Source organism: Solanum dulcamara, chromosome 12 (genome assembly GCF_947179165.1).
Source record: "Solanum dulcamara chromosome 12, daSolDulc1.2, whole genome shotgun sequence".
NCBI classification, from domain to species: domain Eukaryota; kingdom Viridiplantae; phylum Streptophyta; class Magnoliopsida; order Solanales; family Solanaceae; genus Solanum; species Solanum dulcamara.
In genome coordinates this window covers 12,798,205-12,858,425 of record NC_077248.1, presented here as the reverse complement: position 1 = coordinate 12,858,425, position 60,221 = coordinate 12,798,205, and the positions used below count along the sequence as shown (strand labels likewise).

Sequence of the window (60,221 nt, the reverse complement as noted above, 5' to 3'; positions counted from 1 at the left end):
CCTCGTTATCTTGATTCCTAAATCCATCACCAAGAGCTTATATCGGGTCGTAAGGTTGTCGATTGGAATGACCTTATAGTCTTTGTACAGACCTTTATCATCCTTCCTAAGGAGTAAAAAATCTATCTGAGTGTTAGCCATCGAACTATGAAGGGTTACCAAGTGGTCCTCCTTCTTTAGAAAACTCGAATTGGCTATCACCAACCCAAAAGCTCTTGCAAAATCCAAAAGTAAAACTCCTCCTCCATTTCTGTCCCCGAAGCCAAAGCCTCTATACACATCATCATACCCTCCCAAAATAGACCCGATGTGCTCATTAAAATCCCCTCCCACGAAAAGCTTCTTAGTAGGCGGTATGCCTCCTACTAACTCATCCAAATCCTCTCAAAAGCTCTTCTTATCCTCCTCGCCTAAGCCCGCTTGTGGCGTATAAGCACTAATAATGTTCAACATGATCTCTTCAATGACCACCTTAATCGATATCATCCTATTAGTGACTCTCCTAACCTCCACCACTTGATCTCTTAAATCACTATCTATTAAAATGCCTACCTCATTCCTATACTTTGATCTACCAGAGAACCAAAGCTTATACCCGTCTACCTCCTTAGCTTTAGAACCTACCCATTTGATCTCTTGGATACAAGCTATATTAATCTTCCTCTTCTTTAGAATCTTAACTAGCTCTATGGATTTTCCAGTTAATATTCTAATATTCTAAGAACCTACTCTTAGTCTAGACGCTCTTTTAACCCACTTACCCCTCCTTACCCTTATTCCCGTCCCATCCCCATCCCTGAGCGAGAATATGACCCTAGTCTACCATCACTATCTAACGCCATAAAAATGCGTATGAACTAATAAATTATTCAAAGGTCTAAAGTCAGAAAAATGTAATTACAACTGTATGAGCAAAGAATAGATATGGAAATCGGAGGTACCAACTCTAGTTGAAATGAAATGAACCTGTTTGCCATCGAAAAATATTGTTCTCATCGGAGTACTATTCACGTCGGATTTACTATTCACATCGGCTTGCAAAGATGTTATTCACAATGAACTTTGGGTTGTGTGGGTAACAGATCTTGGACTGAACGATTCTTTGGGCCAATGGCTATGGCCAATCACAGTCGTGTAGGGATTCAGTGAAATGGCTATGGCCAATCACAGTCGTGCAGGGATTCAGTGAAATGGCTATGGCCAATCACAGTTAATATAAGTTCCAGCTCGAGTGGAGTTTTCCTAACTACCTTACACTTATTCTTATGAATCTCCCTCTAACACTCGGTTACTCAGACTTCACCAACAAGCTCATTTTCCTCTTAGATAATTTATCAAACCTAGACACAAAAAAGATATAAATTGTTCAATTTGAGGCTGGGACCTTCTTTGTAAGTAGAGATGTTAGTTTTAGAGAAAATATATTTCTTTTTAAATGAGCCAAAGGGGACCTTGATGATATATTATACTCTCCATCTTTAGAGTGTGTGCAGGAGAACACCTTATCAACGACAGTTTCTGAGAACATGTGATAATTGATGAGGGTTCTAATGAAGTTGCAGTAGATAGAATGAATGTCATGCCATCACCAGTATCTGAAGAAGTGGTGGAAATTGCAGTAGATGAGACAAAAAACCCACCATCAAAAGCAGTAGTAGACCATGTTGAAATTATTGAAGAGGAACCAAGGGTGGTTATACCTGTGGAGTTTAAGCAGTCAGAAATAGGAAAAACTAGTGGTAGATCAACCAAACCTCCCATATGGATATGTGCTAGCAAGAAGACAACCCGTTAAGATTCCTTGTTTTGCATTTCTGATTACATATCTTAGTCAACTTTATCATCCAATTATCAGACTTACTTGGCTTCTTTTTCATGTCATCTTGAACCCCAATCATTTAAAGAAGCATCCCAAGATTAGAGATGAATTGAAGCAATGAAATAAGAGATTCATGCATTGGAGGAAAATTATACATGAGACATAGTTGATTTTTAACAGATAAGCATGCTATAGGGTCTAAGTGGGTATATAAGATCAAGTACAAGTCAAATGGTGAAGTGGAAAGATTTAAGGCTAGACTGGTGGCAAAAGGATATAGTAAAAAAAAAGGCTTGGACTTTCATGATATATTTTCACCAGAAGTTAAAATGGTCTATGTCAGGACTATAATAAGTCTAGTTTGCATTTAAGAACTGATCTATCTCATAAATGGATGTCAGTAATGCATTCTTGTAGAGAGATCTGTATGAAGAAGTGTACATGCATTTAGCACGATGTTTCGGTGGAAAATGAGAGAAGAAAGTTTGTAAACTAGTCAAGTCTCTTTATGGATTAATACAAGCATCCATATGGAATATCAAGCTCACAGATGCATTAGCTCCCGCAGGATACTCCCAATAAGCAGAAAGTGCTTATGATAATTAGTTGTTTATCAAATAGGAGGGTGTGGATATAGATATTATATTTGTGTATGTGTATGACCTACTGATCACAGGTAGTAGACCTGAATTGATAGTAGAGGCAAATAAGAACTTGCATAAACACTTCAAAGTTAAAGACTTGGGAGACTTAAGATACTTCTGTGGCATTAAAGGTATGAGGTCATGGAAGGGAATAATCCTAAATCAGAGAAGTACAGTTTGGATTTAATCCCAAAGGCAGGACTCAGTGGTGCTAGACCATTTAATCCCAGAGGTAGGACTTAGTGGTGCTAGACCATTCCTTACATCATTAGAGGTGAATCGAAAACTTACCACAGTGGATTATGATATTCATATGGAAAATAAAGGTGATCCTGAACTGGAGGATGTGGTTGGTTACCAAAAGTTAATTGAAAAGTTGATCTACTTTATTATTACTTAACTAGATATACATTTTGTTGTGCAAGCAAAGACCAAGACAATTCCATTTTGAAGCTGCCATGAGAGTGGTGAGGTATCTCAAAGGATCACCAGGTCTTGGGTTATTCTTTCCATTTGATACAACACATGAATTGACTGTCTACTGTGATTCTGATTGGAAGCTTGTCCTAACACTAGAAGATTAGTCATTGGGGCGAAGTTACGGGGTGCTCTTTTATCTTAAAAATCCAAGAAACAACAAACAATTAGCAAAAGTTCAGCAAAGGTTGAATACAGGAGTATGGTAGTGGCAGTTGCTGAATTGACTTGGATATATGGTCTTCTAAGAGAACTGATTGTCCTGTCTCTACTCTGTTGCCTTGTATTGCGGTAACCAAGCAGCCATACAAATAGCCTCTAATCCTATTTTTCATGAGAGGACCAAACATATAAAATTATTTGTCATTTTGTTAGAGAGAAAATCAAGAATAGTCTGATGCAACCGTAGTTCATTCCTACAGCTTCTCAACTTGTAGATGTGCTAATTAAAAGTTTAGGGACTGCTTAACATCAACTGTTGGTCGCCAAGCGTGGTTTGTTCAATGCTTTTCATATACCAACTTGAGAGGGTGTGTTAATTGATGCTTAGTTAATTAGTTAGTTCTTAGCTAGTTAGTTAGCAAGTTAACAGTAGTTAGTCAATATGGAGTAGGGACATTAGTGAGATTTCCGTATAAAACAAGAAACTGATTTCTATATAGGAAGCATGTGCAATGTATTGAATCAGTAAAGAAAATATCAATCAATTTCTCTTCCTCTCAATCTTCTTCATTCATGATATCTAGTTTGATGAAAGTTTTCATATATATATATATATATATATATATATATATATATATATATATATATATTCACTTTTTTGTTTAGTCTTCCAAGGGAAACATGACTGTAGAAAACAACATCCACGATCCATTTACTGTGTATTTTGGTTTATTACTTCTATTAATAATATCTTGAAAAGATTTCTTACACTATCAAATTAATTTCTTGATGGAATATAAATGATTTGCATCATATAAATTCCACGATTAATAGTAAAAGATTATACAGTCTCCATCTTAAAGGCTCCAAATCTCTTAGGAAGAGAAAAGTAACTCAATCTAGCTAACCATCCAATCTGCTAGAAGTAATTCACTATCAACAACAACAGACCTTACCCTATTGGAAGATAGAGAGGTTGTTTTCGATAGATTATCCACTTAACAAAAAAATATATCAAAGCAGATAAAAATAAGGAAATAATGAATGAAAAGAAATCATGACAAAATACTATAGAAAACATGATAAAATATTCTAGGAACAATAACTACATCTGTGCGATATTAATCAAAATATAAGAGACAATAGACATTAACACAAATTGAAGGACAAGAAACTATAAAAGAAATAATACGACTACTAGTATGGAAGGATAAGTAAGACAACACTCTACTACCTAAGGATAAGCAAGACAATACTGTAACACCCCCCAAAATTCTTCACTAGGATTCGAACCCTTCTTCGTATACGTGTAGGATCAAACCCAACTATTGTGAAGTGTATGCATGAGTTAGGGTGAGTTCCCAAGGAATTGAAGAGTGTTAGAGGTGATGTGGGGTCATAAAGGATCCCTAGAACCAAGCTAAGCCCAAAGAATTCGTCTTGGCTAAGTTTTAGAATGAGTTCGTATAAGGGGTCGACTTCTAACGACCATATCTTTTGAAATGTGACGATCTGGGTGGACCATGACCTAATAAATTAAAGTTCTTCGAGTCTTCTTTTCAACGCCGAAAAGACGGTAATTTTTGGAGTTCAGAGTCAAGAGTTATAACTATCCTAAGACGGACTAGTACTGCAGGAATTTCAGGCCTGGATGACAACTGCTGGAAACCTGGGCTTGGCGCCGCAGTGGCGCGACACGCCACTATCGTGCCAGGAACAAGCCTTAGTAGTTTGGTCCCTGGCGCGGCGCGCCACTAGGAGATGTGCAGGGTTTTTAAGCCTATTTTTCTAAAACCTTAAAAATATGGGCTTGGCGCTGTAAGGGCACGACGCACCACTATCGCGCCACAAAACAACCTCAGTAGTTTGGTCCTTGGCGTGACGCACCACTATCAGATGTGCAGATTTTAAGCCTAAATTCGACTTGGCGCCGCAGTGGCGCGACGCGCCACTATCGCGCCAGGAGTGTTTTAGCCATTTTTTCAGATTTTCGAAGAAAGGGCAATTTGGGTATTTCCCAAATTATATATACACAAGCCTTGAACGTTTTTGGACCATTTTTCAGTCCCACTCTCTCTCTAAAAGCCCTAGAAAATTCCCTCTCTTCTCCTTCAAATCTTTTTCCAACAAGGATTGCCTTCAAGAACTTCAAGATTCAAGTTTTCCATTGAAGACCCAACATTAAGGTTTTCTTCAAAGTCTTCACTAAGGTATGTAAGGCAACTCAAAACATGGGTTGAGTCCACCCATGTGCCCTACATCTTCTTTGAGATTTATTATTCATAAGAATGAGGTTTACTGATAGAGTTAGGTCCACATAGGTCCTTTTCATCTATTACCCTAATTTCTATTATGTTGATGTTGTGGAGTCAAGAAAGTGATGTGCTACATGTTGGTATGAGTTGATTGAAATGAGAGGTCGATCATATATTGCTAATTTCTTAACTATGTTGATTATGATAAAGAATGTTAATTTTCTTAAATATGTTGTTTATCTTGAATTATTGATTTAAAACCTTGGAGTTGTGATGAGTCCCAAAAGATTTGTTAAATGAATAGAGGAACGATTGAATAGGTTTGTCTGTTGTTATAAATGCATATTAAATCTACTCTTGAAAGATATGATTGGGATTGATCGGATAGTATGATTGGGAGAGGTTTGATTGTGATAGAGTTGATGAATTGACAAGGTTGTAAATGAGACTTGTCGATATGATTTTGATTGAGTTGATTGAATGGAGTTTTATGAGCATTGAGTCTTGGGAGGAGTATCGAGCACCGAATTGGGTAAGAGTATAGTTCATACTCGAATTCCATGAACTACGCCGCCAACGTAGGAAGGGATTGAACCGTTAAAGTCGAATGCTTCCCATGGGATCAAACTGTTAAAGTCGGATATTTCCCATTTTATTATCCTGAAATGATAGGACTTGACTGATCGATGGGATCCATGATTGGTTGATTCGTTCATACCCTGGCAAGGTATGAACAGACGTGGCAACAACGTCAGTTTGTTTTACTGTCACTGGCTCATAAGTGATGGTTGTCGGATAAGAGAAACTCCCACATAGGTCTTGATAGTACTTTGTGTCGGATTGAGTTGAATGGTATGTGATTGGTCCCGTCTAAATCATATTCTTGTTTACACTTAGGGCACTTGATTTAGTTGTTATTTCTCTTGAGTTGAGATTCCGAGTTGATTTGGTTCTTTCTTGATGTTTGTTTCATTCGGCCATTTTACATACTCGTACATTCCATGTATTGACGCCATTTGGCCTGCATCGTTTCATGATGCAAAGACAGGTACTAGAGATCATCAACCGACGTACCGTTGAAGATCTTCCCACTTCCCGCTGGTTGGTGAGTCCTCCTAGTCTCCGGAGGATGCCGAGATTATCTTCATAGCATTATTTTGTCTCTTTTATTTTGATTGTTGGTAGCCATGGGCTTGTCATTAGCACCTCCTAGATTGTTGATAGAGGCTTCATAGACTAGAGTGTGGGAATGATGAGTCGTTCGTTTGACTAGTTTTATTCTAGCTGATTATTAATTTGATAGTTGTTTGGCATTTGGCCCTATATTATGGATAGTATTCCTATGATTGAGTCTTCCGCCGATAGAATGTGAATGAATGAAAGTGTGACTGGACCAGGTGGTTCGCTTGAAGGCCAGCAATGGCTTTCGAGTGCCGGCCATGCCTAGGGTCCCCTCCCGGGGCGTGACAAATACTATACTACCTACTAACCTTCTATGCTAATCCGTATCTCCACAACCTCCTATCTAAGGTCATGTCCTTAATAAGCTTCAACTACATCGTATCTTGTCTAATCACTCCCCCAATACTTCTTCGGTTTATCTCTACCTCAACTTAAATTATCCATATGCAACCTCTCACATCTCCGCATTGGGGCATCTATGCATCTCATGTTCACATGTCTGAACTATCTCAGTCTCGCTTCCCTCATCTTGTCCTCCACTGAGACAATTCCTACTTTGTCCCAAATATCTTCATTTCTAATCCTATTTTTCCTAGTATTCCCACACATTTACCGTACCATCTTCATTTCCGCAACTTTCATTTTCTAAACGTGAGAGTTTTTGACTGACCAACACTCTGCCCCATACAACATAATTTCCCTATCAATTGGACCTAATTTATTATTTTTTTAGTAAAATGAATATATTTATATCTATAATTTATAAGAACTGATCTGATGGAATAAATGATACATATATGTCGAAAAGAGATTCTTTAGTAGCATTATCTTACAATATATATATTTGAAAACTATAAATGCAAATGTATCAAAAGGGCATAAAATTGTACTATTCGATTTTGGTCCCTTCTTTTCTGTTCTAATTGATTCATAAAGTTTGATACTTCTCTTTACAATTGTAATTTAGCATTGTTTTGCATTTATTTGCTCACATTTCTCTCAAATTACGGGTTCAAAATTTTTAGTATGTGTGGAATATTCATGCAACTATTATGAAATATATTTTTTTTGTGTAATTCATTACAAATAAGGAGATCTTTAGGCATTATTTTTTTGAATTTAGCTTTTTAAAACATGTAAAAAAATATTTTCCATATTACTTTGTGGCAAGTCAGGCTATTGTTGGGGGAGGAAGCACTACAACTAAAGTTTGATATGATAATAAATAATGAAAATAAATTGAACACGAAAATTTTACGTGAAAACCCCTCAAACAGATAGAGGGGAAAAACCACAGGGTAGAAGGATCTTACTATGATATTATGGGAGTACACTGCTCTCAAATACAAGGAGAAAACAACAATTAATACTTCTCTCTTGTAAAAAGAACAACTCACTAAAGAGGACACTCAAGACTACAATATTTATCTTGGTGTATAACTCTCTTTGTGTTCTTACTCTTTTGGATTGTATTTTTTTTGTGGAATGATCTAAATGAGGGAAAGAGGCCCTCTATTTATAGAAAATTAGAAACGCGTAAAATCCGCGTATTGCACCTCCCTTTTTGACTATGCATTTTATTTTATTTTTGACTACGCGTTCAAAATGCATTTTGTTTCCTTTTTTGACTACGCGTTCAAAATGTGTTTTGTAGTATTTGACTATCTTTTATTCTCCCACTTGAAGATTTAATTGAGAATCAATTAAGTCGTCATACCATCCTTTCTACCCAATTACTGCAATGTTATGTTTTTGCTTAGCCAACAGAAGATCGATACCATATAAACTTGTTAGTGTGAATTTTCTGAATATCCACCGTGCTTTCTTCCACCTTCTCACGAACAAAGTGATACTGAACTCGTATGTGCTTTGTCTTTGAATAAAATGTCGGATTCTTTGCAAGATGCAAAGTGCTCTAACTGTCACAAAACAGAACAACCTTCTCTTATTTGTACCCGAGCTCCTCCAGTAACATCTGCATCCATATTGCCTCTTTGCTAGCTTGTGTAGCTGCAACATATTCTGCTTTCGTCGTAGATATAACCACGATAGATTGCAGTTTTGAAACCCAGCTTACAGTTCTTCCAACAAGAGTAAACACATAACCTGTGGTGGACTTGCTTTTATCAAGATCACCTACATAATTTGAATCAACATAACCTTTAACTGTAAAGTCTGATCCTCCATAACATATCTTGTAGACCCATTTGTTTACAATGGCCTTCCTTCCTTGTGGTAATTGAACAAGATCTCATATTTTATTTTTATGAAGGGCTTCAATTTCTTCTCAAATTGATGCCATCCACAGAGATGATTCTTGACCTTTCATAGTCTTATGAAAAGTTGAAGGCTCTCCATCCTCTGTTAATAGACAGTATGCAACATTGCCCTCCATGGAATAATTTGAATGTCAAGCTGGTTCTCTTCTCTCCCTAGTTGACCGTCGAACTTGTGAAGTTTTGATCTCATCTTGTTCTTGTTCTTCGTGCTATGGTGCTGCCTCAGAAGAAATTGGAGCTTCTTCTATTTCTTCAACTGTAGTAGTCTCTGATTTTTCTTTGGAAGTGCTACCTTCTTTTGTTTGTATCTTGTTTTCAACAAACACAACATCCCTACTGATTACCACCTTGCGAGCAGTGGGATCTCACAAGCGATACCCCTTGACTCCATCAGCATACCTTAAGAAAATGCATTCTCTGGATTTTGGATCCAACTTTGATCTTTCTTGGGTGTTGTACATAACATAAGTAGGACCTCTGAATATATATAAGCGAGAATAATCAGTTGTTTTTCCTGTCCACATCTCAATTGATGTTTTTAGATCAATTGCGATTGATGGTGACCGATTGATCACATAACAGGCGGGTTTGACTGCTTCTGTCCATAATGGTGTTTCCAACCCTGCAGTTGCCAACATAGCTCTTGTCCATTCCAACAAGGTTTTGTTCATTCGCTCTGCTACTCTATTTTGTTGTGAAATATATGCCACCGTAAACTGCCTTTTAATATCTTCTTGTTTACAGAAGTTATCAAATTCATCACCAGTGTATTCTCCTCCATTATCTGTCCTCAAACACTTGATCTTTTTCTCAGATTCAAGTTCCACCTGCTCTTTGAACTCTTTGAAAATCGAAAAAACATTTGTCTTTCTTTTACTCTGTAAGTGCATATGTATTCTGGACGACTTCACCTCTATTTAAGCACAACCCTTCGTAGAGTTATTCTTCTCATCAACCTTCTCTTTTAATCGAGCTCTCTTGACTTAGAGTTCTACTACAAGTAAGACTTCTTCTTTAATTCAAACTCCTTGATTATTTTGTGTTGTAGTTGAACTCCAACTCTTCAATTCCGCTCTTTATTTGTTTCATTGATTTTATCATAAGTTCCCTTTATTCATTCCTTTATTCTTGCTTTCCTGTCTTATTTATTTTGCAAAGTTGTGTTGAATCTTAGCTACTCGTGATAGTGCACCTTTAAACCATATTGACTGACATATTTCATCAATCATACCCTAACAACATCTATGGAACATCTATGATATGACAAATAAAGGATGTCGGTAGCAAGGCTCCGAGGACATCCAAAAATAAAATAAATGTAAATATCAAATATCCACGAGTATAAAGTGAGGCTTACCCAAAATCAAGAATGCAGAGGAAGGGATTGGTATTTTTTTGAGTTTTTGGGCTAATAGATGAAAAGTAAGTTTCAATTACATAAAAACTGGGTCAATTTTAATAGCATTGTTTCCCCATCTGATAAAGAGGGTAACTATCTCCTTTTTATTTGGAAAAATTAGTAAAGTGCACACCTTATATTATCATATTTGCCAAAATTTCCAACCATTTAAAAAAATTATCAAAATCCCTACTTTTATTTCTCTCTCTTCAATCAGCCGATACATTACATTCAAAACCCTTCTCCCTCGCCCAAAACCCTTTTTTCGTCTTTCTCTCACACCTTTTACGAATTCTCAGATCAAAGAAGAAGCAAATCCATAAATCTTCGCCTCAAATCATGCACATGCAATAGAGGTTACCACCAGGCTTCCATTGTAAGTTGCATTATCCCAAAGAGATATTAATATTTCTTCATCAATTTTTTTTCAAGTTAGTAGTTTAATGTTAAATTTTCTTGCTTCAAATTCTTTATAAATAGACTGATGCATATGGAAATCGGTCCGTCAATATTAGTCTCACCCAACTAATTTCTCAAAATCGAATTCTAATACCTTTTGTTTCTGATGTTGTTCATTCTGGGTTCAATCAAAATAGACCTAATCAAAGTAAAGATCCATTAGGCAACAAGAATCTGCAAATGGCGAAGAGCAAGAAAGATGAATGCTCCGATTCTGAGTCTAAAGCTAAAGAAGCTTTTGAAAAAGCTTCATAAAAGGGGGGGGGGAGTGGAATCTATAACTTCACACCCAAAATTACCAATAGTTCAATTTTTTCTCTTGTATCTACTTTTTTTCGTTTTTAAATACAATATATCATGAACAATAGTTATAATTTTGTTGTATCAAGTTATATGCAAATATATCAATATCAATCAAATGTATCAATATCTATATTTTATAGTAGATTTCATTTTAATTATTGCATGTATCATTCTTCATGTATCATAGTATGAGATGTATCAACAAATTTATTCAAATAATTTAAACAAGTATATTGAGAATGATACATTTGTTTAAAATTGATACTGATAAATTTCAATAATAATTGTTGTTGATACATTACATTCAAAGTTGATACTCATACATTTGTCTAAAATTGAGGCTGATACATTTGATAAAAACTCTCTACTGATACATTTGATTAAATAGAAACATATACATTTGAAAAAAAAATGTTATTGATACATTTTAATAAAATGGCTACTGATACATTTGAATTAAAATTGTTTCTGATACATTAGATTAAATTTGATTGAAAGCAAAATAATTTTATAAAATGACAATTTTACTGTCCGTCTCGATTCATTCTCTTTTTTAGTTTGATTCATAACTTAAACACGAAGTGTGTTGTCAAAGTTTACAAATGGGGCGATAATTATTGACAAAATTATCAATGAAAATAAATTTAGTAGGCAAAATTATCAATGGAGCACGAATCTGTTGGCAAAGTCACCAACTAATAACAATTTTGTTAGTAAATTACCAACATATTAGTAAATTACCTACGTATAAAATATTTGTTGATAATTTACCAATGAAAATGAATTTTGTGATGGTATTTTTCTTTGCTTATTATCAATTCTTCAGATACTATAATCTATAATATTGAAACAAGTGATTCAGTTAATGACATTTAATTTTCTTTTTGTTGACTTCAAGTTATCTATTGAAGTTGTCTTCTTTATTCCTCCAGGTTAAAAACTACAATATATAGAATATTCATCCATCAAACACCCTATTTTCTTCTGAAAATAATTTCTAACCAACCAGGGTATACCTAATTAGGCATCAAGTTAAACTAAATAAGGGTCTTTTAGCAGGATATATGTATTAAAGAAAATAATGTATGTATAAGTTTTGTTATTACTATCTCCTTGTTCAGTATTATTCTATGTATAACTAATATCATATATCACAATCATGATATTAGCAATAAACAGGGTTATTTCTGTTACTAATCACGACATTTCTAATACACCTTATTAAATATTGTTCTTATACATTCTGTCAAACAACTGGAGAAACAATTAAAGCTGTCAAATGGGCCGTTGGCCCCCAAACCGGCCCCCTAAGACCGGCCCATTAAAGGTCCGGCACAGGAAGACCGGACCGGTCACCGGCCCAACACAAAAAAATTTGGGCCGGTCCAGTCTATTTTTGGCCTCAGACCGATAAGACCGGTTCGGTAAGGGGACCGGTACCGCTCCACCGGTGCACCGGCCCGGGACCGGCCTTGTTCGAAATTTTTTTAAAAAAAAAATTCTGGAATTTCAACTTTTGGGCCAAATACACAAAGAGTCGTTGGGCCAACAGCACCAAATCTGAATATATGCCTTTTTAAAAAAATATAATAATTAATTAATCAAATTATTTTTTATAAATACCTACAACATTTAATCATTTTTTTCCACCAACAATCATCTAATTCTCTCAATTTCTCAATTCTCTCTTAAAGTGATATCAATCTTTTATTATTTTTTGCAATTAACAACAACAAGTGGAAGTTTTCAACTTTCAAGTGTTCAACATTTCATCAATTTTATAATTCTTTGTTTGATTTCGGCAATCCTTCTCTTGCTTTTATTTAGTAAATTAATTCTAGTATATTTAAATATTTAATTTTTGTGTTTCTAATTTTTATTAGTTTAATTTGCATAATGGATAGATTAAAAAATATAGGTAAATACGTTAAAAATTTGTGTTCCGGTGGAAGTAGTGGTAGTAAGAAAAAAAGTTCTTCCGGTAGAGGTAGTACAAGTAGAAATTATTCTTGTTTGCCTGAAGCACCACCTAGTGAATTTGGAGAAATAGGTGTAGGTGCTCATAATATGAATGAAAATGAATATCAAGAAACATACGGTATCGAAGAACCAAATTAATTTGAAGTAGAAATAGAACAAAATGATAATGATGATGTGGATGTTACACCAACTACTCCTGATGTAGATTTAGGTAATGCTCAATCTAGAACTGTTAATCTTCCTCCACGACCTGTAAAAGAAAGAAAAAAAATAGTTTAGTATGACATTATTTTGAACGCATAGCCAGAACAACTAAAGTTCAATGTAAAGAGTGTCAAAAAAATTGAGCATAAGACTTGGGGTAATAGAGGTGGAACGGGTCAATTGACTAGACATCTAGACAATGAGCATCCTGATTGGAAAGATCGAATAGGGGGTACTATTGGACTAGTGCAAGGTAGAATAAACCTAAAGACCAAAAAATTAATAGGGATGTATAATAAAATGAGGGACCGTGAAGAGATAGCGAAAATGATAGTTGTGGGTTGTCTACCTTTTTCATTTGCTTCTTCTGATATTTTTATTCATTATATACAATCAATTTATAATCTCATGTTTAACAGTATCCCTAGAAGTACTTGTAGATCAAGTATTTTTAGACTTCATGGACAATATGCATGTTATTTACGCTGGTTATTAACAAATCTTTCATGTAGAGTTTCACTTACTTCTGATCTTGATTGTACTATAAATAAAAATGATTATTTAACTGTTACTTGTCATTGAATAGATAGTGATTTTATTATGCAAAAACGTATTTTAGCATTTCAATATGATGAAGACTGAAAACATAATGCACAATTTATTTCTGATTCTATATCAATGGTTGTAAAATATTATGGTCTTGAACACAAAATTTTATGTATTTCTTTTATAATGCATCTAACAAAATCGTTGCTATTAATTCTTTAAAAACGGAGTCCCCCCTCCTTTAAATAATAATTTTCATGTTAGATGTGTTTGTCATATATATAATTTAATTGTAAAAGATGGACTTTGTTTTTTTGAGCCAACAATTGAAAAAATTATGCATGCAGTTAGTTTTATTCAAGAAAATAATAGAAAAGCTAGACATAAAAAATTTAAAAGAAAATGTGAGAAAAATAATTTTAGACCTAGATTAATGTCCAAAGAAATTGAGACTAGGTGGAATTCGACTTATGAATTTTTAAAGACTTATAATATTTATAAAACCCCTCTAACTACAACTTTTAATCAATATGCATATAAATTTCCCGAAATCATGTTGGAAGAATTTGATTGGATTAAAATTGATGATGTTTTATTTTTAGAAAAAATTTATTTGGCTACTCTTAAATTTTTCGGTGCTTATTATCCTACTGTTTCTAATATTTTAGCTTATTTAGCTGAAATTGTTGTATTGCTTATGGAATATAAAAAGAAAGTTGATTACAAAGATGATGTTGTTGAAATGATAGAAAAATTTTAAAAATATTTTTTTCTATTTCTCCTATTTATTTAATTAGTGCTATGTTAATGTCACGACCCAATTTCGTAGGTCATGATGACACCTACTATAACCCTCTAGTAGGTAAGCCAATCCGTCAACCCGGAACTTCAAGTAATGTGTTTGAAGGCAAAAACTATATAAGAGCATTGAATTATAAAAGTAAACAGAATGAATAAGCGGAAGTAAACCAAAACATGTTTTAAACAACTAAAGATCCCTCCCAAAACCTGGAAGTCACAAGTACAGAGCTGCTACAAAATAAAATACGAGTACAAGTCCCGAAAGTGGACCGGACATATATACAACAACTGGCTAGTCTCAAAAGGCAAAAGACGGGCCATCCATTCTGAAGGAGACAGAAGTGATCCAAAAACGCCAAGTTATCACCCTAGTCTCCGAATCTGACTGCAACAAGCTCGATTTATTCGTGACAGTAGCTGGTGCTTGGTCCTGCATCACGAAAGTAGATGCAGAGTGTAGTATGAGTACCAAGACAACAGGTACCCAGTAGGCATCATAGGCCGACTGAGCAGAAAAGGTGAAAACAATATGAAAAAGAGGAATAAGCCTAAATAGGAATCAACATAAGCATCTAAAGTGAAAAGAGTACTATCTACGAGAGCTACAGCTAACTATACCCAACTGGGCCCCCATAAGCCCAGCCGGGACACTCGTACGCAAGTTAAATAAAAACCCAAACGAACCCCCATAAGTTCGCCGAGTACACAGAATAGCTACAACTACCAAGGCTAGTGACCAAGAATATGCGATGTCAGGAACCAAAGTACTGTATCATTTCCAAAACCCAGAATCTCCAAGAGTCAATCGATCTAGGGGTGACTTAGGGGTCGAGGCCGGGACTGGGACCCAGATGCTCGCCCGAATATTCAAAGTGGCCAGGGCCGGGACTGGGTACCCGGATGCTTGCCATAATACATAAGTGCGGGACTGGATACCCGGATGCTCGCCGTAATACATCGGTGCGGTCGAGGCCGGGACTGTATACCCGGATGCTCGCCGTAATACATCGGTATGATCGAGGCCAGGACTAGATACCCGGATGCTCGTCATACTAGCAAGTCGGCGGAGGCCGGAACTGAGTACCCGGATGCTCCCCGATAATTCAGAACGGAGGCCGGGACTGGGTACCCGGATGCTCATAGATAATCCAGAATAGAGGCCGGAACTGGGTACCCGGATGCTCATAGATAATTTATCCCATGGTTTCGAATATATCCTTTCCAACTAATCAACAACAGTACCGAGAATTTCCTCCCCAATGAGTCAATTGATATGCCGCCAAAACTTGAACCGGAGCCGAAGCCAAACGATCACGAATTCTAGTATTGCCAACGCATCTCAAAAGTTATGACTATACCGAGTTATGGGTGGGAGTGTTATTAAGAGCAAGGGTATCGCCTAGCTAAGGCCAACTACTAAGCACTAGCCCGCTACACCATTCTACAGGGATCTAAGTCCACCGGAGCGACGCCGGGCATATAAAGCAAGTTTACATCCTAAACTAAGGCCAACATACTCCACAGTATCAACAACATGCTCATTCAACTCTCCTTATAATACTAACAAATAACGATAAGATACACATGCTTCTAAATACCTGAAAAACCTGATAACAAGCCTAAAACATGATTTCTAACACCTATAGTAAGGCCAACATACTCCACAGTATCAACAACATGCTCATTCAACTCTCCTTATAATACTAACAAATAACGATAAGATACATCTGCTTCTAAATACCCGAAAAACCCGATAACAAGCCTAAAACATGATTTCTAACACCTGAGATATACAATTAAACTATCCAACCAAAATCCCAACTATTTCAACATGCTTTCACACATTCCAACTCAATCTAAAGAAAGGTAAACCGTAGCCTACCTGTAGGCTAAACACGCGAGCTTCAAATCACTGTGCTGGAGCTTTTCCCTTTCGAACGACCTCGGAACGCTGCCAAACTGTCAAAAATAGAACCACAACGTCGATACGGTCGTTTAGACACTAATTTCATAATTTTTGGAAATGGACCAATTTTTTGGGTCGAAAACAGAAATTGTGGGACCCACATACGAAATTCTGGATTTGACCCCAAAACAGGTTCTAAACGTCACCCCAAGCTCAAAAATCAGATTTATAATACAATTCGGAGTGGGAAATTACGCAAGACGATCAAACAACCAAAACTCATAAATTCGGACTAAAGGACCAAAAATGGCAGCATCGAAATCAGTAGATTCTGGAAATACGAGACTCTTTCAACCCAAAAAAATTGCACTATGATGATCCTTGCGAAAAACTCCACAATCTAGCCTCAAGAATCACTCAAAACGAAGTTATATTGACCAAGATACACTCTTTCAAAATTCAATAAAATTTCATTCCGAAAATCACTAAATCTGCAGCTAAAAATCAATTTATTACCTCGAACGATGTGCCAAAAACAGATTCTGAAACTTCCACGATGTTCTCCTTAAATTTCCACGCAAGATAGCCTCTGGAATCACCCAAATCGGATTTATATTGGTCAAGAAATAACTTGTCAAAGTTCTTCAAAAATCCATTCCGAAAATGGATACTGGTGCAAATAAAATCATGATTTTTACCTGAATCGAATGCTCCAAATCAGTTTTCAATCTCTCAAATGCGTTCTCCACGAAAAACCTCATAATTTTGCCTTTTGAATCACCCAATTTGGAGCTCTAGAACTCAAGAAATGAGGGTTCAAAGTTGAGGAGAAAAATCTGAAAATCTGGTGCAAAATTTGCACTATTGCACCAGATTTTTTCTGGTTTTCCATTATTTAAAGTCTCCGATTGGACCCTCGGAATTCGTTCGGAATCCGATAAAAATAAACCAGATATGCTACCCTACTAAATTCGATATTTCGGACTCAATGGCGCATTCAGAATTCTCATACGAGGTTATTATAATAAAAAGTGGGTCCCACATCCAAGAGTCATTTTAAGTCATATTTCACAGCGGGCCTCGATATTAGTTCGGAAGCCTCAAAAAGCGAACGAAGGGTCGTTCTAGACCAAAATCAACATTCCGGAACTAACCGCGCTGTCAGAATTTTTATTCGAGCGCATTTTCCAAGAATGTTGACCAAAGTCAACTATAGGCTAAATTTCAAAGTCAAAAGCGCCAAATAGCCCCAAACTCGTATCGATTGACTCGAAAGTCATTCCAACAGTGCTACTAGCCTAATTTGGTCATTCCGGAGCTGATGGAACCATCAGAATTTGAATTCGAGATTTCGTTAGCCCAAAACTCAAAAAGTCGCAACTAAACTAACTTAGGCCTTTAAAATACCAAAATGGACTCGGGACCTCTAAAAATTCAACCAACACTTCTTCTAGACCAAAAACCATCTCCTGAATCCAACGGAGTTGTCGGAATTCCATTCCGAGCATCGAAACTCCAAAAGTTGACCAAAGTCAAACCTTGCCTTAAAGTTCTTCAAATTCTCAACTCAAGGCCTCAAATCTTCGTTACAGCTCCAAAACTGATTCCGTAAAGTCTCCTAAGCCTATTTCGACATTTCGGAGCTGCTGGAATCGACGGAATTCCATTCTGAGACCCGTAGCTCTAATTGACCCCAAATATCACTTTTTAACACTTAAAGCTTATGAAACTCAAAATTTCCAAGGACTTAACTTTTCATAGGATTTTCTAAAAATCAACACCCGGTAACAATTAGAAATGACTCGGGGCATCTAAAGGGAGAGGTAAAATGGTCATTTTACAAAAATTCCAAAAATGACCTTGAGGGTCATTACAGTTAAAACCGTATATGTTATTTAATACTATGTCTAAATGTGTTTGCCTTATATATACTTCTATAGAAATTGGAAAAGATGAAAATCCTAGTATGTTTAAGGCGATGAGTGATACAAATGATTATATTCAAATATTATATAATCATTATATCGATTTACTTGATAATGTTACCCCTAGTCATAATGTTCGTCTATCTCGTCCTTCTGACGAGTCATCATCTTCTAAAAGGCAGACACGTGGTATGCCTGCCCATGATTTTTCTAATTTATCTATTTGGAATAGATTATAGCCTACATCACAATGGAGCATAAATCGGGACAGGCTTAATTATTATTTGAGATAGGTTGCAGAGACCTATGATGAAAATTATGTCACTACACTGGAATGGTGGAAGAACAATTAAAAATAATTTCCAGTATCAACAGTGCTAAATGTTCCAATGTCAGCTATTGCATCAGAGAGCACATTTAGTCAAGGAAGGCAGCAGATCGGAGACAATCGACACTTTTTGAGGAGCAACGTCATGAATATATTAGTTTGCCTCAGAGGTATTAGATCAGAGCATAGAAATAAATGAAGAGCAGAAAAAATGAAAGAAGATGAAGAACTTAAAGAAATAATGTCAATTGGAGATCCTTCGGCACAAGCTAGTCCAAATTACGGATTTGTTGGTTTTGAAAATTATGAGTCAGTTCTTGTTAATGTTAATAAAAATGAATTGGAGAAAATGATTCAAAATATGTAGAAGTTATAATTTATTATATACAACTAATTGTAAATTTGTAACTTGTATGTTTTAAATTTTATCAATATATTAATAAAGTCAAAGTCTTTGCATTTCTTAATTTTTTTTCCCTACAAATTTTGTATGATTCAATTAAATAATTATTTTTACTTTATATAATCATCTAAGGAAAATTAAATTTGTAGTCACTATAAGATTTCAATACATGAAAAAATATTATTATAATAAATAATATACTATGAGTATATATTTGTCATACATTGTAAGTATATATAATAAGTAATGTAAGTAATAGATAATATATTGTGACTATATTAGATATACATTGTAAGAATATATAATATATAATGTAAGTAATAGATTGTATATTGTGGGTATATTAGATATACATTATAAGTATATATAATATAAGTATATCACTATAATAGATAGTATAATGTTAGTATACTTGATATACATAGTACGTATATATAGTATAATGTAAGTATATACATACTAATAGATAGTATATTGTGAGTATATAGTGAGTATATTATTAGAATAGATAGTATATTGTGAGTATATTAGATGTAAATTGTAAGTATATATATTATAATATAAGTATATACATACTAATAGATAGTATATAGTGAGTATATAGTGAGTTTATTATTAGAATAGATAGTATATTGTGAGTGTATTTGATATACATTGTACATATATATAATATATAACATAAGTATATTATAATAAATAGTATATTGTGATTATATTAGATATACATTGTAAGTATATATAATGTAAGTATATAACTATAATAGATAGTATATTGTGAGTCTATTAGATATACATTGTACATATATATAGTATAATGTAAGTATACACATACTAATAGATAGTATATTGTGAGTATATTTGGTATACTTTGTAAGTATATATATAATATATAATTAATTATATCACTATAATATATAGTATAATGTTACTATATTAGATATAGATTGTAAGTATATATATAATTAAGTATATCACTATTATACATAGTATATTGTGAGTATATAAATTGTTATAATTACTTCTAAATTAAATATTTCGAATACATAAACACCACAAAAAAAGCTCAACGGGCCCAATACGGCCCGATCCATTAAGCCCGAGCCCTATACTCTTAATGGGTCATGAGCCAGGTTTTTCAGGATTTTTTCACTGTTCAGATCAGGCCGATCAGGCCCAGTAAGGGTCCGATCTGACCAAGACCAGCCCGATACCCGATGATCAAAAAAAAAGTGAACCAATCTGACCTGATCCGGCCCACTTAACACCCTTAGAAACAATGTTATATGTCGAACAGCCAAAAGCCCAAACCCTAGTACCATTTATACCCTATAAAAGACGACAAATTAGAGCCATTTCTCAATCACCATCTTAATTGGAACCTGACATGAGTATTGCCAAACACAAGTTATGTGAGCCATTTTTTCCTTTTTAATTCGAGGTTTTTTTTTGAGTTTTAGAAATAATTTTTTTTGACAGAAAGTATTTCTTTAAATGGACTCTACGCGCAAGAAAGCTCAAATGAAATTGTAAAATCAAATTGAACCAATAAATCCAATCAAATTGACCAAATAAATAATGTAAGGAAAAATATAAATATTACTTATAAAGCATGAGGTAACAACTATCCTTCGGGGTGACCCACTGATTTGAGCTTGAGACTTTCATGTTGGAGGTCTCAAGTTCGAAACCCTTTACTAGCAAAAGTAAGAAATTTGCCTTGTGGGTCGAACTCGTCGCACCAGGCAAAATGACCACCTCCTGAAGTCATCTTCTTCTTCACTTGAATGAAGCGGATAGTTAAAGAATGAGAATGGAAAGTAGCGCCGCATAAATGGCAAGCGCGTAACCATAAATTTTCCGTCTTTCCTTTCCCTTAATTTCTAGACAGCGGATCAAAATGTGAATCTATCTAAAAATGAATGAATCTTGGGAATAAACACGAACTTAAGAGCTAAATTAAGCTTAAGCTTGATCTATAATCGTTCCGGATTGAAATACAAAACGTCCAAAGACTTCTATACTAGTTGAATTGTACACTCACAATTTTATGTTAACATATTGTTAGACCTTCATGAGCCTCTCTTTCCCCACCCCTACTCCCTTAAGCTAGCTTTCAATCAATATCTTTACATGGGAACATGTTTCATGTCAAAAATTAAATTCCATTCATTTTTATTTGATTGTCCTATTTTAACTTGACACAAAATTTAGATTAAAAAGTAAGAAATACTTTTGAATCTTGTGGATTGTGGTTTTAAATTAAAAATATGTAGAATATATCAAAATATCATTTAATCTTTGTGATCTTAAACATGTCGCGTGGAAAGTTGAAACTAACGAGAAAAATAGGACAAACAAAATGATAAAGTTCCATTAAAATTTCAAAGTACAAATACTAGAAGAACATTTGTAGGCCAACACAACCCATCTTGACATTGCATTCGACATTATGATATTCCTGATCTAGCTAGTTAGAACCAGAACTTAATTAGTCGTTTTGCTTATTTTTTCAATTAAAAAAAAAAACCACACATAATTGATGATATTGTGTTGGCATAAAATATATGGTATTGTTAGCCACAACCATAGGTATGATGAATAACATCATAGTAACAATATTTGCAATATCTATCATAACAATCACTGTTCTGTCGACAATATCCACCGCAACCACTCTGCAAGCTTTGCCCAACTAATTTTGATTTCAGTTCTGATAAGTCTCTCACACCAACTACTTTCACTTTTGGAGAATGAGCCAAGTACACTATAATCCATTAAAAAATATCTTGTGGTCAAAATCAATATATGTGTAAAACATTATACATATATTTATAATGTACTATTAAAATGATATTTTTTAAATTTTGTGGCCATAAATATAGCATGTGAAATATTGACATAGACAGAGTCAGGATTTTGATCTTTATGAGTTCTATATGAGTTCTAGGTTCTAAGATAGCAATATCATGTATCAGTAATTGGATTCCACATTCATTTTTATTAATACAAATACAATGTTTAAACTAATTAAATTGTTGAATTCGACCGAATTCATCCATTATCTTCTAGTTCTGCCTCTGGATATTGAAATAAAAAAGCTATTAAATAAATTTTAGAAAAAAGAAATATTCTTTTTTATAACAGACAAAATACGAAGATAAGACACATACATTAAAAAGAGAGTGAGATGTTAAGAAAAGTCATTTACCAGATATCACCAAAAGCGCAACAGTGAAATAGTAAGCATAATTGCGAGCCATGAGAACAATACTATGTGTTATGAAAGGATTACTATGTGTTATTATTGCAGTGCAATATTTTTGCTTCATGAAGGGCCATGAATTTATAGGCCTCTCTCCAAATACTTCTCCCTAAAATCTAATTACAACTTGTCTTAAACTAAATTAGTTTTACCAAGTTGAATCAATTTTATTAAAGAACTCTAGATGATAATGCAAAGAAAAGACAGAAAAAAGCAAAAGTCAAAAAAGGAAGGAAAAATGGAAAAACAGCAAGTCAAAAAGGGAGGAAAGGAAAAGACAAGCAAGCAGGAATTGTTGAAAAACAATTGCAAAGAAGAAAGGAAAGAGCTTATTCTATCCGTTTTGAAAATGTGTAAAATTCCTTTTATGTATTTTGAAAATGCGTAAAAAAAAAAATTACGCATTTTAAAGACGCGTAAAATTCTTTTTATGCGTTTTCATTCTCCTATAAATAAAGGGTCTTTTGCCCTCATTTAGATCATCCCAGAAAGAGAAAGTAAGAATACAAAGAGAGTTATACACCAAGATAAATATTTTAGTCTTGAGTGTCCTCTTAATTAGTAGTTATTCCTTTTACGAGAGAGAAGTATTAATTGTTGTTTTCTCCTTGTATTTAAGAGCAGTGTACTCCATATTTTAATAGTGAGATCCTTCTACCCCGTGGTTTTTCCCTTCTATCTGTTAGAGGGGTTTCCACGTAAAATTCTCGTGTCCAATTTATTTTCATATTTATTATCATATTAAACTTTAGTTATGGTGCTTCCTCCGACAGGAGATAAGCACCTCCTTAATTAGTAGAGATTCCCCAAACTAATGGCATGTTAATTAGTTACTGTGGGGATAATATACAGATTTTGATTCACCTTCCGTCTATGCTTTAAAAAGTAAACTTCGCCCTTCAATTTTGAACAATATACATTCTATCAATATCAAATGATTTTCTAAAATGTGTTCATTCATCAAACTCCGTCCTTCAATTTTGAACCATAATAGACATTTTATCAATGTCAATTGATTTTTTTAAAATATTCATTCTACCCTAATATCATCAATCTTTATTTATTTATTTTACTTCTTTAAGATTATGATATATTTTTTAGGAAAATCTATGAAATAAATTTATCTATAGAAAAATAAATATTATTTTCAAGATGAATGAAAGTGAGAGATGATAAATGAGTATATAAACTAATAATATTCTATATAAAAATAAATGAGCATAATAAGATTATTTTATTTTATTAATAATATAAAACTCTGATATCTAACTTAAACAAGTGAAATAACAGAAAGTCACAACTTTATAAACATATTTGAATATAGGTAATATAAAAATAATTAATAAAAATAGAGGTATATTTTATAATAAATATCTAAAGTTTTATTTATTGATATGCTAAATAATTTTTTTTAAAAATATTTCATTAATGATAATCAAAATTCGTTTATCGATATAGATAATAGAAAATAAGAGAGAAGTGAAACTCAAATATACACATATGCATGCACACACATCTATATATATATTTAATGCATGTAATATTAAAATAACAATCATAAAAAATAGCATAAACGGTGATTGAAAGAAAGTGGGGGGAAGTTACTGGAGATTCCAAAAAAATTCAACTTGACTAATTAAAAAGTATTAGTAATTAAATTTAGCAACTTGATTTAAAATAATAGCTTTCCCATGCATTCTGAACAGTTTACTAACGTGCATCGATTGGATCTTAGAGTTTAAAAGTATTTAACTAATAATAGTACTTCATATGTATGACTTCTCAAGTCCTTTTTCAATTCTTTTGAAACGGAAACGAGTCATATTTAGGGGTGAGGGTCGTTCGGATTGAAATCCCAGCGACTCCTAAATTATGATCGAAATCTCAGTGATGCATCTTAATTTAAGTATTAGGGTCTTATTACCTCTCTAAACTATTTTAAAATAAAATAAATACACTCTAAATGCTGACGTGACATAGAGAGTGAGCACACTCTCTTGAAGGCAAATGATGAAGGGAAAAATTGGATACATATTGTCCTTTTTCAATTGGTCATTTTATAATTAGTTAGAACACATAATTATTGATATTAAAACTTATATATAATTATTTTTATTTCTTTCTTTATAAAATATTTATTTTAATTTCTCTTTCGTTAATTTCTTATCTTTTCACTTTTAATTATTTTTAAAAATTATGTGTATTTTTTAAAAAATAATATTAAAAAGTGTCCTTTAATTTTGACGTTTTATTTTTTTTATGTTCTATTTGATTTTCTTCACTTATTTTTCTATCCGTACAAAATTATCTTATTTTAAATACAAAGCATTTGAATTAAATCTGAAATCAAATCAAAAGGAATACAAAGAAAATACAAATAATAAATAAAATCAATAAAAAAAGGAGAAAAAATAATAAATGAAGGTAGAACTATGTGTATTAACTTAATTTAAATACAAGATAAAGAAAATAAGAAGATCTAAAAAAATTATTATTTTTAAATTTTTTATAAAATAATAAAATAAAATTTAAAAAAATAAAAAAAGTATTTACACATGTGGCACGCTCGTGTTGTACAAATGCAACCAATTTACCTGGTTGAAGGTGACATGTCAGCACAAAAGTTGCATGAAAATACATTAAAAAAATGAGCTAGAGGGGGTAATAAGATCCTAGTTAAGTTAAAGTGTGTCACTGGAATTTCAGTCATAGTTTAGAAGGGTACTTATGCATTATCCCAAGTTACAATTCAAATCCTATCCAAATAAACTTGGATTTGATTAGATTGATTTTTATGTCTTAATTAAGTTAAGGTGTGTCACTAAAATTTTGGGCATAGTTTAGAGAGATACTTGTGCATTATCCCATATTACAACTCAAATCCAATCCAAATAAACTTGGATTGGATTAGATTGATTTTTAAGTTCGCGCGGTTTTGTATTAATTGATTTGAATATTTTGAATTTTTGATTTTTAAGTCTTTAATTAAGACATGTCATAATAATTAACAGCTTCAATCCACCTATGGCTTGCTTCCTAGAACATATAACTTTCTATAGTTAACAAGAGTTGAAGTCACCCTTCCGCTCATGTCATGTATTAAGTTTTACTTACTCATGGCTACTGATGTGACAAAAAAAATTGATTTAGTCAAAAAAAAATATATTTGACTTAATACTATAATGAGTATGGTCGAATTGTACTAATCTATTGGACTTTTAAAAATTGGACTAAATAGTATTAGGCACATATGACATGGATAGGGCTGTATATACAACAACAACAATTCAGTAAAATCCCACAACGTGGGATATGGAGAGGGTAAAGAATGCCGTTAATCATGCTTTTTGATTATTGAACTTAAGGTCATAACAATACATCTTCTTGATTCACATGAAATTCATTTATTAGGCACAAATTTGAGTTTACTCGAGGTTGTACAAAAATCCCGTGCAATTATCTTGTATCCCCTTGTTTTGGTAAATTTGAAGGTGATCTATTGTAGGACAATGTTCGTGAGCGAGAATAATACCAATATATTGATCATTGTGCCAAACAATGTTGGTAAGTATTTTTGTTGATAAATCTTTTCTTTTAGTTGTGAAGATCAATTGCAAATGTAATACCTCATATCCAATATGACTAATATATATTGTGGTCAGATTGTGGTGAGGAAGACAACATCGACTTGCCTCAGTCTATCTGCATTTGTGTACCTCATTGATAACATTGGGTCTGAGCTGCTCTTATATATATTGATCATAGAGTAGAAGTCACTAAAGAGTCTAAAGTTGAAATATGCTGATTTAAATATATGGTGAACTTACTCTCAAGGTTGTCCTGCTTTGGAAACTCTGCAACTTTCTACAGTCTATGGTTTCATCATCTGGAAATTACTTCTTCAACCAAAGCTCTTCTATTTTCATCTGCTTATGTGATGATATTCCTAAAGCGACCATCTGCCGATTTGTTTTGTTGAACAGGATATGGACCAATTTAGTGAACTTAGCAGACTAGCACGGAAAACTTACGTAAATATACAATATTAAGAAAATATTTATCATTTATAGCAATAAAAAAATAATTTCATTGAATACTTATAATACATATATAATACAGTTTTAATACATATTGCAGAGAACTATTTATAAAATATATATAATACAAGTTTTATAGATGGATAATACATTTATCACATATTTTAATAAACTTATAATACATTATGTTAGTTTCTTACTACACAAACATAATATATATTTTAAAACACTTATAATACATTTATATTGTATGCATAATTCACTTTTAATACAAGTGTAGATTTATCATAATATTGCTATATATTGCTATAAATGATAATAAATAAAAAATATCGCTAAAATCAGTAATTAATTTTTAAAAAGCACTCAATCAAGTAATTTTTCCAAAATAAAAACGTTCTTGTTAGCTACATTTTCTTGTCAGACTCTACAATTTGCCAGTTATTGCTTTGTATAAATTCTACTAAGCTCGCTCACATAGTTGGGCTCAAAGTTCAGGAAAAAAAAAAGTAGACTGCGGTGGGCTGAAAATCAACACAAAAACTTAGCAATTAGTTGTCATTTAGACTTTGTCAGACTTGGCCTTTTTGTTGGCCTCGAAGGCAGAGTGGATGAATGCAGGCTCTTGAGAATTTTCATGCTAACTAATTGTCATTTATGGTTAAGTTTGGATTCATCAATATTATCTGCAAGTTAAAGAGTTTAAATTTTATACACTGCCAATTATGTGTGCATCTCTCCTTAGATATTTTGCTCTTTCCCTTAAAACACGTTTTAGTTAATTATTGTTCCATTAATGTCTTTTCCAACAAGTTTGACTGTATTCATTTCTGTTGACTAAAGGCTTGGTTAGTCAAGCTACCATGGCTAATTAATGGTAGTTAAGATAACAAGAGCAGTTAATTAGTTGTTAGATACTAACTAATTAGTTGTTAGTTAGTTATAGATACTGTTAGAGTGTATATGTACAAAATACACAAATCAGTCTAAATACATATATAGGTACATGTATCAGTGAAAGGATATACATGAAGATATTTCTTTCTCTTTCTATTTTTCTCTCTAAACTCAGACCATTTTTGTTATGGAAAGTGAAAGTCGTTTCGTTTAGCTCAGACCATCTCTCTCTAGCTTTGTTTCCTTTCTTCTCCTCTGTTTTCCTCCATTAATGGAGCACTGATAACCTCCATTAATGGAGTTTTAGCATGGTATCAGAGCCTGCATTACGATCTACTAAGTGCGGCAACCTCCTGCTGAGATTCAAAGCCAAAGAGCACTAGAATCGCAAGTCAGCGGCTAAGAGGAAACAACAACAAACAAAGGAAAATGGCTATTACAACTGGATTTGAAGTTGGATCTACGGAAACCAGCAACCAAAACACAAACATCACCACCGAGGCAGCTCGATTCAACATTCCGGTGATAGACCACAATCATCCACTCTATCTTCAACCTAGTGATACTCCAGGAAGCTCACTGATCTCTGTGCAGCTCACCGATTCAGAAAACTACGCAATATGGAGTAGGTCCATGCGTATTGGACTGCTAGGTAAGAGTAAGTTAGGGTTTGTGGATGGTAGATATCCTAAGTCAAAATTTCCCTCTGAATACTTTGATATTTGGAAAAAATGCAACGCAGTAGTGTTGTCCTGGATTATGAACTCTGTAAGATCAGACCTACTCAGTAGTGTAGTATACAGTGAAGACGCTCACAAAGTATGGTGTGAGTTAAAAGAGAGATTTGATAAGATCAATGGAGTACATGTGTTTCACCTTCACAAGGAGATTCACAGCTTAAATCAAGGAACAATGTCAGTAACAGATTATTACACCACACTTAAAAGCCTGTGGAACGAGTTCGACTCTATCATGCCTTGTCCAGGGTGTTCATGTGATGAATCCAAAAAATTTAAGGAGTACTGTGAGTATCAAAGGCTACTCCAGTTCCTAATGGGGTTGAATGAATCATACTCAGCTGCTCGAGGACAAATTCTACTTCAAACTCCTATCCCAAACCTAAACAAAGCCTTCTCACTCATTCTAGATCATGAGAGCCAGAGAAATCTAGTCCCTACCAATTCAGAGGTTTCTCTTCACAGGACTATTGAAAGTGCAGCCCTGTTCAGTCAGAAAGCATATACTCATGGGAATGGAAACTTTGGAAGTGGTGATGGTAATCCAAACAGAGGTCACTATGACTCTCAATACAAGCCACGGGTTTAGAGAACTCATAAAGTAGTATGTGAAGTGTGTGGATACAGGGGACACACTGAGGAGCAGTGCTTCAAGGTTAAAGGTTATCCTGTGGGGTGGAGATCAAAGAAGAAAAGTGGAGGTACAAGCTCCTATGCTAATCAAGTTGAAGTATCTCAATCGACTAACAATGGCCTGCCCTCTCTGAGTCCTTCAACTTCATCAACTGCCACTTTTTTCACACAAGATCAATATCAACAAATCATCCAGATGCTGGCAAAAGGAAGTGAGAATGCAGGGGAACATGTGTCTAAAGCAGCCTCGGCAGGTAGTACCTTATCTGCCTTAGTATCCAAATATGTGCCCTTGGACTGGATAATAGATACTGGAGTTACAGATCATATGACAACTAGTCTTGATGTGCTTGATGCAGTTCAACCTGTGCCTAGTCCTGAGAGAAAAGAAGTTCACCTTCCTACTGGTAATGTAGTATCAGTCTCACACACTGGGAGCACAAAAGTACTTGGTAGCCAAAGTATTAGTAATGTGTTGTTTGTTCCAGACTTCAAGTGTAACTTACTATCTGTGTCAAAACTTACCAAGGAGCTTCAATGTATGGCAGCCTTCTTTCCTGACTTTTGTATTTTTCAGGACCTCTCAAGTGGACTGGTCAGGGGGATTGGTAGAGAAGATCAAGGCCTCTACATCCTCAAAGAAAATCTCATCAGCTCAGCCTTTCTTTCTTCTGCACACTCAACACATACTGCCTCTACTTCAACAAGTCAAGCTGAATCTGACTCCCTGTGGCATAGAAGATTAGGCCATGCCACCATAGACATAATAAAGAAGTCATCTAGTCTTGATATGGTTCATACTACTGTAAATTTACCTTGCACAGTGTGCCCCTTAGCTAAACAAACTAAACTGCCTTTCCCAACTAGCTCCTATATCTCTACATCAATATTTGAGTTAGTTCATTGTGATATTTGGGGCCCTTATAGAGTTCCCACTCATTCTGGTATGAAATACTTTATGACATTAGTGGATGATTTTTCCAGATTTACTTGGTTGTTTCTTATTTCCTCCAAAGCTGATACTATAGTAGTGTTGAGAAAGTTCTTTGCACAAGTTCATAATTTTTTCTCTACTACTATTAAAACCTTCAGAACTGATAATGGGAGTGAGTTCTTTAGCCATGACTTTCAATCTCTACTGTCTACTCTTGGTGTCCTTCATCAAAGTACCTGTGTCTACACTCCTCAACAAAATGGGGTTGCTGAAAGGAAGCATAGAACAATTCTAGACATGGCTAGAGCAATCAGGTTCCAAGCCAGTATGCCTCTGAAGTTTTGGGGTGAGTGTGTCACTACTGCTGTGTATATTCTGAATAGACTTCCATCTAAACTTCTTCACTATAAGTCTCCTTTTGAAATGCTTCACTCTTCACCTCCTTCCCTCTCCCATATCAGAACATTTGGCTGCCTGTGCTATGCAGCCTGTCCCAAGATATCAGATAAATTTTCCCCCAGAGCTATACCTGCAGTCATGATGGGATACTCCCTGTCCCAAAAGGGCTATCTCCTCTATGATCTGCACTCCAAATCTAGGTTTGTTAATAGAAATGTAGTGTTCAAGGAGGATATTTTCCCCTTCAAAGGCTTACAAGTGTCCTTTAATCCCTTGTTTCCAGTTCTCACTATACCTTCTCACAGTGTTGATTCCCCACCTATGCCACTGCCCTCCTTGGTACCTCCTTCTCCTCTAATTCATCCTCCCTCATGTCCTGACCCTGATCCACCCTCCTCAGGTCTTCCTCCACCTCCTAGGAGATCATCTAGACAAACCAATCCTCCCTTATGGCTTCAGGACTTTGTCACTGCCAATCATGGTTTCTTCTCCTCTTATCCCATATCTGATCACCTTTCTTATGCCCATCTATCTCCCCATTATGCTCATGCTCTGGCTGCCTACTCAGCTGTAACTGAGCCTACCTCATATTCTGAAGCCTCTCTTGATCCTAAATGGATCCAGGCTATGGAACTGGAGATTACTGCCTTGTAGAACAATCACACTTGGAGTGTGGTAGATCTGCCTCCTGGCAAGAAACCCATTGGCTGCAAGTGGGTCTACAAAGTGAAATACAAGGCCTCAGGTAAAGTTGAAAGATATAAGGCCAGGCTGGTGGACAAAGGGTATAGCCAACAAGAGGGTCTTGACTACAGTGAGACATTCAGCCCTGTTGCAAAAATGGTTACTGTCAGATCTATTGTGGCTCTTACTGCTTCCAAAGGCTGGTGCATTCATCAAATGGATGTTCACAATGCTTTTCTCAATGGTGATCTCTTGGAGGAAGTATACATGGTTGTTCCTGCTGGCTTTGCAAGACAGGGGGATCAAGGCAAGGTCTGCAAACTCCACAAGTCACTCTATGGCCTCAAGCAGGCTCCCAGACAATGGAATCTTAAATTGACAGAAGCCTTGGTACAACTGGGGTTCATCCAGAGCCATTATGATTACTCACTGTTAACTAGACAAGCTGAAGGTGGTATTGTCATTGTCCTAGTCTATGTAGATGATCTCTTAATTACTGGCAGCAAACAACATCTGATAGACTGCACAAGGAGTGACCTGTAGAAGAAATTCAAGAAGAAGGACCTAGGAGAACTTAATTTTTTCCTTGGGATTGAAGTTGCCAGATCCAGCAAAGGCATACATCTATCTCAAAGGAAATATGCACTGGAACTAATAGCTAAAACTGGTCTAGGAGGAGCCAAGCCTGCAGCTACACCACTTGAACAAAATCTAAAACTGACCTCTGCCAAGTATGATGAAGCTGTTATTCCAAAAGGAGAACATGAAGACCCTGCACTGAAGGATCCTGACAGGTATCAAAGGTTAGTAGGAAGACTCTTATATCTTACTATGACCAGGCCTGATCTTGCATTTTCAGTCCAGAAGCTAAGCCAATATATGCATTGCCCCAAGGAATCACATATGGATGCAGCACTCAAAGTAGTCAGATACATCAAAGAAGCTCCAGGGCTTGGGCTATTCATGCCATCAGAGGTATCAGAACAGCTCATTGCTTATTGTGACTCAGACTGGGGTGTATGCCTGGAGACCAGGAGGTCAGTCACTGGATATGTGGTTAAATATGGTGAAAGCCTCATATCCTGGAAGTCTAAGAAACAAGAGACAGTCTCCAGAAGTTCAGCAGAAGTAGAATTTAGAAGTATGGCAAACTATGCAGTTGAGGTAACTTGGTTGATTGGTTTATTCAAAGAACTTGGCATTCAAGTTGAACTCCCAGTCAGAATGGTGTGTGACAGCAAGTCTGCCATACAAATTGCTGCAAATCCAATATTTCATGAAAGAACCAAACACATAGACATAGATTGCCACTTTGTAAGGGAAAGAAATATGTCAAGGAGTCCTGAAAACTGAATTCACACCCACTGGAAATCAACTAGCTGATCTACTCACAAAGAGCCTCGGCAAAGCCCAACATCAACTACTGCTGAATGGCTTAGGAGTACTAGACTTGTTTAAGCTATGAGCTTGAGGGGGAGTGTTGACTAAAGGCTTGGTTAGTCAAGCTACCATGGCTAATTAATGGTAGTTAAGCTAACAAGAGCAGTTAATTAGTTGTTAGATACTAACTAATTAGTTGTTAGTTAGTTATAGATACTGTTAGAGTGTATATGTACAAAATACACAAATCAGTCTAAATACATATATAGGTACATGTATCAGTGAAAGGATATACATGAAGATATTTCTTTCTCTTTCTATTTTTCTCTCTAAACTCAGACCATCTCTCTCTAGCTTTGTTTCCTTTCTTCTCCTCTGTTTTCCTCCATTAATGGAGCACTGATAACCTCCATTAATGGAGTTTTAGCAATTTCCATCTTCTTAAAATGACAAATTTAGTTATGCCATTAATTGAGATTGAGCTAGTTTCCCATTTTGGCAAACGCGTGTTAGCCATCGGTGTAGGAAGAACTCAGAAAAGGTCCTTTAGAAAACGCTACTCCCAATCCAAATAATAGAGTTGACGCCCAAAAACCCCAAATCATGGTTTCATGCCGTTCCAGCAGGTTAAGAAATGGAGTTGAAGAAACCCTAGACCATATTACTCTCGGTACAAATTCTCTTTGGTTTGCCGACTGAAGATACCATTGTTGGGAACTATGTGCACAAAGTATATCAGAATCATATTTTAATTCGATAAATAACTTTTGAAGCGTAAACAAATACCTTCAAACGAATCCACAAGTTAGACTGCAGTTCTGCGGTCTTCTATGGTGATCTTAATTTCATAGCTGAACTCTCTCAATACTTAGGTGTACAAGTATCGCATAGAAAACCCTACATCCCTCTTTTAGGTTAATAGAGCCCCTATTTATAGGGTCCTTTACCCCGTACAAATATGAAACTGAAAACATATATTCTCCTTTTCTTCTAAGAATAGGATTTTGAGTTCTAATTAAATATGAACACTGTAAGGACCACAGAATTAATTACTGAGGCTCTCAATTATGGAAATAATTCAAATAATTAATTTGAATTATTCTTACCATAATAAATTACAAATCATTCCACTAGAAATTCGTAATTGCACTCCTTTATTAATATTTCAAAATTTCCTATTAAACACTTGTGTAATTCCTCATGTTAAGATTACAGATACTAATCAATAAATTAAATTACTAACAAATTTATCTTAAAGATTAATTTCCTCTAGAGCACTACTTAACTTATTTCATGTGTCGGATTTATAAATCCACTTGCAAGGTTTGACACAATGAAAACTTATAAGCTTCTCAAAAAGGCATATCATTAATCTCTATATCGAGATATGGATTTCATCAACTAACTTATATTATTTTACCAATATATATTATTATCATCTAATCTACCAGGCATATTGACCCGTCTCAGAATTTCACATTTTATTAAATCAAAACGATAATTAATATATACAGATCATAATAGTTATATCAGGATTGAGAATATAAGTACATCTAACAGTTTAGAGAATATGCTTTTGTCAGTTAGTCTAAAACAACTATATCTACTCGGTCCCGTTCAATACATGCAAAATGCACTAGCACAAGAAGTTGGAACTATAACGTTCCCATAATCAAGATAAATTACATATAATCTTGTGCTATAATCATACAGATGGCTTGTCCAATTTTCATCTTAGATTGTGAACAAAAAAATTTATACTTATAAGAACCGATGATTTAATTCTCTGTGTATAAGCTAAAACTCTATACATAAAATCATCTACTACATAAGTAAATGAACACATAAACGAATATATGATCTATTAAAACTTTTATTAAAATTGAACAAACAATTTTTCTATAATAAATACTATATCTATTAATCTAAACTCATGGTTAATAGTATATATCCCAACCGCCATTACCATCATCCCTTCTCTCTAAAAGGTGGATTTACCTTTGGACTTCATTTCATAATTTCCTTTTCAGTAATAGAAATCACAATAAAGTCGAAAATTTCATATCCTTTATGGACCACGTTTTTACTCACTCCACTTTTTCTAAAATTAAAAAATTTCAACTCGATTTGGATTACACCTGTAATTGAATTGTGAGTGGAAAATTAGCTAATGGATTAGTTTTGTTGTGGAAAGAAAAGTGGAAGATATTCTTTGGTGTTCACATGATGTTGATCTCACTTATGTATTGCCTCTGACTGTCTACACTAGTTCGCCATTGATTACATTATATTTGATCCATTGGTATTTGATAAAGGACTTGTCAGAGCTTGGAACTCTCTAAAGAGTCTAAAGCTGAATAAAGTAGAGTTAGACAATGATTGATGAGATTATACGTAAATAATTAGTTGTTAGTTGCAGTTAGTTAGAAGTTAGTTAGGAGGTTAGAAGTTAGTTAAGTTGTTATACACATTGGAATCAAGTTAGTTAGGTTGTTACGTTTACCTTTTGTGTATATATACACATCACATTGTAAGGTTCGTTCATTTAAATTCAATACAAAAAATGCAATGCACACAAAATTCCTCTCTCTAAAAGTTGTTGTTCTCCATCGAGAACCTCAACCTCCATTAATGGAGGGAACAGGTTCACTTTGAGTTCATGCTCTTAGCTTTAATATGGTATCAGAGTCATTCCGCTCTCAGCTCTAGATTCTAAGTATTTATTTTTCAATCGATCGTTTTTACTGTGTGACTAATTGCTAGGTTCTTCTTTATGCGAGGTTGCTTTCCTTTTTTCGTCGATTGATTTCCTTGGTTCTCATATTTGTTGTTGTTTCATTTGGATTTTTTCAACTTTTGTTGTTGATTGATTGTTGCCCCTGTTAATTGACTTGATTGGAGTTGTGATCGTAGTCATTTTCATATTCATAATTGTTTCTCTTCGAGATGGTTTGTATTACTATGGAGGAACCTCAAGCTATTCAGAATTTGGGAACAAGGATGGACATCACTAGTCCACTCTATCTGTATCCATCAGAAAGTGCAGGCTCTACTTGCTACCTGCAGTCTTTGATGGAACTGGTTATAGATCCGGGAGACGAGCCATTCTTCGAGCTCTTTCTATCAAGTGTAAGATAGGATTCATCAATGGAAAATCTGTGAAACTAGCTCTAGAGGATCCCACTTTGTTACAATGGGAAAGATGTGATGATATGGTGACCTCGTGGATCCTCAACTTCCTTTCCCCAGATCTGCGAGATAACCTATAATATGTGAACAATGCCAAGGAGATTTGGGAGGAATTAGAGGATCGATATGACCAAACTAATGGATGTAAGTTGTATCAACTTCAAAAGGAGATCAATGATCTTGTGCAGGGAAGCCAAGATATCATTGGTTACTATACTAAAATGAAGAAATTGTGGGAAGAAATGAATACCATTGATGTGAACACTCAATGTACTTGTGCATGTACCTATGGTGGAAAGACCAAAATGCATAAAGCTGAACAATACAGAAGACTCATACACTTTCTAATGGGATTGAATGAGATGTATATTGCAGTGAGAGGCAACATCCTCATGATGAGTGTCCTGCCTAGCATGGCACAAGCTTTTGCTATCTTGGCATAAGAAGAGAAACAAAGGGAGGTGAAACCTCACAATCACTTTGTCTTAGCTTCTACATCCCTCAATGCTTCTGTTTCATCTCACAATGGTAAAGGCTTCCAAACAAATTACACTTCCTATAGATAAGGCAACACTGGTTCTGGCAGTTCCAACACTGGTAATTCTTATTGACAGACCAGGTACAACTTGTTCTGTGACTACTGTAAAAGATCTGGACACACCAAAGATGGGTGTTACAAGCTTCATGGATATCCAACAAATTCTAAATTTCCCAAAGAAAAAGGTTCAGGATCTACAATAAATACATATACATCACAGTTGGAGAACAACCAGTGTGATGAAACCTCCTGAGCAAAGAAGACAAATACCAGTGAACTTGACCAAAGATCAATATGAGCAGCTGCTCAATCTTTTGGGAACTCCACAGGTTGGAAATGGTGGTGGTGCTGACAACTTAGACACCTCACTCAGTAGAGCTGTGAACCTGACAGGTACATTTGCTTGCTACTCTTCAATAAATAAAATAGGTGAACTATTATGTAAATGTTCTAGACTAACTACTGGTTCTTGGATCATAGACTTAGGAGAATCAAACCATATGACCTATACCAAAACTAACCTTAGGAATATTAGGACATTACCATATCCTTTCTTAGTGACTTTACCTAATGGCTACAAGGTTAGAGTTACTGAAATTGGTGATGCTTATTTGAATTCAGCTTTGACTCTATACAAAGTGTTATTTGTACCTAGTTTCAGGTTCAATTTAATATCAGTTAATTGTTTAGCCCTACAACTCAAAGGTATAGTTAATTTTAACAGTATCTTTTGTTTGTTGCAAGGCCCTTATCTGAAGAGCCCTCCAGAGCTTGGTAGAGCCAAGAATGGCCTATACTTCTTTGTTCCAAGTGCCACAACTATTGTGCATCTTCTAGTGGAACTTTCCACCTCATGTCACCTGTTATACTTCAACTGTTCAGTTTGTCCTTTCTTTAGTCAATTATGGAAAGGTCTTGATTGAAAGTGAAGGTCGAGCTTCACCATCACCTACTGTAAAATACTCTCAAACATTTAATAAAGAAGCTTGTTCTGTTGTTGATTCCTCTAATTTTGCTGTTGAATCTATTCCTGCATCTCACACCTATAATACTGAAATTTTATGGCATGCTAGATTAGGACATGTGCCTTTTGTAAAGATGAAGAGTATTTCTATCATACCTGTAAACTTTTCTCCCAAACAACCTTTCACTTGTGCTATATGCCCTATGGCAAGACAAACCAGGATGCCCTTCCAGGAAAGCACTAACACTACCAATAAGATTTTTGAATTACTACACATTGACCTATGGAGACTATATCACATACCTACTCATGATGGTTACAATTATTTCTTGACCATGGTAGATACCCACAATAGGTCAACCTGGACACAGTTGATCAGATACAAAAGTAATGCACTGCAAGTAATAAAAGCCTTCATATTCTTCATTGAAAACCAGTTTCAAGCCAAATTAAAAACCATCAGATCTGATAATGGTCTGGAATTTATAAGTGGTGAAGCAACTAGTTTCTTCCAAGAGAAAGAAATAGTACACCAAAAGTCATGTCCTTACACACCTCAACATAATGGTGTGGTTGAAAGAAAGCACAAATACCTTTTAGCAACAGCAAGGGCACTTCTTTTCTAGTCTAAATTGCCTATGAGATATTGGGGAAAATGTGTCTTAACTGCTACCTATGTCATTAATAGATTACCTACTAAATTTCATCAAAACAAATCCCCTTATGAATTGTTGTACCAAAGAAAGCCTACATATTCTCATCTCAAAAGCTTTGGATGCCTTTTCTTTCCCACTATTCTGAAAATCCATAAAGACAAATTTGAACCAAGGGCAACACCTCACATCTTTGTTGGATACCCTTTTAATATAAAAGCATACAAGGTCCTAGACTTGGCTACTAAAAGAGTTCATGTATCTAGGGATGTTCTTTTTCATAAAATAATTTTTCTTTTATTATTGCCCCTGATGGTTCCGGTTTTGATTCTATCTTGAAATTACTTGTTCATAAGTTACCTTGTGTACCTGGTACAATTAGTACGTTGATGATGAATTGATGCAATCAAACACATCACATGAAGTTACTACTAATCAAGTGACCAACAATGTTAGTGAACCCACACTGATGTAAACACACAACTAAAACCATCCAGACATGCACCACCCCCATCTAGTTCTAATACTCATAATTCTAGTAATTCTCCACTAACACCAACGCTAGCACCTAGGAGGCCAACTAGACCTCTTCATACTCCTAACTATCTTAAGGAATACAACTACACCTTACCTAAATTGCAGTCCTCTATACCTACCTCCACACCTGCACTTGAAAATTCTGATCCAGAACATTTCCTTACTTCATTAATATCAAACCATGAACATATTTGTTTTACCTCTTTGTGTTATGATAGTCAGTAGTTGGTAAAAGACCATTTCACATGAATGTGAACCCTCATCTTATGAAGAAGCAATCTTGAATCCTTCTTGGTAAGTGGCAATGACACGGGAGTTTAAGCTTTGTATGCAAATGATACATGGGACCTGGTCTCTCTACCTGTAGGAAAGAATGTTATTGGATGTAAGTGGGTGTACAAGATTAAACACAAAGCGGATGGAAGTGTAGAAAGATTTAAAGCTAGGCTGGTAGTAAAGGGGTATACTCAATAGGCTGGGATAGACTATACAGAGGCATTCTCACCTGTAGTTAAAATGACAACTGTTAGAGCCTTAATTTCCATGGATGTGAAGAAAAGATGTAGTATGTACCAACTGGATATGAATAATGCTTTTCTCCATGGTGATTTGCATGAGGAGGTGTACATAGAATTACCACAAGGACTTATGGTGGATGGTAGCAACATGGTTTGTAAACTCAAAAATTCATTATATGGATTAAAACAAGTCAGCAGACAATGGTATGATAAGTTGGCCAGTAGCCTTTGGTCAAAAGGATACACACACTCCAACAGTAATTACTGATTGTTCTACTAGAAGAAAGGATGTTCCCTGGTATTTGTTGTCATATATGTTAATGATGTGATTCTGACTGGTACTGACTTAGAGGAAACCACTTCCCTAAAGTCTTTTCTTCATGATCAGTTTAAGATAAAAGATCTTAGAAAGTTGCACTATTTTTTAGGACTGGAAATATTATACAAACAGGATGGTGTTCTTATCTCTCAGAGAAAATTCACTACTGATCTCTTGAAAGAGTTTGATCTCATGAATTACAAGGCCGCTACAGATGGCAAGCTGCTGCCAGATCCCACTCATTATAGAGAGCTGGTTGGAAAACTTAATTTTCTCACAAACATAAGAATGGATATAGCATATAGTGTTCAAAATCTGAGCCAGTTCATGCAATCACCTAGAGAGCCCCATTTGAAAGCTGTCTACCATGTCCTTAGATATCTGGAACAAAACCCTATATTGGGGATTTTATCTCAAACAAGCCTGAGTTTGCTGTAAGTGCTTATTGTGACTCGGATTGAGCAACTTGTCCTAATTCAAAAAAGTCTGTAAATGGGTACTTGGTGCTTAGGGTGATAGTCCCATTAGCTAGAAGTCCAAGAAATAGGCCACGGTATCTTTGTCATCTGTTGAGGTAGAATATAAAGTTGTGAGACAAGTGGTGGGAGAACTAGTGTGGTTTGAGAGATTACTTGATGAATTGACACTGCAATGTCCTTTGCCCATTCATGTGTACTATGATAGCCAAGCAGCAGTCCACATTGCAAAGAATCCAATTTTCCATGAAAGAACAAAGCACATAGAAGAGGATTGTCATTTTGTTAGGGACAAACTTCAACAAGGGTTGGTTACACTCCAACACATCTCCACAAATTTGCAATTAACAGACATATTCACCAAGGCGTTAACTAGAGTCAAACACATTCACCAAGGCGTTAACTGGAGTCAAACACACTACAATTTTGAGCAAGTTATCTCTGTTCACCTCACATCCAACTTGAGGGGGGCTGATGAGATTATATGTAAATAATTATTTGTTAGTTGCAGTTAGTTAGAAGTTAGTTAGGAGGTTAGAAGTTAGTTAAGTTGTTATAAATATTGGAATCAAGTTAGTTAGGTTGTTACGTTTACCTTTTGTGTATATATACACATCACCTTGTAAGGTTCATTCATTCAAATTCAATATAAAAAGTGTAATGCACACAAAACTCCTCTCTCTAGAAGTTGTTGCTCTACATCGAGAACCTCAACCTCCATTAATAGAGGGAACAGGTTCACTTTAAGTTCATGCTCTTAGCTTTAACAATGAGGATTGTAAACTTATTGTCAGGTTGTCTACATTGAAACTCTGAAGTTCTCATTATTCTTCTAGGGATTTCGTCGCCTTGAAATTAATTCTCCAAATTTAAAAAGACTAATGTTAGCAGGCCATGTTCATTTTGGAAATGAGGAGTCTTTTGGAAATTATTGCTCCACATGTTCAGCATTTGGAGATTGTAGGAGAGTTTGTACATCTCAAGTGTAGGCTAATAAATATACCTCTTTGATTATAATAAATATCCTCTTTGATTATTGCTAGCCTCACTTTTGAGATTACACGTATTACTGAATTTGGGAATAAAGATGAGGAGGAGGAAGACAGTTGTTGTGATTATCATCTTGTTCTGCACAATCTTTAAAAGTTGAGTTGTGTGAATCAACTAAATATGAAACGATGGTTAGCAGAGGTTTGTTTTATGTTAAAAAAACTTATTCTATATTTTACTTTTATAAGCAAAGAATTGCAGGGTGAAAACTCGAGAAAGAGAAGAACCTTCAGAGTGCAATGTAATAATAAACTTTTGTACACATGATAAATTTCAGTAAAAATATGTTTTGTGAATAATTGAAAGAATTTTTTTTATGCATATAGAATGATCTTGTCTTCGGCTTTTCTGACCTTTTGTGATATTTCGATCTACTTTCTGAAGTTGGATATTTCTTTATTGACAATATATTTTTGAAAGTAACATTATATACATTGTTGTTCGTTAAAGTGGTTAGATTTGTCATAGAACTTTTTTGTGGATATATTTATTGGGTTTAAGTGAAGTTTAAGTGAAGTGTGAATGGAAAATAAGAATTGGGAAATTTGGGGGAACCAAATGAAGGGAATAAATGAAAAGTCATTTCTCCCTCATTGGTAGAAGAAAGGAAAGTCTTGTCCTTATATTAAGAAAGACTTCTTTTAACTCATAAATGGTTAAGTAGAGGGTGCCCCCTCGCGCCATCACTGTAGTCGTTGTCTCTCGCTCGGTTCGGCTTCATCTTTGGCAAATGATGTGATTGATAGGTAATATTTTAGACAAAATTTATTTATCAATCTCATTAATTAATTTCTGTTTTTCTATAATATTAATCTGATGATTATTTATTAATTAATTAATTTATAGAATTAATTTGAATTAATTAAATAGTAAAATTAATAATGAAATTAACTAATTTGCGAAACGATATTAATTTGAAATCGCGAATTTGGAAAGAACATGTACCTTCCGAACAAGTATTTTCATTCGCAGAAGGGACATGTTCTTTCCGAACAGATGCTTCCCCTTCACAGATTTAGAAAGGATCTGTTCCTTCTGAACAAACACTTTTCTTCCCAAAAGAAACCTTCTTGGCTATAAATAGAGAGGTTTTGTCTCAGTTTTCAAACCTTCTTGGCTATAAATAGAGAAGCTTTCTCTCAGTTTTGATCATCTAAAAATTCCTTCTCTTCTGCATATATTTTCTTATAACAAAGTTGTGTCTTTGTGTGATCACATTATTGTTTTCTGAGTTCATTGTTATTATCAAAGTTTAAGTTACCACTACTTCTTTAATGTTCTATCCATTTTATCCTTGGAGGAAACAATCCATAACCTTGGGTACAATGAGGGGATTAAATTCCTTAAGGACACACAGTGAATTCTGTGGAATCGGATACTGTTTTACTTTTCATATTTAGTATTTCTGTTTTACTAACCTTAATACAGGGATAACAAGTTTAAGAAATTTATATATTTTTCTTGTATCTTACAGTTCTGGAGATTAAAACCTTTATAACCTACTCTGTCTGAATCTAATACTGATTCGAAGAATATAAAAACTTCATCATTATTCAAGATTCATTCGGTTAACGATTGGAAAAATATAAAAACTTCATTGTCAAACTAGAAACAAGTTGTATATTTCTGCTTCATCTTACATTCTGTTTGGGGGATGGAGAATAAAATCGAAAGACTTTCTACTCCACTGATTAACTTGGTTCGAAGAAAAAAATCTTCATCAAGTTAATTAAGTTTTTATTTTTCTCAATTTGAAGAATATAAAAACTTCATCGAGTTGAACAAAAATTGCTATTTGGTTATTCTGTTGTTTAACACTACTTTTGTTTTGTCAAACAAAATAAGAAATACAAATGTATCAAGTTTTGAATCAGACACAATGCCTTCAACCAGTAGAACACCAGTTTCTACAGCAATGGTTATTGCAGAAAAGCCGGAAAAATTCACTGGTATTAACTTCAAACGTTGGCAGTAGAAGATGTTCTTCTATCTGACTACACTCAGTCTACAACGGTTTATCAATGAATATATTTCTGTGGAAGAGAAAGGAACTCCTGACAACGAAACGTTTATTGTGACTGAGGTATAGACATATTCTGATTTCACTTGCAAGAACTACATACTCAATGGATTGAAAGATGGCTTATATAATATCTTCAGTGTTTGTAAAACATCTAAAGAACTCTGGTATGCTCTTGAGAAGAAATATAAAACTGAAGATGTAGGATTAAAGAAGTTTGTGGGTATAAAATTTTTGGACTATAAGATGGTTGATAGCAAGACTATCATGTCTCAAGTTCAAGAATTACAAGTCATTATTTATGATCTCCTGGCAAACGGTATGATCAAATTCAATAGTTATATTGCTAAAATTATTGAATGTGTTATTGATTTTAAATTATCTATCGTAGATATGGTTTAAATGAGACATTTCAAGTAGCAGCATTGATTGAGAAACTACTTCCTTCATGGAAAGACTTCAAAAATTATTTGAATCACAAGTGAAAGGATCGAGATGAGTCTTGAAGACTTGATTATTCGTCTCAGGATCGAGGAAGACAACAAGGTTGTTGAGAAGAAGGCTAGAGGAAACTCAATAATTATGGGGGCAAATATTATTGGAGATAGTCTAAATAAATCAAAAAAGAGGAAGAAACCTTTTGGACCGAAGAACTATCCTAGCAAAAAAAAGTTCAAAGAAGACTGTCATAACTGTGGAAAAATTGGACATAAGGTTGTGGAATGTCGTGCTCCCAAGAAGAAAAAGAAGAAAGGTCAAGCCAACTTGGTGGAAACAAATGGGGATGCTGAAAACTTATGTGCAATGATGACTAAATGCAACCTGGTAGAAAATTCCAAAGAATGGTGGCTTGATTCAAGAGCCACATCACATATTTGTGTTGTCCGAGAAGCCATCGCTACTTATTCCCCTATTTCACCTGATGAGACTATCTATATGGAAAATTTTGCAACGGCTAAAGTTGAAGGATATGGTAGAGTATTCTTGAAAATGATAGCTGACAAGGTAGTGACGTTGTACAAAGTTTGTAATGTTCCAGAAATGAGAAAGAACTTCGTTTCTGTCGATCCTCTTATCAAAAATGGATTCAAGTGCGTTCTAGTTTCAGACAAAGTAGTAGTTAGTAATAATGAAATGTATTTATGAAAAGGCTACCTCACTGAGGGCCTTTTTAAACTGAATGTAATGGTTGTTGATAATAATAAAGTTCAAGCTTCTTCTTACTTGAGTCAAATAATTTAGGCATTCACACTTAGGGCATGTCAATTATAAAACCTTGCGAAAACCGATCAACTTAAATGTATTGTCTAAATTTGAGTGCAATAAATCAAAATGTCAAGTATGTGATGCATCTAAGTATGCTAAGCATCTTTATAAATCTGTTGAAAGAAATTCTAGTCTCTTAGAATTGATTCACACAGACATTTGTGATATGAAGTTAACACCAACTCGTTATGGGAAAAAGTATTTTATAATTTTTATTGACGATTGCACTAAATATTGTTATGTCTATTTGTTAAATAGAAAGGATGAAGCAATAAAAACATTTAAACAATATAAAATTGAAGTTGAAAATCAGTTGGATAAAAAGATAAAAAGATAAAATGATAAGAAGTGATAGAGGTGGAGAGTATGAATCTCCTTTTGCAGAAATATGTTTGGAAAATAGAATCATCCATCAAACTACTGCTTCTTACTCACCTCAATCAAATGGAATTATAGAAAGAAAAAAACGGTCTATTCCATATGAGAAATGGAAAGAAAGAAAACCAAACTTAAAATATTTCAAAGTGTGTGGGTGTCTAGCCAAAGTCCAAGTTCCTAAACCTAAGAGGGTCACAATAAGACCTAAGACTATGGACTGTGTTTTTATTAGATATGCTACAAATAGTAAAGCATGTCGATTTTTGGTTCACAAGTCTGAACATCTGGATATTCATGATAATACGGTAATAGAATCAGATAACGCTGAGTTCTTTGAACATATTTATCCATATAAAACTAGATTTGAGTTATCTAATGAAGGGTCTAAACGACGTCGAGAAGAATCAAAGGAGAATGTATCTAATAATAAGAATCCAAGATGTAGTAAACGTCAAAGGACATCTACTTCATTTGGATCTAATTTTGTAATATTTCTTCTTGAATAAGAGCCTCAAACATTCAAAGAAGTTATGTCCGCTGCGGACTCATCCCTTTGAAAAGAGATTTTCAATAGTGAGATTGATTCAATCTTGAGTAAACATAATTGGTAATTGGTTGATCTTCCTCTAGGAAATAAATATTTGGGTTCAAAATGGATTTTCAAAAAAAAAATAAAAGTTGATGGAACAATTGACAAGTATAAGGCAAGACTTGTCGTCAAAGGATTTAGACAGAAAGAAGGCTTTGATTATTTTGATACATACTCACCTGTAACTAGGATTACATCCATTCGGATGTTAATTACACTAGCTGCAGTATATGACCTTGAAATCCATCAAATAGATGTAAAACAACTTTCTTAAATGGAGAATTGGAGGAAGAAATTTACATGGAACAACCCGAGGGTTTTGTGTTCCCGGTAAAGAAAAGAAAGTGTAAAAACTTGTTAAGTCACTATATGGACTAAAATAAGCACCCAAACAATGGCATGCGAAATTTGACCAAACCATATTGGCAAATGAATTTAAGATTAATAAATGTAATAAATGTGTTTACATTAAAGACACTTCAAACAAAGTTGTCATTGTTTGTTTATATGTGGATGATATGCTAATAATGAGTAATGACATTGCAAACATAAATGCTACTAAGCGTATGCTTTCTAGTAAGTTTGATATGAAAGATCTAGGAGTTGCTGATTTGATATTGAGAATTAAGATTCACAAAACTCCTCAAGGTCTAGCATTGTCTCAAACTCATTATATCCAAAAGGTACTTGAAAAATACAAGTACTTAAACTTCAAAAGTGCAAAAACACCAATTGATGTGAATCTTGATCTTGCTGAGAATAAAGGTGAAAGTCAGGCTCAATTGGATTATGCAAGAGTGTTGGGAAGTTTGATATACATCATGAACTGTACATGGCCATACATAGCTTCTGCTATAAGTAAATTGAGTCGATACACAAGTAATCCCAATCAATATCATTGGATGGCAATGAAACTAGTTTTGGAGTATTTAGAACACACTCAAAACTTTGCTTTGCATTATAATAAGTATCCAGGAGTTATTGAAGGATATAGTGATGCAAATTGGATTACTGGGTCAAATGAAACTAAGTCCACAAGTGGATACATTTTCACCATTGGTGGAGGAGCGATATCTTGGAAATCATTCAAATAAACATGTATAGCTCGCTCTACAATGGAGTCTGAGCTCATAGCCTTAGACAAGGCCGGTGAAGAAGCAGAATAGCTGCATAATTTCTTAGAAGATATTCTATTTTGACCCAAACCAATGGCTCTTATATGTATACATTTTTTATAGTCAAGCTGTAATAGGAAGAGTTGGGAGCTTTATGTATAACGATAAGTCTCGTCACATACAATTAAGATAATTCTACTCTCTAGTAGAATTATCACAATTGACTATGTAAAATCAAAGAATAATGCATCGGATCTACTTACAAAAGGCCTAACTAGAGAGGTAGTTGAGCGATCATCAAAGGGAATGAGATTATGACCTAGGACAAATCATCATGGCGGTAACTCTACCTAGAAGACTGGAGATCCCAAGATCTAGGTTCAAGGAGATCAAACAAAGTCATTATGATGGTTCAACATTGTTAACTATTTTTTATGATCCATTCTCATGATGTGACAATGTTCAGTAACAAGGATAAGGCATTAGGACCTTTTCATGATATCTAAGTTTGATACAAGGCATATCAAATAGTGTTTTTATGGGATAACACATTTAGATATCACCTATGTAAGTGTGAAGTGTAAGCCGCTTCAAGGAGAATCTTGTACGGCCAGTTCTTTATGCACTTATGAATCAGGAAGTGTTCATGGCTGAAACGAACAAATCAATGAGAACAACAAAACAGTTAAAGGGTTAATTGTGTGACTTATGTTGTCTAGGTATACACCAAAGCTCGACGGTTCAAAGATATCAAATCTACTGATTACCTGAGTATATCCGATATATGTTCACTATGAAAAGTTCAAAGAAAAACCTACTTATTCAGATGCAATTAATCCTTACTTACGAATCACATAGTTTTTCATGCATATGTTTTAAACAATAGCCATTCCCCATTTATATGGGGGATTTGTTATCTCTTGTATTAAGGTTAGCAAACCAGAAACACTAAAAATGAAAAGTAAAACAGTATCCGAGTCCACAGAATTCATTGTGTGTCTTTAAAAAATTTAATCCCCTCACTGTACCCAAGGTTATGGATTATTTCCTTCCAGGATAAAATATTAAAGAAGTAGAGGTACCTCAAACTTGTATAATATCAGCGAACTCAGAAAACAGCAACGTGATCACATAAAGACATAATTTTATTTATAAGAAAATATATGCAGAAGAGAAGAAAAAATTTCGATGATCAAAACTGAGAGGAGGCCTCTCTATTTATAGCTAACAAGGTTTCTTTTGGAAAGGGAAGTGTCTATTCAAAAGGAACAGGTCCTTTTTGAATCTGCGAAGAGAAGCATCTGTTCAGAAGGAACAGGTCCCTTCGGCGAATGAAAATACCTGTTCGGAAGGAACAAGTCCTTTCTGAATCCGCGATTTCAAATTAATAGCGTTTCGAGAAGTAGTTAATTCCATTATTAATTTCGCTATTTAATCAATTCAAATTAATTTTATGAACTAATTAATCAATAAATAATCAATTGATTAATATTAAAGAAAAAGGAAATTAATTAATGAGATTGATAAATAAATTTTATCTAAAAAATTATCAATCAATCACATCATTTGCCATTTGCCGAAGTCGTAGTTGTAGCCGAAGTTTAGCGAGCAACGATGACGATGGCGCGAGGGGTACCCTCTACTTAACCCTTTATGAGTTAAAGGAACTCTTTCCTAATATAAGGACAAGACTTTTTCTTTCTTCTACCAATGAGGGAAAAAATGACTTTTCATTTTCCCTTCATTTGGTTTCCCCAAATTTTTCAATTCTTATTTTCCATTCACACTTCACTTAAACTTTACTTAAACCCAACAATATATGTTCGTTGTTACTTCTTTCTCTACCCTTTACTATTTTTATTGGGATTATTTCACCAAATCATGTTCACGTTACAAATTGAAGGAGTGCGCTTTCAAAATTGAGATGCAAATCTCTAATGCTAGAGATGCACATCACAGAGTATAATTTGTATGGAAAATTTTAAAGTGTAAAATTAGATTATATTTTAGCCCTATAATCTGCACTAAATCAAACATCTAATTAATGAAAGAGAAGGGGCTTTTTAATCTATATTTTGTCACGATCCTGACCAGCCGTGATTGACATCCACACTAACTCTCTGGTGGGAGAACCACATTTCAGCCCAAACAATTTAAAGTTATGGAAGCAGGTTTAAATAATTAAATAAGACAAAGTTTCCATAAATTCAGAAAGATCTAGTCAACAACCCAAATATGCGAAAATTAACACTTAGGACCTGAATGTCGATGTACCAAAACTTCTAACCAATAAAAAGTCTAAAGGTAGGGAATACACCCCAGAAGTCATAAAAATAATAAATGTTTGAAAGTCTAAGTCCTAAGTGAAGGACCAATATATACAAAAGCCTAGGGTGAGCCTAAAAGAACTGGCTCACCCTTGAACATTGGCAACTAACGGTCTTCTATGCGAGGTCTCTCGACAACCGTCTGAAGATACCCTGTACTCAACAAAGATAGAGCAAGTGCAGTATTAGTACACAAAAAAATGATGTACTGGTAGGATCACACGGCTAGCTAGTAAGTGAGACACGAGCAAGCAATTACAACACAGTAAACACATATATACAGAGCATTTTAGCACTTATCATCCCATAATCAGTACTTAAACATACTCACATATTAACAGTCACAATTTTCCTGCAATTTCAATAAAGGGTCCCTTTATGGGACCTACAAACACCTGTTAGTGTGTTGGAACGTGACACCCAATCCAGTTATGTGACTGAACGTGACACCCGATTCAAGCATATGCAATCAACCAAAAATACAATGAATAGTTCAACAGTCATATCTACAAAGAACAATTTCATTACAAGCCATAGACAATAAACAACCATTTCGTATGGTTCATTTCATCTTTCCCTATTCACATATATATATGCATACAATGGAGCAATTAGCAAGCACATATAACACATACGGGAAGACAAAACCATCACCTACCTCAAACCAAGCTTTTGGAAACTCTAAACTGCTGAAGTTTTTCCTTTTCGATTTCGTTCGGCTTGTTCTTGGTTTAAAAACAGTCACACATAATGCAGAAGATCAATAAAATGGCCTAGCTTACTTGAATTAGAACAACTTTACACCCCTTGGCTAAACTCATGATCCTTATGCCTGATTACGGTTTTTCCCACCATAAATTTCAGGTCAAAAACCTCCCCCAATGATCACCAAACATGATTCTAGGTTCTAGGAATCGAAATACGAATTAGGAGGGGTAATAATCTTGCTTTTGGTGCGAGAATTCTTGGGAAAATGATCAAAAAGTGATCTGGGTCGCCTCTTAACTCCTAAGAACAGTTTTATGCAGAAAATACTATTTCTTGGTTTTACCCCATATTAAGTCACGACTGTCCCGTCATAACGGGACCATCCTGCTCTGGCGGGATATGTAGAGACAAAGAGCACGTTAAGAGTCTCAAGGTCTCCCATATCACAATATATCCTCATCCCATGACTTCTTAACATAAACCCTTCACGCCAAATTTAATTCTGAGAGTTTTACTCGCCCGAATGTGATTCCGTAAAGCTTTACAGGCTCCGTATTGTCTTGGTTATCAACTAAATCAGTCAAGCTATAGATTCAATCCCCATTCATTACCTGATCACCCTATACCTCACCTGAATCAAATTTCGTCCAACTCTGGCATAGACGCAAAAATTTTCAAGTTACTATCCAAAATTTTATGGCCTGATTTTCTTCCCCATTGATTTATCCATAACAACGGGGACAATTCGTTACACATTCTAATAAAAATAAAAATAGATATATATCCATATTAAAGGCCAAGAAATTACGTGTCACTTTCCACTTCTATTTTCTTCAACTACACATTCATGATAAATCCAAAAGCCATGATTCATCATTAAAACAATATAATGTCAAATTAGTTAAAAATCCTTTCACCTTTTGTCTTTCCTCTTATTTTTTTCTATTTACATATGTATATTATATTGATGAATGAAAAAGACATATTTTTGTTAAACATTATTTTCAAATCAGCTACAAACTGTTTTCACTTTTCCTAAATTCTCCTATATATATTCCAACACAATATTTATTTTATTTTCTTCCTCTCCCTGGTTTCAATAATTTGATTATTTTTTTCCCCTTGCTAACTTCCCTTTCCCTATTAGTTTCTTTTTATGACTTTTGAGACTGAAAATCTATTTAATATAATTTAAATTTACTTTTGAGAATTTTATTTTTATTCATTTATGTAAAAACTTGAAATAAAAATTAATATCAGTATAATATTACTGCGCTGAATTTTGATGTTGGAAATAAATCTAGTGTAAATTATAATGTTATTATTCTTCATTTTCAAAGTATGCAAACTTCGAAGACAAATGTAAATATACTGATCTTTGAATAACAATAGTAAATATACTTATCAAATATTTTTACCATCAAATTTCAAATAATTGTACAGTTCTTTTTTTTATTGGAACAAAAATCCACAATCGCTATTCTATTGGTACATACTGGATAGATTTGCTCCTGTGTAATAGTCGTAAATCACATAGGAGATATAAATCGCACTAAGCAAATCGATTATAATGAATTTGACTGAAAAGATATCGGAGTTAATATTGTGATTTCATTGTATTTTTATGCTAAAAATAGGTAGAGCATTTACAACTTCAAAATTCCAGATCCGCTACTGCAGGTGTACATGTACGGTAGAATATCTAATACATTTGTTTCTCTCTATTATTATATTTAAAATGTTTTTGTTTCATACAACCTTGACTTGCTGATTCGGTTTGATTTTTTTAGTTGACTTGTTATTTTGGTTTTTCTTGTTACAGATGAAAAAGAGAGGATATTGCAGGGGTACGTCAAAGGGTTTATCTGAATTTTCTTCAGCAAAAAATTACACTGATTATATATAGTTAAAATTAGTTTTTACGTATATATATTGTAAATGTTAAGCCTCTTTTGTCCTCTTTATATTTTAACTTTTTATATATCGATCTCCTTAATGAAAATTCTAATTCCGCTATTAATAGTCAGGTTATTTTTTGCATAAATAGTTTTTCGTTTCCCGCTTTTCATAATCACCATACTTTCTCGACTTGAAGAAAAGTTATTGATTCTTTATTTTCTTTACATGCTTTTTTCGAGAGTTTCATTGATATTAATCTATTAGAGTTTGGGGCTAAAAAGAATATTTAAAACTTTTAGCTTTAAAATATTCTAACATTTGCCTATTAGAGTGCGTGCACAAAGTGCTCACCACACCATATAGTGTTCAGCCGAAGGACAGAGACTGTGACAGAAGCTATAGCGTTTGCAGATAATCTGAGGTTAAAAAAATATGAATTGTAAATTAACTATTGTGTATCACAAAAAAATATTTTATTGCTAATGAACAAAATATTGACAAGGAAATATCCATATATAAAATTAAAATTATTATTAATAGGAGTCTTTTCCACATAAAAAGAGAATCGTGTGCTTCAATATGCTTTCTTCTTTCAAATACTCAATGTTTGGTGTAATTTTTATATTAGATGCTTCAATTAAATTCCCTTTAAATTAAGCACATATAACCAACTTTCTTTTAAGCTATTTAGTCCTTCGTTTTTCTCTTTAACTTTTTGTTCTTTGTTGTTTATTGCTTACATTTTCAAATTTTAGATTTTATTTTATATTAAGTGATTTATTTTGCTTGGTCATCATTTGAAATTCTTGCATTTGCTCAATTTTTTCATTCATTTTTTTATTATTTTAAAAAAATTGTACTAATTAGCATTAAAAAAATGCGGGCACGTATTCAAAAACTAATATTTATCTAACCAAGCACCAAAGAGTACTGCTTATACCGGCATTATAGATGATTCTTTCTTGATAGAAGGGCTATTGTTGATGCTAAATATATCAAAAGGCATATGCATTTTGTAACAACTTATTTTCATGTGGGCGCACGTATACTTTTATTTATTTTTACATCTTGTTTGAATGGTGGTTACCGGTTGTATTCTATTGTTAGTTTAAATACAATATTTGTTTAAATTGTTATTTAAATTCTATTGTATCATATCATTTAAATCCATCGTGAGGTAACGACGAAAAGACTCATTTTATGTAACGATTGATTTGGTGTGATTGCGTCTTTACCTTAATATTTTCTTTTCATTTTGTCTTTATTTATTATTTAATAATTATATTTCATCTTTTACCCTCTCTTTTCGTAGTAGCTTTACCTCGTACCCTACTTTTCTTGTAACTTTATCATTCAAATCATGAATATGTGACAAACAACGAAGAACGATACAATCTATATAAGTATTGTATTTATTAAAATAATACAATATAATACAATACGATACAATACAATCTAACAACCATCCAAACAAAGTGTTAGAGTCTGTAATGACAAAGTCAGTTTATCTAAGTTCTACTTCCAATAAAAAACTATCATTTTTATTTGATCACATATAAAGTTGATTATTATATGTATATACAACAAAATTTTAATTTAATCTTTTATCTTGGATAAATATACAACAACATTACTGAATTTACAACAATATCACTTATATATGAACGTCACAGTTAACAACCTTGCAAAGCGCGGACTACTTTACTAGCTATTCACGATCACTATACTAAAAATAGATGTCCAATAATATTTGTCTAATTTATGAAATCAAGAGATAATTTTAATTTAGTTTCTAATTTACCTTTATTATTAATTATTAGTCATTTCTTTATTACATTTTTCAAGACATTATATTTATTATATTCAAAGGATGATATGGTAAAACTATCCTTCTATTTATATTATTTTAAGAATTGTGCAAATCAATAGTGGACGAGTATTGTTGGACAGATAAAGTATTTCCATCTTCTTGGAACTATACAAGCTTGCATTTTCAAGTTATATCCTCAAACAAGTGTGAATTTCATTGAATGATTGAAATGTGTGGAGATTCCACAAAGGCACCAATCTAAAAACTATAACATAAATAAATAAGTAAACTTGAAATGTCGAAATTTATTGAGAATTCAGAAACAATACTTAACAGACAAATGTTATGTCATTATTCTCCTCTTCATCCATTGTATCACTAAGTGTTGTTCCATTTGTTTCTGGCAAAAACACAACAAAACAACCACATGTTGCTATGCTCAAACCGAACACACCAAAAGAAAACCACTTGTTGTTCCTACCAACTGCGATTAGCATCGGACTAAAGGCTCCTCCGAGAACCATAGCTTGTCTCACCATTGCGACCGCGGAGTTCCTCACACACGTTGGAAAAAGTTCCAATGTGTAGATCAATAGAATACTAAACGTTGTACACGCACTGAAATATGAAATCAATTCAATCCCTATTTGCAATCCTTTGAATTTTCCTCCCTCAATTATAACACAACCTATGCTGAAAATTCCACTTACCATAGCAAATCCTAGTAGTGAACCTTTCCTACTAAGCTTCCCAATACATAAAAGAATCAAAATAGAAGATGGCAATTCGGATAACGCATTCACTGTAATACTTAGGTAGAGATTGATATTTAAACTTCCAACACCTAATGGCATACCATAGTAAGTCATGCCAATACCAAATCCAACAAACATCACTGTCATTAGTCGACGAAAAGACCAATTTCTCTCCACTAACATCTTGATAGCTGAATAGAGATCGATCGTGTTGTTGTTGTTGAGTACTTCTTGATTTTCTAATTCCATGAACGATCCGAAAAAGCTTAAGGTTAAACTACTTCTTGTTGCTGGAGGTGCAATGCTTTTTAAAGTTTGGACAAATCCTTGCTTGTTCCCTTTGATATATAGCCATCTTGGAGATTCACTAACAATGAAATGGACTAAGAATGAGTATAAAATAGTAGGCAAACAAGTCCAAAGATAAAGAATTCTCCATGAAGATCCTCTGTTTATATAAGCCAAAGTTGGTAAAGAAAGAAACCCTGTAGTGAAACAGAGGAAGCCAATGACTCCAACTTGGCCACGCCATCGCTGTCCTACGAGCTCTGTAGACAAGACAAGCGCGCAAGTTCCAATTGTAGCTCTTCCGAATCCAGAAAGAAACCTCAAGAATGAATACATCCATATATTGGTGGAAAAAGCAGTGATTGCTCCAGTAATAGACATTAGAAGACATGACAAAATCAGGCTGTTTTTTCGACCAAGCGAGGAGTCAGCTAAGGTTGATAGAAGGAAACCTCCTGCAAGCAAAAGGCGAACCCCGAGTGCTAGGAATGAATTCAGTTGAGCTCATGCAAAAAAAAAAAAAATCATGAAAAGTAGTACATGTCGAAGAAATTAAATTGGACAAAATGAAGTAGATGTTTGACTCGTTATCAAAACACTAAACTCGTTAAATTCAAATCTTGAATCTGTCTTGTACCTGTAAGACATCCCATGAAGAAGGAAGATGTGGGGAGGCCAGCAACGATCGATCCACCACATTGTAAAGACCACTCTGAAACAACTGAAATTTGGACAGGTAAATCCCATGCCCATGTACCCTTTGGGAGAGTACAAAAATTGTTGTCAATAAATGAAGAAGAATTACTACATGATATGCAATGCCAAGAAGATTGTGCATCAGTGAAAACACTGATAAAAGTTTGTTGAGCATCAAAGAACCAAGCAAGAGAGACAAAAATGGCTTGTAAAAATTGTGCCCATCCAAATTCTCCTATGCAACTTTCTATTGTTTCATCAAGAGATGATCCTGATTTTCTCTTCAATTTTCCATCACTTACGAATGGTTCTGTTTTCTCAGCCATTTTGTAATTTGTCTAACATGTATCTAATTGATGAAAGTATATGAAAAAAGAATGTGTGTGGGAATGCCTATATTTGTGCAAAAGAATGTGTGGGGTGCCTACATATATTCAAAAGAATGTGCAGGAATGCCTATATATGTTGGGTTTAAGAAAGTTGTGAATTGGGAAATGTGGAGAACCAAATAAAGAGAAATTAAAAACTCATTTCTCCCTCATTGACCGAAGAATGAAAAAGTTTTATTCTTATATTAGGAAACACTTTCTTTTAACTCTTAAAGAGTTAAGTAAAGGGTGTTTCTCGTGATATATTTGTTTTTGGCTTCGGCTTTGACAACTAATGCGATTGACTGATAATCTTATTAATTAAATTTTTTTTTCTAATATTAATCCGCTGAATTATTTATTAATTAATTAATTAATTCAGAGAATTATTGAATTAATTAATTCGTAAAACAGAATTAACTAAGGACAATTCATGGATTTGGAAAGGACACCATGCCTGTTTTGAACAGATGAAACTGTTCCAAACAGATGAATTCGCACTTACTGTTAGCTATAAATAGAGATGTTTTCTCTCAGTTTCTACATCGAATTTTCCCACTCTTCCGCATACATTTCTTATAAACAAAGTAGAGTCTTTGTATGATTTCGTTACTGACTTTTGAGTTCGCTAAAGTTATTGAAGTTTGAGGTGCCGCTACTTCTTTAACAGGTATATCCGTTTTATCCTGTGGGAAAATAATCCACAACCTCAAGTACAGTGAGGGGATTAAATTTCTTAAAGTCACACAGTGAATTCTATGATCTTGGATATTTGTTTATTATATTTAAACTTTTTGTTTATCTTTGTTCTTCTTATATTCTTGTTGAATACATAACCCAAGATATATATTTAAAATATTTGCACCAGTACCCTAGATATATATTTAAAATATCAACTTGCACAAGTTTGAAAATTCATTAAAGATTTGGTGTTTGTTTGGCTTAACTTATTTTAAGCAGTTTGCTTACAAGCTAAAAAAAATAAGTTATGGTAGCCCAACTTCTTTTTTTTGGCTTATAAATTATTTTCAGCTTATAAGTTGCTTTAGATAAGTTAAGTCAAACAGACCCAATTATTTTTTGGGCTTATTTTAATCAAAAAATGATTTTAAGTTGGCCAGTCAAACACTCAAAAAACTAAAAACAGCTTATAAACAACTTATAAGATAATCCAAACGGGCTCTTAGTAGCTTTTGTTCAGCTGGATTTAGTAGATTTTGTTCAAACAAGATAATTATGTTTAGAAATTCATTTAAAAAGTAGATATACTCCCTCTGTTTCAATTTATGTGTTATATTTCGGTTTCGAGAGTCAAATTTTCTCATTTTGACCATAAATTCAGATATAGAATCTTTTAAGTATTTTAAAATGAAATTTACATATTTGAAAACTATATATAAAGTAGTATAAATCACACTCCTACAAACGTGGTGGAGCACATTTCCCCAAGCACCTTTCATGGAATATATGATGGCACGTTTCATATTGAAATGATTTTGTTAAAAATAATTAATGATGTATATATGTAATTCATTTTCTGTACCGGAAACTTCTGCTACAAAATTATTTCATAAGTAGGTAGACATGCATTTATTGATCTGTTTCCACTTTAATTGGCTCTGCTAAGACTTTATGTATATATGTTTGCCCAAACGATATGAATACTATATTTGATCATTTCATCTGCCATTTTAATGTAAGATAGTGTATATCCACTAGAATTATGATTTTTCCAATTAACGGAATCATAATTTTTCGAGGGCTCTAGGCACTGTTGAAAATCTGCACCTCCAGGTTACCTTTTCCTGAATTATCATAACTTTTCAACTTTTTTTTTCCTTTTGCCTAATAAGTAACATATATCTTTTGCCCAGGTACCAATTATACAGTGCTTTTAGTGGTACAGAAAGAAATTCCAGTCAAATCACTCTTTTCAAGTAGAGAGTCGATGAATACTAGTGAAAATTCCAATTTGCAAATGTCCAAACACAAACCAACAACTGCACCAGATTCAACAAAGAAGCATTTCACAACTGTCTCATTGTCATAAAGCTCATAGGCTATGGAAAACCAGCAACAGGAGAAGGAAGAACGACGATACTAAAGTACTTTGCACATGATCTAGAGCCTCAAAGACCATTTTATTCCCAAACGCAGGTTTTTCCTGCAAGGCCACAAAACAATGTACAATGTAAGTACAAGTTTGCTGCACGTGAATACATCATAACAGAAAGTTATAATCTTAACCAATGCACTGTTCATTCATGCCAAATATTTTGAAACTGAGTAGGAAAAGAGCCACCTCCAATTCCAGCATGATAATGGAATCCACGGAATTCCAAAAATACACAAGCGGGACAATGAACTTGAAGAATTACAATGATAAAAAAATCAAATTAACAAGGTCACATGCATCTACAGCTTATAAAATCTCAACTTTTCAGTATCAAGTGTCAACCATGCATTTCATGATGCCCAGAAATAAAACAAATAAATAAAGAAGAGTGTCTTCGTTTTTGCTTTATGGATAAATTGTCTTCAGGAGCTTCCTTAGTCGAGTGATCGAAAAGAACAATCTCGTCGATTAAGCAGTAGCATTTAGTTAGTGAGACAATTATTAAAGGGGTTCAGGCTCATATATTTTGGTTATGAGGCAAGGCAGACAGGATTTAAAAGTCAATACACATTGACTATCAGTTCATTGCCTTTGTATCAGCTCATTATCTTTACAAAGGGCTCGTAATCAGTCAAGTGGATTCACTAGTTCGAACAATGAAGAAGAAATGCCTATTGACAATTTCAATACCGATGAAGCTTGTAGTAATTGGAAGAAAATTCTGAAATTGATGAAGTAACTTGGATACTGATTGAGGAAAATTGGAAAGAAATAGAGCTTAACCCCCCACCCCCCACAATGGTCCAGAAAATAACAGGGAAGTACCTAACATGGACTAAACCGCATAAACATCTCGCTCTTAAATTTTGAATAAGGTAATCTAAAGAGTGATTCAAAAATGATACTCGAATCAGCTCCAGATTCTAGGTTCAACAAAATGGGAAATTTGTGAATAGCTGGCATTAGCCTGAACTGCAAGGTCTACAACCTTGATACCATTTTTGAGAAATAGAAGTACAAAGTAATAGCTTGTCCTGAAGATTATAAAAGAATATATGATAACAGTGTGATTGCACGATAAATCATACATAATGATATGATTCAGTAAGAAGTCATATTTGTGAGAAATATAGGAGAAAAATATTATTGAATTGTGTCTCTACATTATTACATAGTCCTGATCGATGAGACTCGCCGCGGAGTTAACGCTAAGCTGGAGGATTGGAGACATACCTTGGAGTCTAAAGGGTTTAAGTTGAGTAGGACAAAGACAGAGTACTTAGAGTGCAAGTTCAGTGAGACACCTCAGGAGGTTGACGTTGAAGTTAGGCTTGGTGCTCAGGCCATCCAAAAGAGAAGTAGTTGCAAGTATCTTGGGTCTATCATGCAAGGCAGCGGGGAGATTGACGATGATGTCACACATCGTATTGGGGTAGGGTGGATGAAATGGAGGCTCGCTTCGGGAGTGCTATGTGACAAGAATGTGCCACCAAAACTTAAGGGCAAGTTCTACAAAGTGGTGGTTAGACCGGCTATGCTGTATGGGGCGGAGTGTTGGCCAGTTAAGACTTCTCACATTCAAAAGATGAAAGTTGCTGAGATGAGAATGCTGAGATGGATGTGTGGGCACACCAGGAGCGACAGGATTAGAAATGAGGCTATTCGGGACAAGGTAGGAGTGGCCTCGGTGGAAGACAAGATGCGGGAAATACGACTGAGATGGTATGGACATGTGAAGAGGAGAGACACAGATGCGCCAGTGCGGAGGTGTGAGAGGCTGGCCATGGATGGTTACAGAAGAGGTAGGGGTAGGCCGAAGAAGTATTGGGGAGAGGTGATTAGACAGGACATGGCGCAGTTACAGCTTACGGAGGACATGACCTTAGATAGGAGGGTGTGGAGGACCCACATTAGGGTAGAAGTCTAGTTCATAGTCTCGTTATTCTTCTCTATTCATAGGTGTAGTAGTGCATTACGATCTCTTGCGCTTTGACTTCTGATTTCTGTTATTTCTGTTATTATTTATTACTTTCTATGCTTTGATTACTCAATTTTACCTGTGAAGCTTTCATTATTTATTTAATCGTTATTTGTTATTAGTCTTTATTTATTTGTATTTATTTGTTATCTATTTGTTATTTGTTTGTTGTTTTTCTCATAAAGCTTTTAATTTTCTATTCTTATCTAACATTTTTTATGCATTTATGCTTTTACTGAGCCGAGGGTCTCCAGGAAACAGCCGTCCTACCTTGGTAGGAGTAAGGTCTGCGTACATTCTACCCTCCCCAGACCCCATGTTGTGGGATTTCACTGGGTTGTTGTTGTTGTTGTTGTACCCTATTTATAGACACTACAATACAATATTTTACCTAGTAGGACACTATTTACTATTTCTATTCCTATTAATATTCCTATTTCTATTCCTACTCTAAGTAGGATTGTATATACCTATTCCTATTCTAACACTCCCCCTCAAGCTAGTGCGTACAAGTCATATGTACCTAGCTTGTTACAAATGTAACTAATACGAGGACCCTTTCATCCACTTCTCAGACCACAGTTGAGATTGATTCTCTTTATGAGGGTATTGATTTCTATTCCACCATTACCCATGCTAGATTTGAAGAGCTTAACATGGATCTGTTCAGAAAGTGTATGGAACCAGTTTGAAAAGTGTTTCAGAGATGCTAAGATGGACAGGAACTCTATTCATGAGTTGTACTTGTGGGTGGCTCCACCAAGATTCCCAAGGTTCAGCAGCTCCTGCAAGACTTTTTCAATGGGAAGGAGCTCTGCAAGAGCATCAACCCTGATGAAGCTGTTGCTTATGGTGCTGCTGTAATATATAATGTAATGGTGGAGTTGGTAATGAGAAGGTGGAAGACGTGTTGTTGTTGGATGTTACACCTTTTTCCCTTGTACTTGAAACTGCTGATGGTGTCATGACTGTGTTGATCCCCAGAAACACCACTATCCCAACCAAGAAAGAGCAGCTCTTCTCAACCTACTCAGACAATCAACCTAGTGTGTTGATCCAGTTCTATAAATGTGAAAGAATTAGGACCAGGGACAACAATTTGCTTGGCAAATTTGGACTCTCTGGTATTCCTCCTACTCTCAGGGGAGTTCCTCGGATTTTGACATTGATGCCAATGGTATCTTGAATGTTTCTGTTGAGGACAAGACTACTAGACAAAAGAACAAGATCACCATCACCAACGACAAGGGCTGACTCTCCAAGGAGGAGATTGAAAAGATTGTTTCAAACCATAGAGTGACTTACACAATCGACATACAAGGCTACCAAACTCCCCCTAAGCAACAAAACTAGGTGGTTGCTCCATCTAGACTTCTTCACAATGTAGCAGTCGTTGAAAAAGTGCTCAAAATCTGGTATAAAATATATGGATCGTCTTGAAATCAATAGATGAGTCGACATTGAACAAGAAATTCACAGAAAAATTGGTCAGAACATACTCATGCATCAGAGTGTTAAATTTGATGGCTGAAAGTGGTCACAATCTGAGAAATAAAATTATATGGGTAGGGTCGAAATGATGGCACAACCCTTCTGAAAAATAGAAATTATATGTGTAGATCGGAATGA

At 34.4% G+C, this 60,221-nt stretch overlaps 2 protein-coding genes, 1 long non-coding RNA gene and 1 pseudogene across 3 annotated transcripts in view; 1 reads left to right on the top strand and 3 right to left on the bottom strand.

Moving 5' to 3' along the window:
- Positions 1 to 21,422: 21,422 nt before the first annotated feature.
- LOC129877021 (uncharacterized) lies at positions 21,423 to 22,429 on the bottom strand. The gene is made up of 2 exons (XR_008763455.1): positions 22,281 to 22,429; positions 21,423 to 21,836 (listed from the first exon to the last, which is right to left on the bottom strand). It is a non-coding gene; the product is annotated as an uncharacterized LOC129877021 (long non-coding RNA).
- Positions 22,430 to 52,579: 30,150 nt separating this feature from the next.
- LOC129877229 (organic cation/carnitine transporter 3-like) lies at positions 52,580 to 54,519 on the bottom strand. Its single transcript, XM_055952717.1, has 2 exons — positions 54,072 to 54,519; positions 52,580 to 53,889 (listed from the first exon to the last, which is right to left on the bottom strand). Exons 1-2 carry the CDS (start codon positions 54,454 to 54,456, stop codon positions 52,721 to 52,723), a joined length of 1,554 nt encoding a protein of 517 aa, XP_055808692.1. The 5' UTR covers positions 54,457 to 54,519; the 3' UTR covers positions 52,580 to 52,720.
- Positions 54,520 to 56,411: 1,892 nt separating this feature from the next.
- LOC129877216 (NADH dehydrogenase [ubiquinone] 1 alpha subcomplex subunit 1) overlaps positions 56,412 to 60,221 on the bottom strand; it is a 10,480-nt gene continuing 6,670 nt past the window's right edge. Inside the window, exon 3 of the mRNA XM_055952703.1 lies at positions 56,412 to 56,662. The gene's annotated coding sequence lies outside the window, so the exon portion shown is untranslated. The remainder of the gene's footprint in view (positions 56,663 to 60,221) is intronic.
- Positions 59,182 to 59,960, top strand: LOC129877217 (heat shock 70 kDa protein 4-like; annotated as a pseudogene).

Excerpts from the sequence above, each read along its gene's own strand:
- LOC129877229 (XM_055952717.1), bottom strand. The coding sequence starts at position 54,456 with ATGGCTGAGAAAACAGAACCATTCGTAAGTGATGGAAAATTGAAGAGA. Across the intron at positions 53,890-54,071 it reads CTTCATGGGATGTCTTACAG|GAGGTTTCCTTCTATCAACC; the intron begins GTACAAGACAGA and ends TTTTGCTTGCAG.